The 59,667-nt window shown below is 46.1% G+C and overlaps 1 long non-coding RNA gene across 1 annotated transcript; it reads left to right on the top strand.

Annotated features, from left to right (window-relative positions):
• The first annotated feature begins 12,096 nt into the window (after positions 1-12,096).
• On the top strand, positions 12,097-54,565 carry LOC311130618. Its single transcript, XR_014613363.1, has 3 exons — positions 12,097-12,320; positions 12,896-12,960; positions 54,521-54,565. It is a non-coding gene; the product is annotated as an uncharacterized lncRNA (long non-coding RNA).
• Positions 54,566-59,667: the final 5,102 nt, after the last annotated feature.

Raw genomic sequence — 59,667 nt, 5'->3', positions numbered from 1 at the left:
ATACACCCCAGATTACAGTGGGTTCTGATGGGTCCGTGGTAATACATCATTGGATGTTGCAGTCAAACTGTATTAACAATAGGCTATCTGGCATCAAGATACACCACGCCTAAAAACATTACAGTGCATAGAAATGAAATGTTATTCAATTGAGTAGATTATTATTAAACGTAAAATTAATCCATGTGTCAGATGACATAACCTAGTAGGCACATTTTATACTAATAGGCTATATTGCCCAAATCAGGGAGAAAACTTAAAACGGTTGGAACGAAATCTTGTGATGTTGAAGGCAGAAATTAAATAGTCACATTCACTTTCTCCTCTGAAATGGGCTGGGCTTGACATCCACGTTTAGTGTTTTCTAATCACATGAAAAAATACCTTAAATTACAACTCCCTAGGTCTTTGAATGGTTCCATTCCAATTTGAGTCAATCCCTGTCTCCCTTCCTGTCAACAAGATATAGGCCTACCGGTAGGCCTTACAATGAACAACGGAGATGGTCGTTATACTTATGCTATAGTGAAACGGTTGGGTCTGGGTATATCGTTACGTTACCGGGGAACGTCAACAGGAGCGCGTGTCACCTCGAGAATCCCAATTATAGAGTGTCATATTATGTATGTCGCGCTGTCCGGAGGCAAACTGCTCCACGGCTGTCGCAATTCCACATAGCAGACCACTATTTCACAGAAATCCGTTATTGTGAGTATTTGTAAATATTCTATCTAAACCAAACATAGCCTTCACAATTTCGGTTATCTCGGTTAACCCAGAACTAAAGTTTTGCGTAGCCTAATTGGTAATCTCTCATGTTTACTTATCTGTCCACAAGAGATTACAAGTTCGCAAACAATTTGGAAATTATTTCAATGCAGCCAATATTTTCTCCAGTTTACAAATGTGACACAATCTTGACTGCTTATGAATGTGGATGGTGGGTTGGTTGGTTTACGTTTTAATTATTTTTTCAATGTGATGAAGAAATGTGCAAAAATTGTCTTATTCAATTTTGAGAAATATTGTGCATGATTTAGAATATATATAGGCTATTGGCATTGGCATAACAGCAAATGCATTGAACTGCCATAGCCTATTCAGTGCATGTCAGAACATGTATTTCATCATATGATAAAAAAAAGGGTGGGACTTCTCATACATCTTCAGACTGAATAGGGATCTACCTGAAACCAAAAAAAAAATAGTTATTAGAAAGGTTCTCCTATGGGGACAGCCAATGACAACAAACTCTCACAGTCTCAATGCAAAATTAGAAATTTCTCCAAAAGTAAAATGTCGAAGTTGCTCCAAACCTCAAATTTTGAAGTGTTTTTGATGCCTTTGGTTGACTCCTCCTGCTCAGTATTGTTCAATTTCTCCAAAAGTCAAATTTAGAAAGTTAAGGGTTGGGATAGGGTCATTATTTTTTTCTTTTTTATGAGTGTCCACCACTGGGATCAATCCAGAGTCATGGGATCCAGAGTCATCATGGGATTACGCCCATCCACCACCACCACCACCACACATCCACCACCCCTGTCCACAACGCCATATCAAAACGCAAGCCTACTTGATGGTAATAGTGCTCACTGTTGCCCCTAGTGGCCGGATTTGAAGGCATTTTCCGACATCCTCAGGACATGGATAGATGTCCAATTTCGAAGTCACTCTTGAGCAATCTGCCTGGCCGAAGAACCCTTTTAGGTTCTAGATAGCACCTTTTTTTTCTAAGAGTGTAGCATCATTTGAAGGGTTCTTCCTCCCCCCCCTATTTCTCTCTCCCTTTCCTTCTCTCTCCTTTCCATCTCTCCCTTTATGCTGCCTCCAACAGCTTTCTCCTTCTTCCACCCCCTCTCCCCTCCTCTCTCCCTCCCTCTCTTCCCCCTCTCCCTGCTCTGCTGGAGCCCATATCACAGCCCCTGTACAGTTCCCTGCCAGATGGAGAATAGGAGAGCTAGCTCTTAACTAGCCAGCCTGAGCCTATGAACACCAACTGCTGCCTCCCTGCATGTCTGTATCTCCACAACAAATCCAGGCTGCCCCCCCCCCACCACCACCACCACCACCACCACCACAGACTGAGATGCACCCAAAAAGTGCAGTCCCAAACTCTGCTGTAACTCAAGGCTACAGCTCCCCCTCCCTCCCTACCTCCTTCCCTCCTTCCCTCCTCCCTCCCTCCATCCCTCCCTCCCTCCCTCCTTCCCTCCCCTCCCCCCCTCCCCCCCAGTCTCATCTGGCGGTGGCAGGGTTCTGGCCTGTCGCAGCCGGCTTGACCACCAGTTGAGACATGGCTGAAAAGCCTACTGCTGCTCAGCGCTATTCACAGACCTACTGCTGCTCAGCGCTATTCACAGACCTACTGCTGCTCAGCGCTATTCACAGGCCAGTCTGTCCAAAGGAATCTGGCGTGCTGACTGTCACTCAGAGGTGCATGGTGTTTTTGTCAGGCTGTAATTCTACCACAGGGAGCTGCTTGTCCATCTGACCAGTGGTGAAGCTCCTGCCCCGAGGCCAGATGACATTGTCTCTGTTGCACAACCAGACGTTGATGTTTGGAGGGGCTGCTCATCTGCTGCTTGGATCAAGACACACACAAACACACACACACACACACACACACAAAGTGCAAAGAAACCACCCTCCCACTGTGATCTCTCTTTGTCACACACAAACAAACACACACACACACACTTCTCGGCCAGATGCTGAGACTGATGTGCCTTTCAGGCGTCACGTGGCAGCTGACACTCCAATTTTGCCCGCCAACCCCGGTGTCAAACCCTGGCTGGACAGCAACGATGGAGGCTGAGAGTGACTGTGGCTGGGCCTACGGCCACGGGGGTTGTGAGTATGTGGTTGTGTGTGAGCGAAACAGAGAGAGAGAGAGAGAGAGCTTGGCCTGTGAGCTGGGGAGGATAGAAGCCTGTCTGGCGAGCCAGGGCTCCAAACTGGACAGGTCCCCTGCATGTGTGTCTGCCATGCTGGATCCTCTATCAGACATAAGGCAGGACAGCAGCGGGATCTAGCTGCTCCAGAACAACATATGCTTCCGCTGAAGGTCAGTCAGAGTGCCTCAGTCCGAAGAGCCTGACATAAATACACTACTAGCCACTGCCCAGGCAGACCGCCACTCAATCCACAGCCTGAAATGGATGTGCTATGGCTCTGCCAAGACAATAGCAGACACAGTGAAATGGGGCTCCATTGCATTTTCTTTTGTCTGAGATGAAATATCCCAACAAAGAAAGGCCCAGAAACATTGTACAGGCTGATTTAACCAGAAACATTGTACAGGCTGATTTAACCAGAAACAGTGTACAGGCTGATTTAACCAGAAACAGTGTACAGGCTGATTTAACCAGAAACAGTGTCCAGGCTGATTTAACCAGAAACAGTGTACAGGCTGATTTAACCAGAAACATTGTACAGGCTGATTTAACCAGAAACATTGTACAGGCTGATTTAACCAGAAACATTGTACAGGCTGATTTAACCAAAAACATTGTACAGGCTGATTTAACCAGAAACATTGTACAGGCTGATTTAAATCATTTATATATTTCATGGAAATTAATTCAGCTCCACAGTCAATTTGGATTATGCTTGACACCGCATAACTATGGATACTACTTAAATATAGCAGTAATTTCTTCAATTACAAAATAGTTCAATCACAATCTTTTCTGTTTACACATACATGTAATAATAATAATTATTGGACAGGACAATAATATCTTAAATATAGGTTAAATATTTAAAACATTCCCTGGGATATTCTAAAGAATCCAGAATGCACAAATATATCAAAACAAAATGTATTTGTCACGTGCACAGGATACAACAGGTATAAACAGTGCAGTGAAACGCTCACTTGCAAGCTCTTGCTCAACAATGCAGTATTCAATATCAAAAGGTAAAGAAATAGAAAATCCAGAATAGAATACAGCCCTGTATGTCATGAAAAGGTCCCGACAACTTGACAAGCCAGGAGAGAGCGGGGCACATTTCCACTTTCCTGCTTCTGGCTACCATGAGTTTCCCAGATATCTGTCTAGCTAGCGCTGCGGAGGGACTGACTGAGTGCTGTGTCGCTGTGTCTCAGTAGCACAGAAGAAGAAAAACCTTTCCAACTGTGCCATCAGTGGAGTGAGGCGACGGAGAGAGATGAGGCAGACATGAAAGTTGGCCTATTTCATGGTCAGGCTGCAGGAGCGTGCAGGCCCTGAATGGCAATGCATCTAGCGTAATGTGACAGACAAGTCCCTAGGCAAAACTCCCAGACCTGCGGCAGGCAGGCAGGCGGGCCCAGGTACTTGATGACTGTGACACCTTCGTTCGCCATTCCGAGTAGAAGTGTTGTTGCCGCTACGCTCTGCTGCCTCGCTTCACAACCGTCGCCCAAATAAATTTGCCTCTCATCCAGGCTGACGACGCGTCGCGGCGAACCTGTCCTGCTCAGCACTGTTGGGATCATGAATTTCCTTGTAGCCGCTCGTCGGGGTTTTCTCCTGATCACTAAGCACTTTGCCTTTGGGACCCACCTGCCCGGGCCAGTAGGCGGCTGCGAAAGGATTCCGCGGCAGACACACTCACTCATCCCGACACCGTTTGCCCGATCAAGCGGATACAGGAGAGTGTGTGTGGCAGGTTTGGAGCAAGTGCCCCTACCCACAACCCACTGGGCACACACTGGTTGAATCAACGTTGTTTCCAAGTCATTTAAATGAAATTACGTTGAACCAATGTGGAATAGTCATTGAATTGACTTCTGTGCCCAGTGGGAAGTCACACAGGTTAAAACTGCTCTGGGTTTAACACACACATTACCCTGATGGAAGGTTGTCCTCAGCTCACTCTGGCTTTAGGACTACTCTGTGCAGTGTCTTGTACAATACCTAAAGTCTGATTTTAGAGGAGACCTTCATTGCCATTTTGTGTGTCTGTCAATGTCTGTGTGTTTGTGTCTCCATGTCTGTGTGTACGTGTGTGCATGCATGTGTGCCGGTGCCTGTTAGTGTGTGTTGGTGCGGGGTGGTCTGCCTCCCAGTGTTGCAGGGCTGATGAGAGGCCCAGGGTCCATTAGGGCTGTGTGTCGGGGGAGCAGCTGCAGGGAGACATGGAGAAGCCCTGCGTTGCCAGAAGGCTCCTCGGTAAATACAGCAGGGAGTGAGTTTGTTTGTGTCCACCGCCTATTTGTTAACAGGTTGACTCCATCAACTGATGTTCAACCAGCTAGCCAGGCTGAGAGATGAACCTTGGTCCGGCGACTATTTAAACTGCACGTCCATTCAGTTGGAGGCAGACAGTTCAGTGGAGTGTTTTGTGTTTTTTAAATGTTTCAAAAATATGTGTGCATACGTGTACATTTGGAAGATAAATTACCAAGGGAAAGTGGCAAGATGTGTTTCCACTGGCCATGCCTCTAATAGTTATCTCCTGAAGGTAAATATCCTGTACTGTACTTCTGAGTGTGCTGGATGTTCATCTCATGCATTCCCTCTGAATATCTATATAGTAACAATAGTATCATAATCATCTCAGACATTAATTCAAATAAAAATAATACATGTCAAGTCATCATCAATCATATATATATTTGCAGCACATTCCATCATTGAGGAAAAATAAACAAAATCATTGACAGGGTAAAATTCAAAAAACGAAAAACCAAATTTAGACTCCACATTTTCCAGTGTCCCACTGTTGTGAGACTAAAATCACACTAAGAATTCATAGCAGGAAGGTATTACACACACTCCACTCTGAATTACATCATTTAGCATGGTGCTGAAAACAGACACACACCACTCTGAATTACAGTGCCTTGCAAAATTATTCATCCCCCTTGGCGTTTTTCCTATTTTGTTGCATTACAACCTGTAATTTAAATGGATTTTTATTTGGATTTCATGTAATGGACATAAATAATGGAAAAGTGGTGATTACATATGTATTCACCCCCTTTGCTATGAAGCCCCTAAATAAGATCTGGTGCAACCAATTACCTTCAGAAGTCACATAATTAGTTAAATAAAGTCCACCTGTGTGCAATCTAAGTGTCACATGATCTCAGTATATATACACCTGTTCTGAAAGGCCCCAGAGTCTGCAACACCACTAAGCAAGGGGCACCACCAAGCAAGCGGCACCATGAAGACAAAGGAGCTCTCCAAACAGGTCAGGGACAAAGTTGTTGAGAAGTACAGATCAGGGTTGGGTTATTAAAAAATCTCTGAAACTTTGAACATCCCACAGAGCACCATTAAATCCATTATTAAAAAACGGAAAGAATATGCCACCACAACAAACCTGCCAAGAGAGGGCCGCCCACCAAAACTCACGGACCAGGCAAGGAGGACATTAATCAGAGGCAACAAAGAGACCAAAGATAACCCTGAAGGAGCTGCAAAGCTCCACAGCGGAGATTGGAGTATCTGTCCATAGGACCACTTTAAGCCGTACACTCCACAGAGCTGGGCTTTACGGAAAAGTAGCCAGAATAAAGCCATTGCTTAAAGACATGTTTGGTGTTCGCCAAAAGGCATGTGGGAGACTCCCCAAACTAAAATTGAGCTAAATTGAGCTTTTTGGCCATCAAGGAAAACGCTATGTCTGGCGCAAACCCAACACCTCTCATCACCCCAAGAACACCATCCCCACAGTGAAGCATGGTGGTGGCAGCATCATTTGAGATTTGAGACTGGGACGGAGGTTCACCTTCCAGCAGGACAATGACCCTAAGCATACTGCTAAAGCAACACCCGAGTGGTTTAAGGGGAAACATTTAAATGTCTTGGAATGGCCTAGTCAAAGCCCAGACCTCAATCCAATTGAGAATCTGTGGTATGACTTAAAGATTGCTGTACACCAGCAGAACCCATCCAACTTGAAGGAGCTGGAGCAGTTTTTCCTTGAAGAATGGGCAAAAATCCCAGTGGCTAGATGTGCCAAGCTTATAGAGACATACCCAAAGAGACTTGCAGCTGTAATTGCCGCAAAAGGTGGCTCTACAAAGTATTGACTTTGGGGGGGGGTGAATAGTTATGCACGCTCAAGTTCAGTTTTTTTTCTTACTTCTTGTTTGTTTCACAATAAAACATATTTTGCATCTTCAAAGTGGTAGGCATGTTGTCTAAATCAAATGATACAAACCCCCCCAAAAAACAATTTTAATTCCAGGTTGTAAGGCAACAAAATAGGAAAAATGCCAAGGGGGGTGACTACTTTCGCAAGCCACTGTAAATAATTTAGCATGGTGCTGAAAACACACACACCACTCTGAATTACATCATTTAGCACGGTGCTGAAAACACACACACCACTCTGAATTACATCATTTAGCACGGTGCTGAAAACACACACACCACTCTGAATTACATCATTTAGCATGGTGCTGAAAACACACACACCACTCTGAATTACATCATTTAGCATGGTGCTGAAAAAAACACACACACCACTCTGAATTACATCATTTAGCATGGTGCTGAAAAAAACACACACACCACTCTGAATTACATCATTTAGCATGGTTCTGAAAAGAGACACACACAATTGAAAGCGTTCAAAATAACAACACAGTACGCAGACAATATAATGCCTAGCACAATGAACCAGAGTGTGCTTGGTACATTATACATAAAATATTGAGTTAAACTGTTTCTTGTTGGCTGGGTCTTTCACGTTAACTTGGCCAAATGGACACTGTGGGAAGAATGAAATAATGAAATTAGTTATTTGAACTACACAAAGAGGAGACAGAGGTTTGGGTTGAGGGGTGAGTGTCAGGGGTGAGGGTCAGGGGTGAGAGTCAGGGGTGAGGGTCAGGGTGAGTTTTACTGTCACAGCAGTGTGTGTGTGTGTGTGTGTGTGTGTGTGTGTGTGTGTGTGTGTGTGTGTGTGTGTGTGTGTGTCTCAGACCATGAATCTAGAACTCACATGTCTACAGGCGGTGCCGCAGCACTTTCCTCTCTGGCGGTGGGCAAACTCTGTGAACACCTTGTACCCGCTGCCTGGGTCTGTGTACATCTGCCTCTTAGCCTGAAAACACACGCACGCACACGCACACAAACAGATTGCGTTAGGTCAGAGAGGAGTGAAGACACGACCCTAAGCGTGGAAACAGATGTAAAAAGCATCCTGGATCTTGTGATGTTGTTTTTTTCACTACTGGTAGCTACCAGGTAGCACGACACACAGAGGGCACACAGTGCCAAGAACAGAACCAAACGCTTACACACACAGAGGGCACACAGTGCCAAGAACAGAACCAAACGCTTACACACACAGAGGGCACACAGTGCCAAGAACAGAACCAAACGCTTACACACACACAGCTGAGCTGATGAGAACTCTTGCCTGACATAGTACAGCGTACTACACACAACTAAGCACATTTAAATGAAGAGCTTGACAAGGGGATTACATAGGGGTTTAATCAACTGTGGCATACCCTACCCCTGTAGCTTGTGTGTTATATCAGTCAACACCTTACTGTACACGAGAAACACACTAACCAAACCCCTTCATTCTGATGTGAAGTTCCAAAACATCACCTATCAGTCTGTTTGAAAAAGTAGAGCCCACTAGTTTCAGCTTTGACAGGCAGCCATGCAGCCCACAGCCAGCCAGCCAGCCAGGCAGGCCATGATGGGAGAAAGGCCTGGGGCTCTCTGGTGACACGGCCTGTCATTTCACATGGCATCGCACTGCCATTGCTCTCCCTGCATTGTGCTTTTCCCACCGAGGCCCTGGCCCTGCCACGCTCCTCAAGTCTCTCTCGGCCAACTTGCTTCACTCCGGCCAGACTCGGGAGCCATGGTAAATATTTACTACAGAGAAGCCCGTGGGGCATTGGGGAGTGACACCTACTGCTGCTGATGTGGAGTAGGCTGGGGAGTGGGTTAAGGGAGAGCGAGGTCTGCGTCTGTCAATGGTTTGGTGGTAAACATCGCCGGGCCGGCTTGACACTCACACATTATGAGGCAATGTTTACAAAACTAGGTCTTTAAGAATGTTATAAGCGTTTGGTTAAGTGAAGACACCTTGGATGGTAGAACAGTGCACACACTTGCACGTCCTGTCCAGAGCCATGTATTTAGAGAGTTGGGTCATTTAGGTTTCTGCATTATGATACATTAACATGACACTACAACATTCTATGGCAGCCATATTAGCACCGACAATAACTTTACATGGGAATATTTAAACAATGCTATGTAACCGAATGTCTAGAGTTAGAACACATTTCTAATTTCTAAAAGTTGGCCCCTCTCTAGTCCTGTCTACCTATTGCCCATCTTGTCACTGCCATCAGTGTGAACATTATTACAGCAAATAACAATGTCATATTTTGTATAATTATCTTTTATAAGTAAAAACGAAATATAATCAATGAAAAAACGTTACCTAACATGTTATAATGAGCTACTGCTTACATAAATGATTGTACTATATTTAACTGTTTGTTGCCCCATTAGGAAAAGGAGTGACCCAGTTTTGTGTCTATGACAGCAGTAGAGCCAACACCCTCTGATTGCTATCCTTGCGGGACAGGGGACATGACATGTACTGTAGCTTTTTTACAACTCTGGGACATGAGGGAGGTGGCCAGGCCGGTCAGTCACTGTGGTGACAAAGTACGGCCTCATAAGAGTGTAACACCAGCAAGATGTCTGAAGCTTACCTCACATGCTTCTCTGTGTAATTTCTGTATGGCAAGTTCTTCCTCTGTGAACAGTTTGTCTGTTTTTTGCATGTCGTTGCTTGTCTTGACACCGGTATCCGAGTCTTCTTTAGTTGTATGGATCTGTAACGATCCGCTATTGTTTGCTATCAATCGCTTCTGGTTAAAATCGTGTTGTGAGGCGTCCTGAGTTGACATGATTTTAACTGATCGTTTAGAACGTTGCAGGATCAACCCGCGGAGTAATGTCGCACGCTGGAAACATTGGCAAAACAACATAATATTGCTAAAGAAAATAGGCGACTAATATATCTGATGTTTACTTATTCGACTTTCGAGTTGAGAACTACTAGGCTATGTTGCAGTGGTAACATCATACGACAATGTTGCCATCCAAAATTCAAGCACACGCTTATTACACACAAAAAAAAAAATGAAACAGCTACAGCAAACTTGTAGGCTAGAATGTAACCGATTAATGTCTATCATCGATACATTGTATCATGAGTTTCCTCTGTCCTTGTCGACACTTGGCATGTGACTATGCAGCAGTCCTAGCTTCACGGCGCCCCTACTGGATGGAAGTTGTATTGCTATGAGATTCATAGAAATTCAACATGGGGTAAAAAAAAAAAGCTATTGTAGCAAACTGGAATTCTCCATAAAGATTGTTCCCATATGCTAGGCCCTACAGTATTTCTCACAAAATCAAGGATTTCAACAAATTAACAAGATCACTGATTGAGACCGGCCTATAGAAACCAGCAATGTAGCCAGTCTTACTGTAGAATGCATGCATACACATTTAAAACATAAAGTTGATGAGTGGACAATTATTGGTCCTTTCAAGGTTATGTACTGCTCTAAGCCATGGCTGTTTGCTATGTGTCTACTGTATATCCAGCTAATGTAATGTGACAACTGGTTTTGAGTGACAGTATGTGGTCGGGAAGTGCAGAGGATGTGAGCACTTCACTGAAATGGTTTCATGTCAACATTGGGAGGGTGATTTTATTTTATACCACATTTATTACATTTTGTACAGTCATCCTCACCATAGCCTATGTTTAATGTTTTAATTAGAAATGTACAGTATAGGATATGTATTTTATTGTTTCTTGAATCACAACATTGCCTGTGCATGTCTGTAAATGGATTCACAAGTTTCTTTTTGAAGTGTTGTTTATTTTGATCCTGAATCCAACATTAATGCTATTTGTGGTAATGTGGAATTGTGTAAATTTCCTTTGGACAGAACTGTTACTGTATACCCTTACAAATGCCACTAATGTGAGGGTTTATCCTAATAGAGAGCTATTTGCCTCTCAAATCATTTTCAATGGACAACTGTCATTGCATTGTGTAGGCTTAACTGTACATTGAAATAAAATACACTGAACCTATGTGACTGACTGACTTTAAGTTGTCTGCTGCGTGCCACAGGACTATGTTAGCGCGATGAGCTAAAAGCCTGATCTTCAGATCTCATGCAAGGTCACACACACACACACACACACACACACACACACACACACACACACACACACACACACACACTCATAAAAGAAACGTTGAACCACATAAAGTGGTGTATTTAATCCACCGTAAGCTATTCCCTCTTGACTCCAGCCCTGTGCGTATTGTGTGTAGGTCATGCTTTTGTGAATGGTGAGACAGCACCAGCAGGACCCTGCCATTATCATTTCATAGGAGAAACCTGCAACAGCATGTCCCAGTCTGCTGCCACTTAATTACCTTCAGTCTGCCTGCAGGAAACTGGCTCCCAGCCAGGTCTACTCTCAGGAGGGCTAGGAGAGAGGCTCGTCACACACACAGGCAGGCACAGCCACTGTTTTCAATTTACCCACGGGACACATATAGGCTAACACAGGGGCTCAATGACTCAGCATCATAGGCTGGACTGCTAAGAGTTGTGTGTGAATTATAGCCTATTTAATGCAGCACATGTGGAATGCATGCATAATGCCCAAATATATGCCCACAGTAATATCCTCTGTTTTACAACAATGAAAAAGCTCTGGTCATGTTTGTTGTTGTTGTTGTTGTTAATGACCAAAGATCCATACAGGTGAGTGAAGATGATTAACATAAAAAAGAACGACCTAGGTAGCTCTGCCACTTCTATGCCACAGCCGGCACTATAGTCATCACTGCTCTTACTTGTGAAGGCGCAGTCCCTATTACACATGTGTAATAAATATAAAATATAAAATAAAAACTCCATTACTAAGCATTTACTATGGAACAACATGATAACGCCATCAGCTCTAATCAAGGAGGGGGACATGAAGAAATCACTGCTGTTCCAAGGTGTTTGTCAAACGAGGTGACGTCACAAAATCTTTCACAGCCACTTCCTGGTGCTGTTTTTTTGTGTGGAAATACCGTGGAACTGAAACGGCCAACGTTATAGATCAGGAACAAGGAAGACACATCGCTATTAGATAGAATACATATTTGAAGTATGCGGTATCAGCACTAGGTGTCAGGCTGAAAGGTTGAACTAGTTACGGACCTCCCGCTGCTTCGAAACGCAAGCTTGGTCTAGAACAGCAAAGCCGGTGGCGTAAGCTGTCGCGATGTTGTAAACCATGGACTGCAGAATAAAGTAAGACACGAGTTTGTTTACTTCTAGACTATACATAATGTTTTATGGACCTTTATTAAAAGTGTGAATTGTAATTTATTTAGCTGGCTGTCTGGCATGCTGAGTTAGCATTTGGGTCAGTGTAGTGCTGTCAAATTGCTAAATACATTTTCATGAAGTTGCTAAATTAATTAGCCTGCTAGCCTAGGACCTCCTATAGTTTAGTATCTAAGGGTCCTAAAGTAAACAATATCATCTGGTGTCAATATAGACTTTTAGGTACAATACATTTTCCTCCGAATCTTTGCTAATTTGTCAGCATTAACAGCGGCTATAATCATTTTATTTCTTGACCATCAAATGAATCACGCGATAATTGAATTGTTTGACGTCTGGCCAGCACGAAGACAGAGTTTGACCAATGATTCAACTATATGAGCTGCTTCATCACTATTTTATAGCTATGTGTCAAACTATGTTGCATAATATTCTGTTGATGTAGCTAGTTAGCAGTTGTTGCATACCAAAAGTTATGTTTGTACACAGATGTTTATTTTGCTCCCAGCTAAAGTAATACTCTCGCTTCTTTATTACAGCGAGATTCCCGAGAGGACGTTTGATTTGGTACTACAGGTTGCATGCCCAACATCTGAAAATGAAGGTGGGTAACATAACACGAGCATGTTGATGTGCAATACCACACTTCCTTAGTAGTTTGCCTTGGATGGAGAGAGCGATAAACAGATCTGAATATCCTGTCAGTTGCTGGGCCTGGTTAGTGTATCATACACACTGCCACACTGTACTACCAAGACACCTTAGAAACGTTTGCCTTTATAACAACTGTGCATAACATGTCAGTTTAAGTCAAATACTAGCAAACTCTTAGAGACTGCAGACATCAGACATGAGTGAGATTGAAACACCAGTCCCATGCTCACCAGACATTCCATGAGTCAGCATGTCCACGTTGGTAAAGTAGGCTACAGTGGAGGTGGTGATTATGGTACGTCTGTGGTGTCAATAGGCGTGGCCCTGGACTACTAGGCTGTTTCACCAGTATAACAAAGCATAACGTGGCTTACAATAGTTAACTGACTGAGAACTGATGAATATCTAAGGCTATGTTAAGGGTTGGAATGTTAAATAAATCACACAGAGTTGGTAACATAGATTCCAGTGTGAGGACAGTCTTCTTCTTGTGCTGTTCATACTGTCACTAGCACTCACAGGGGACAAGGGACCAATAGGGAGTAGTTGCTTCATAAATGTTTTTTCATTATGATCCAGATCCACCCTTTTTCATTTTCTTGTTACTCACCAAATTGATCAAACCACCATATATATATATATATATAATTTTTTTTGTTACAACAATCCATGGTCCAGCAGCGACTCCCAACAGGGACAGTTTTGGGAAACGTTGAGTTCAGGCCGTGACCAGCCAGCATCAGCTGTTCTTCTGTATGTGATGGTGAAACAGTTCATCAGTAGAACACAAAGTGCTTAGAATAACCCAGGAAATGATTCCGGCCACCGAAGAACGGTTCCAACCTTTCAGAGTAGCCTATGGGAAACAAAACAACCTATATTTCACATTGATATCCAATGTCCGCCCTTAAGTCGAATATCATGTAAAAAGTGTTGTTGTACATATTACACCAGGTTTCTCATTTTCCCCCTCAGTCCTGACATTAATTAAATAGGTGTTATGTGGATGGTTCAATAGTGCAGCTGCTGAGCTGACCAGAATAAGGACGGGAAGTTATCCTTGGACGTAACACTGATATTAGATTTAAAACCAAACTCATAAACCTTGGGCCTGTACTGTAATAAACCGGCTTCCCTCTCATTGATCCAGGGTCAGACTCATATCCGGAGCTAGGCTCTCAGGAGCTCACTGCTTCATTACACTCCCCTCAGCTCCCATGGAACAACCAAATGCTGATACCTCATTGGATAAGTGTGCTGCTACAGCCGAATACTGCCTCCTTATTGGACAGGATAATTGTAGGGTACAGGAAGTGGGTTATGACGTGGATGGATGGCCATTGAGAGAGGTTGTTAGGCTCACAGGAGACCCTGAGAGATCATTATTTGTTGCAAATTGAATCTTGTGATTTTTGACAGGTTGTTTTAGAGAAATGGGTTTCAGATATCGAAACAGGGAATCAAGCACTTGTTGCAGTTTTTATCCATTTCCCTTTTTCTTAAAAATTGGGCTGGGTTCTAGTCTATGGGGATGTGTGGAGTGTTATGTTTCTTCTACGCTGCTGGTTAAGAATGAAATACTGTAGATTGTCTTGTGTTAAGATATTATATAATTCAGATTGATGGATCGTGTGGGAACTTGTGATGTGTACTTACTATAGGCCTGAATAAATGTATTACGTTCCTATGGTGATGCTGAGCTCCACTGTGTGCTTTTGACTCGGTTCCTCATGATGTGTTTGTCTTGTTGTGTGTGGGAGGTGGGGTGGGGGTGGTGTTGCGTGTGGTATCAGATAGTGTTCTTTCTGAGTCATAATGGACAGGCTTTGGCCTAGTTGTGTGAAACTCACCACATCCCAGCCCTGTAGCTCCACAGTATATGCATTAGGTACGCTCCCAGCCCCGTAGCATTAGGTATGCTCCCAGCCCCGTAGCATTAGGTACGCTCCCAGCCCCGTAGCATTAGGTACGCTCCCAGCCCCGTAGCATTAGGTACGCTCCCAGCCCCGTAGCATTAGGTACGCTCCCCAGCCCCGTAGCATTAGGTACGCTCCCCAGCCCCGTAGCATTAGGTACGCTCCCAGCCCCGTAGCATTAGGTACGCTCCCAGCCCCGTAGCATTAGGTACTCTCCCAGCCCCGTAGTATTAGGTATGCTCCCAGCCCCGTAGCATTAGGTACGCTCCCAGCCCCGTAGCATTAGGTACGCTCCCAGCCCCGTAGCATTAGGTACGGTCCCAGCCCCGTAGCATTAGGTACGCTCCCCAGCCCCGTAGCATTAGGTACCCTCCCAGCCCCGTAGCATTAGGTACGCTCCCAGCCCCGTAGCATTAGGTACGATCCCCAGCCCCGTAGCATTAGGTACGCTTCCAGCCCCGTAGCATTAGGTACGCTCCCAGCCCCGTAGCATTAGGTACGCTCCCCAGCCCCGTAGCATTAGGTACGCTCCCCAGCCCCGTAGCATTAGGTACTCTCCTAGCCCCGTAGTATTAGGTACACTCCCAGCCCCGTAGTATTAGGTACACTCCCAGCCCTGTAGCATTAGGTACACTCCCAGCCCCGTAGTATTAGGTACGCTTCCAGCCCTGTAGTATTAGGTACGCTCCCCAGCCCCGTAGCATTAGGTACGCTCCCCAGCCCCGTAGCATTAGGTACCCTCCCAGCCCCGTAGCATTAGGTACCCTCCCAGCCCTGTAGCATTAGGTACACTCCCAGCCCCGTAGCATTAGGTACCCTCCCAGCCCCGTAGCATTAGGTACGCTCCCCAGCCCCGTAGCATTAGGTACGCTCCCCAGCCCCGTAGCATTAGGTACTCTCCCAGCCCGTAGTATTAGGTACGCTCCCAGCCCCGTAGTATTAGGTACGCTCCCAGCCCCGTAGTATTAGGTACTCTCCCAGCCCCGTAGTATTAGGTACGCTCCCCAGCCCCGTAGCATTAGGTACGCTCCCCAGCCCCGTAGCATTAGGTACGCTCCCCAGCCCCGTAGCATTAGGTACGCTCCCCAGCCCCGTAGCATTAGGTACTCTCCCAGCCCCGTAGCATTAGGTACCCTCCCAGCCCCGTAGTATTAGGTACGCTCCCCAGCCCCGTAGCATTAGGTACGCTCCCCAGCCCCGTAGCATTAGGTACTCTCCCAGCCCCGTAGTATTAGGTACGCTCCCCAGCCCCGTAGCATTAGGTACGCTCCCCAGCCCCGTAGCATTAGGTACTCTCCCAGCCCCGTAGTATTAGGTACGCTCCCCAGCCCCGTAGCATTAGGTACGCTCCCCAGCCCCGTAGCATTAGGTACGCTCCCCAGCCCCGTAGCATTAGGTACGCTCCCCAGCCCCGTAGCATTAGGTACGCTCCCCAGCCCCGTAGCATTAGGTACTCTCCCAGCCCCGTAGCATTAGGTACCCTCCCAGCCCCGTAGTATTAGGTACGCTCCCCAGCCCCGTAGCATTAGGTACGCTCCCCAGCCCCGTAGCATTAGGTACTCTCCCAGCCCTGTAGTATTAGGTACGCTCCCCAGCCCCGTAGCATTAGGTACGCTCCCCAGCCCCGTAGCATTAGGTACTCTCCCAGCCCCGTAGTATTAGGTACGCTCCCCAGCCCCGTAGCATTAGGTACGCTCCCCAGCCCCGTAGTATTAGGTACGCTCCCCAGCCCCGTAGTATTAGGTACGCTCCCCAGCCCCGTAGCATTAGGTACGCTCCCCAGCCCCGTAGTATTAGGTACGCTCCCCAGCCCCGTAGCATTAGGTACGCTCCCCAGCCCCGTAGTATTAGGTACGCTCCCCAGCCCCGTAGTATTAGGTACGCTCCCCAGCCCCGTAGCATTAGGTACCCTCCCAGCCCTGTAGCATTAGGTACCATCCCAGCCCCGTAGTATTAGGTACCATCCCAGCCCCGTAGTATTAGGTACGCTTCCAGCCCCGTAGCATTAGGTACGCTTCCAGCCCCGTAGTATTAGGTACTCTCCCAGCCCCGTAGTATTAGGTACTCTCCCAGCCCCGTAGCATTAGGTACGCTCCCCAGCCCCGTAGTATTAGGTACTCTCCCAGCCCCGTAGCATTAGGTACCCTCCCAGCCCCGTAGTATTAGGTACTCTCCCAGCCCCGTAGTATTAGGTACTCGCCCAGCCCTGTAGCTCTAAAGTACATGCATTAGGTACGCTGCCAAAAGCACCTTGCCCACAGCATATCTACCAACTTCCTTCACATGGCTAAATCATGTTTTGGGATATAGATTCGATTTCCAATGATCTTATCATAAACGGAAATGTTTGAACAGCTAAGCTAATAGACTAAATAGAGAAGTGGTTCTCCTCATATTTCAGTCTAGTTTCACCTTTCCATTGTTCATAATGATAGAAGATTCACTTATAAGTACGTTAACGATATCATGGAAGGTTTGAGTGGGGATTGTTTTATACAGTCATTTAGGCCTTGGTGTGAGCTGTGAAAATGGCGAATATTAAAATGGAATGTTATATATTTTTTAGATTTTAGTCATTTAGCAGACGCTCTTATCCAGAGCGACTTACAGTTAGTGAGTGCATACATTTTTCATACTGGCCCCCCGTAGGAAACAAAACCACAACCCTGGCGTTTTTCAGGATGCAGGCTGGTTCAGTTAGCAGGCTGATCAGGATGCAGGCTGGTCAGGATCCAGGCAGGTTCAGGATGCAGCATGCAGGCAGGTTCAGGATGCAGCATGCAGGCAGGTTCAGGATGCAGCAGGCAGGCAGGTTCAGGATGCAGCATGCAGGCAGGTTCAGGATGCAGCATCCAGGCAGGTTCAGGATGCAGCATGCAGGCAGGTTCAGGATGCAGCATGCAGGCAGGTTCAGGATGCAGCAGGCAGGCAGGTTCAGGATGCAGCATGCAGGCAGGTTCAGGATGCAGCATGCAGGCAGGTTCAGGATGCAGCATGCAGGCAGGTTCAGGATGCAGCATGCAGGCAGGTTCAGGATGCAGCATGCAGGCAGGTTCAGGATGCAGCATCCAGGCAGGTTCAGGATGCAGCATGCAGGCAGGTTCAGGATGCAGCATGCAGGCAGGTTCAGGATGCAGCATGCAGGCAGGTTCAGGATGCAGCATGCAGGCAGGTTCAGGATGCAGCATGCAGGCAGGTTCAGGATGCAGCATGCAGGCAGGTTCAGGATGCAGCATGCAGGCAGGTTCAGGATGCAGCATGCAGGCAGGTTCAGGATGCAGCATCCAGGCAGGTTCAGGATGCAGCATGCAGGCAGGTTCAGGATGCAGCATGCAGGCAGGTTCAGGATACAGCATGCAGGCAGGTTCAGGATGCAGGCAGGTTCAGGATGCAGGATACCACTGTAAAAATTACAATTAAACCACATAACTGGTATTCAATGTAAAAGGCATATTCCAAAATCCTTAATTACATTGTATAATAGTGGTCATAATCAGAACCTGTTCAGAAATGACCCGTTCATTAATTCAAAGTCGACTCATTTATTATAACTGGCTATTGGCGTCCTGGTGGGAAGGCTGTGTATAAACTAGTGGAACGCGCATGCGCTCATAACTTGAAGAGGTACCGACCATTTGACACAGAGGAGCTCCAAGGACTAAACAGCAAACAAACACTTTTGTTGGAAATAAAATGATATTGTGTGTAAAATGTTCATGTGTACTCTAAACATCGCGCCCACTCAGAGGGGATAAAATGGTAGATGAAATGCAACAATGTATCGTACAAAAATGAAACCGAAATGTCTCTACAATGTTACAATAAACATTAAGGGAATGAAGTGGTGGAACACTAGCGATTAGAATATGGAAAATAGAATGAGCAGAGATTAAGTTGATCTTCAATATCTTGATGAAACACGAACAAACATTTTATAATGCGGAAACAAAGCGCTCTCAAATGGCGGGAGTTTGGAGAGCGCACTAGTTGAGAGACGGGGCCCAATGAGTGCGTTTTCGCCACAGGCCTATATAATAGCCTTACCCATAAAGATTGACAGGAGGCTGGCTATAGGTAGGCGTAGGTCTGTATGATGTAGACTCCCGAGTGGCTCAGTGGTCTAAGGCACTGCATCGCAGTGCTAGCTGTGCCACTAGAGATCCTGGTTCGAATCCAGGCTCTGTCGTAGCCGGCCGCGACCGGGAGACCCATGGGGCGGCGCACAATTGGCCCAACGTCGTCCAGGGTAGGGTAAGGGAATGGCCGGCAGGGGATGTAGCTCAGTTGGTAGAGCATGGCATTTGCAACGCTAGGGTTGTGGGTTCGATAAAAATAATGTATGCGCTAACTGTAAGTCGCTCTGGATAAGAGCGTCTGCTAAATTACTAAAATGTAAAAAATGTAATGATGATTTCTAATTTTGCTCAGTATAGTAACAGTGGTTACCCTCACCACATGCTGACAGAGAAGGCTACTTACTCACAGTGCTGCCTACCTCTGACTACTCTGCATGTCTGTTAACACATGGGGAGTTCCCTGCCCTGGCCTCTTTCTATGGCAGGGAGAGGAGAACGGTCGTTCGGAAGTAGTCTTTGAAGTCAGATAGCTATATCATCACAGTGGTACTAGCCTGTTTAAGCAGACTAGATATTTCACACCTTCCTACCACTGTGTCTGTCCTCTGTTGTTGTAGGCCTATGTGTCAACACAGCCCTTAACACCTTCCATTTATAATAGTGGCACTAGACCAGAGTGGGAGAAGGCCAACGTCAGGTGGGTTTGATCTGATGCAGGTTTCACATTGATTGAGCTGACATTTTGGCCAAAAGCTCTCTGATAATATGTACATGTGGTTTTTACGTATGTGTGACGCGTGTGTGTGGGAATTCAAGTGCTGACGAGGCTATAGCCTAACCATCGTTAAACACACAGTGCATGTTGCTGTTGGTCTAGTTTAAACACGACTAGGGCTGTTGTGGTGACCGTATTACCGCCACACCGGCGGTCATGATGGCATTCAAATTCCACGTGACCGTTTAGTCACGGTAACTAGGCTTCTCCAAGCTCTGATGCTGCTGATGGTCATTAGTAGCCTACCAAACTTGCTAACTGCCTGGTACTCAGCACTCTATTGTCCCTCTAATCACTCTGACATCAATGCAAATCTAATCAAACACTTCATGAGAGCCCATGTTGTGCAACATTTCTATAGGCAATGCAATAGCGCGAGGAAAAAAAGAGTGATGCTTCTATTAAAAAGAGGAGGATCCCATCAGCTTTCTATAGGCTTACTATATGTATTTCTGAACTTTCCTAATATTAAGCACATTGCTTCTATTTACAACAGGAGTATAGCCTACCTGGCTGGCATGAAAATGAACCGGGGGAAAAGCGTCCTCCATTTGCTATTTAAGTGTATAGATGACATGTGTATTTTTCCCCCTGCCCGCTTCGAGACAGGTGCATGATAATGGTCCATTCTAAATCAAAACAAATTTCACACATATATTACTTAGTATATGTAAAGACAAGATTAAATCAAGAATAGTCTGTTGGGTGACAATATTATCGACTTTTCTGAATCATAGTGGCCAAATAACTTCTTAAAATTAAGCAGATTAAGCACATTAATCTGCTTTACAAGGGGTGTAGAGCCTAACTGGCATATATAAGCAGTGTGTGAGTTTCAAGTCTGGGGAAGATCATTTCCCCCATAAAAATGCACTTTTATAATAAAAGTATTACATACATAATCGCATTTGCGGTCACTTTTGATAATGGAGTTTTCCCGCTAATGGAACATTCGGCTTATAGCCTACTGCAGCGTGCACATTGCTGCGCTTATAATGTGAAGAAATAGCATAAATGTTTATCAACATTTTAAGCTAAACGTTCTGATCTGTTGCGTCAGCAACATTGCGTAAAAAAAGGTTTTTTGATGCTAGTGGTTGTATTAATTTGGGATCTATTGCATCCCACAACTGTCCCAGACTATATTTGGAATATTTATTTCTCGCACAGAATAGAATAGGTCAACTTTTGTACTATGGGGATAGTAGATTGACATAGGCTAGTGCTTTTGCTGTTCGTTAGGCCTACTCATCTTGTTGGCTGACGAAAAGTAAATTGGACAGTTCTTCCAATATCTTCAATATGCACCTCGGAATTGGATAAGGATGCGTGCAGTTGCGTCCCCGATGTGTCTGTCTTCACTTGTAGCCTTTGAGAAAGACCCGATCACGTGATGGAGAGCCATGTGAGTGAGAGGTGCTTCGGAGCAGGCAGCACTCCGGGCCAAGGGCACAACAGCCATTGGCTGCAAAAGGCATTAATTTTTTTAGGGTACATTACGGCCACTCAAAGGGGATGCTGCCGGGAAATTCGAGGCATTATCAAGTGCTTGTCAAATTGTGAATGAGAGGCTGATGAAATGAACTAAGCAGAACTCATGCCTTTCAAGAGACCTTTTTCAAATTATCATTAGAGTCGCATCATGCAGCCTTACAATGTATTAAAAATCTAAACATATTGCCCAACGTTTGTAGAACAACTAAAGTTACATTAATAACTCAAAATTAAGAATATAGGAGTACCTATTTCTTTGTTAACCGCTCAACACAGAATAGCTGCATGTGTGCACTCCCTCAAATCGTTTGGAGAAAATATCCTCTCTGTTTATTTCAGCTTTGTTCAATTGTATTCTTCATACTATAAAATAATGCCATTATATAATGGAATTCTAAGCAAATCTTGTCTGCTAAATGAACTAGTGTAGCCCACAGCCATTTGGCATAGCCTGATCAGGACCTAACATAAGGACTACTCAGAGTATGCTATTCTGTTCTTCTGAAATGGACTACATTTTCTTCATATCATATTTCTTTAGACCTGTCTAAAATAAATAATGGATTTATTGTGATGGTGTAGGCTATATTACATGGATTTATTAGACTTTTTTAAAATGTAGATGTTCCAAAGGTCTGCATCAGTGGCTTGTAGGCTATGTCTGGAAGCCAGGAGATGCTACATTTGTTTATGTTAATTAACTGTCAATTACTGTGAGACCGACCAGTTATTTGCTTGACAATCACCGGCTGATGACATTTTGTGACCGCCACAGCCCTAAACATGAGAATAGCTCTGTATGATATGGAGACACACAAACACATAGCCTACAGTATGTACACAGAGTAGCCTACAGTATGTACACAGAGTAGCCTACAGTATGGACACAGAGTAGCCTACAGTATGTACACAGAGTAGCCTACAGTATGTACACAGAGTAGCCTACAGTATGGACACAGAGTAGCCTACAGTATGGACGCAGAGTAGCCTACAGTATGGAGCAGAGTAGCCTACAGTATGGAGCAGAGTAGCCTGTGTATGCAGAGTAGCCTGTGTATGCAGAGTAGCCTACAGTATGGACACAGAGTAGCCTACAGTATGGAGCAGAGTAGCCTACAGTATGTACGCAGAGTAGCCTACAGTATGGAGCAGAGTAGCCTACAGTATGTACGCAGAGTAGCCTACAGTATGGACACAGAGTAGCCTACAGTATGGACGCAGAGTAGCCTACAGTATGTTCACAGAGTAGCCTACAGTATGGACGCAGAGTAGCCTACAGTATGGACACAGAGTAGCCTACAGTATGGACACAGAGTAGCCTACAGTATGGACACAGAGTAGCCTACAGTATGGACGCAGAGTAGCCTACAGTATGGAGCAGAGTAGCCTACAGTATGGACGCAGAGTAGCCTACAGTATGGACGCAGAGTAGCCTACAGTATGGACGCAGAGTAGCCTACAGTATGGAGCAGAGTAGCCTACAGTATGGACGCAGAGTAGCCTACAGTATGGACACAGAGTAGCCTACAGTATGGATCAGAGTAGCCTACAGTATGGATCAGAGTAGCCTGTGTATGCAGAGTAGCCTGTGTATGCAGAGTAGCCTACAGTATGGACGCAGAGTAGCCTACAGTATGGACGCAGAGTAGCCTACAGTATGGATCAGAGTAGCCTGTGTATGCAGAGTAGCCTGTGTATGCAGAGTAGCCTACAGTATGGACGCAGAGTAGCCTACAGTATGGTGCAGAGTAGCCTACAGTATGGAGCAGAGTAGCCTACAGTATGGACGCAGAGTAGCCTGTGTATGCAGAGTAGCCTGTGTATGCAGAGTAGCCTGTGTATGCAGAGTAGCCTGTGTACGCAGAGTAGCCTATATACACACGAGTGAGAATAATAATGGATTGTACTGTATGAGTCTAACTCGCACTATCCACCTCCCAGTGGTAGAGCACAGCACAGCCATCAGGGTTTCATAAGAGGCCTGAGAGCAGTCTTCTGCAGGACAGGGTAGTTATGACTGACTGCTCTGGTCCCTGGGTAGGATGACCACTCACCCATAGGAGATATGGTTGTACACTACTTTGACTTACAGCCTTCTAGATCAACTTAATAGTCAGCTCCTAACTCTGGCGTGCTTGGATGCTGTGCTTTCTTCAATGTGGATTTGGGGTTATATCATTTAGGGTTATACAATGTAATGTTATATCATTTAGGGTTATGTCGTGTAATGTTATGTAATTTAGGGGAGCCATGCCACAGTGTTGAGTGGTTTCATTCTTACATTCTTACAATGCATGAATGAATGTAAAATGAATGTAAGCATTGTAAGAATGAATGCGATATCCTCTGAAAAGGTTTTGTCCCATAGAGATTGTATTGAACAATGAGCATGACACTGAAACGTGTCTGAGCATGAGTCATCAAAACCTTTAGGATAGTGACATCCTGTTGATTGCTCATGGACTAGCCTAGAGTCACTAGCTTAGGCCTATATTTACAAGGATTCAGGAACCCGTTCTTTAGAATGATTACAGCTGTGGAGATTCCATAGAGTTATCATCAGCGCTCAACATTCAGGTAAATTAAAAAGTGAGTAACGGGCCTGCAACTGCAACAGAATTAGAATTAGCCTTCAACTCAAATGTGTCATTATGGGCAGAAGAACTGAATGCTCGGATAGAAGCAGCAACTTGGGGTCTAGCCATAACTATAAAAGTTAGCCAAACCTGGCCAAGTTCTTTCTATGATGTTGTTGATGATTCCTTTGCTTTCCCCAGCAGGCCTACAGAGAGCGTCCTTCTCTGCCCTGCTCAGTTCTCTTGGCTCAGAGCACTGTGGATGCCCATGGCCAAGCAGGCAGGCAGTGAGCTGAGCTAGCTACCGTCGACTCCCTGTGAGAGCGTGACTGGCATGCTAGCTAACGCGGGCCCCGGCTACATTGAGCCATATTTATGCGTTTCCAGGGCCCAGCCAAAGCTAGCAGATGTTGCTAGCGGAGCGGTGCCAACCAACGGCAGTAGGTGGGGACAGATGCTACCTGTCCTAGACCTGTCCTAGCCGCTCGCTCCTAGCCGCTCGCTCCAGCCGCTCGCTCCAGCCGCTCGCTCCCGCTAACAAAGCTATAAAGTTAGTAGATCAGCATATCAATTTTGCAACTGCACTCATGCTGCAATTAGCTGAACGATGTGCTGTTGTAACAAAAACACACAACACCAGTCAATGGCTTTATCAGTCTTGTATTCCATTTATGGACTGTTGGTTTCTGTGTGAGGTGGTGAAACTGGGACAGTTGTGTCCCATCAAGCAATGTGTCTTGTTCCAATTAATTATTGACCAAAATTCATGGCCTGTCACAAGTGCCTCAGATGGTCCTTCACTAGTAATACTGAAGTTAACACTGAACTGAGCTACTTGAGATGATTAGATTGGTGGCTGTATTGATAGTGATGCAGTCTTTCTATCCTCCATAGACTTGAGCTGAGGAACCAGACAGCCATAATAACAGGATGGAGTTTGATTCAGATGCCCTCCTAACTTCACTCGTTCCATGCACCAATTATGAATCTGAGCTTTTGTTCTTATTCCACAGAACATTCTCTCAGCACGACTCTGAGGTCTCAGAATGTCACCTCCTACCTGCTAGTTAGCCGGCTGTGTTGCTCCCTGCCTCCCTGCCTCCCTTCCTCCCTCCTCCCTGCCTCCCTCCTCCCTGCCTCCATCCTCCCTGCTGCCTCCCTCCCTCCCTCCTCCCTCCTACCTGCCTCCATCCTCCCTGCTGGCTCCCTCCTCCCGCCTCCCTGCCTCCCTCCCTCCTCCCTGCCTCCCTGCCTCCCTCCTCCCCTCCTCCCTGCCTCCCTCCTACCTGCCTCCCTCCTCCCTGCCTGCCTCCCTCCTCCCTGCTTCCTGCCTCCCTCCTCCCTGCCCCCTCCTCCCTGCCTCCCTCCTTCCTCCTCCCTGCCTCCCTCCTCCATGCTTCCCTGCCTCCCTCCTCCCTGCCTCCCTCCTCCCTGCCTGCCTCCCTCCCTCCTTCCTCCTCCCTCCTCCCTGCCTCCCTGCCCCCCTGCCTCCCTCCTCCCTGCCTCCCTGCCCCCCTGCCTCCCTCCTCCCTGCCTCCCTGCCCCCCTGCCTCCCTCCTCCCTGCCTCCCTGCCCCCCTGCCTCCCTCCTCCCTGCCTCCCTGCCCCCCTGCCTCCCTGCCCCCCTGCCTCCCTCCTCCCTCCTCCCTGCCTCCCTGCCCCCCTGCCTCCCTCCTCCCTGCCCCCCTGCCTCCCTCCTCCCTCCTCCCTGCCTCCCTGCCCCCCTGCCTCCCTCCTCCCTGCCCCCCTGCCTCCCTCCTCCCTGCCTCCCTCCTCCCTGCCTCCCTCCTCCCTCCCTCCTACCGTATCACACCCTCAAACACTGCTGTGAAAATACGACTCTCCACAGATAATCTGCATCTTTCTCGTTTCTTCCCCCTACTCCCTTCCTGCATATTCACACTGCAAAACACCCGCATGGTAGAACTTTTAGAAAAGGTTGAACGCTGACATTCAGCAAAAATGACACTTTTGCTCCTTGACCTCCCGCGTGGTGGTTCTGCGTTTTGATAGGCCGTTGGCCGCGTGTTGAGGTTGCAGCGGGCTCACACCCAGGCAGGAGGCCATTGGAGGAGCAGCAGATGCCACGGTAACAAGGAGGGTGTTGATTGGTTATTAAAGAGGCCACACTTCTCTCTCACTCACACACTCTCACACTCTCTCACAACCCCTGGATCTCACACCCTTTTGTTCTCTCTTTCTCTCTCTCTCTCTCTCTCTAGTTCTCTCTCTCTAGTTCTCTCTCTTCCTCTCTCAGGCTCTCCTTTCTGTTAGTTAAATTGGCTTCCATGTAGAGAGCAAAATATAATGTATCGTGTTTTTTTCTTCTTGTTGAATTGAGGAAGTCTGATCAGAACTTCCCTGCTATGAAATGTAATGACCTCATGAGAAGTCCCCTTCTACACCGTGTATGACTGTACATTATGTTATCACTGAGTGTCAAACTCTGAGAAGTAATCTGCATCTCATTATGTTTGCCTGGCTCTTTGTCAGTGTTGTTCGGCTAATTTGTAGCTCCCTCTGATCTGTCACTTAGACATTGAGACTTGGCAGAGTCCGGCTGTAGAGTCCTGGGTCCTGCTGGTCTCTGGGTCCTGCTCTTTCGGACTGTAGAGAGACAGACAGCAGGGTGGACATTACTGGGCAACGAAGGATAGGCCTCTGGCTGCTTAGCAACCCTGTAGCTGTCTGTCTGGCAACTGAAGAGAAAGTACTCTCTGGTTGTCCTCTGTTTCCTCTATGGGTCTCTGTGCTTTCCTCTCTGGTTGTCCTCTGTTTCCTCTATGGGTCTCTGTGCTTTCCTCTCTGGTTGTCCCCCTCTTGCTGCTTACTCTCTCTTGCTCTCTCTCTCTCTCTCTCTCTGAAGATGAATTGTAGTGAAGGGGACAGACAGCCCCTACAGGGGTAGAGAGAGAGGTCACTGGGATGTTCAGGTGGTATGACCCTTGTCCACCCCCCTCAGGACAGCAGTGAACTAGCCTGCTCTGCCCTGCCCTGCCCTAAGAGAGGGACACAGTGGTAGGGCTAGTGACAGAGAGTGGTAGGGCTAGTGACAGAGAGTGGTAGGGCTAGTGACAGAGAGTGGTAGGCTAGTGACAGAGAGTGGTAGGGCTAGTGACAGAGAGTGGTAGGGCTAGTGACAGCGAGTGGTAGGGCTAGTGACAGAGAGTGGTAGGGCTAGTGACAGAGAGTGGTAGGGCTAGTGACAGAGAGTGGTAGGGCTAGTGACAGAGAGTGGTAGGGCTAGTGACAGCGAGTGGTAGGGCTAGTGACAGAGAGTGGTAGGGCTAGTGACAGAGAGTGGTAGGGCTAGTGACAGAGAGTGGTAGGGCTAGTGACAGAGAGTGGTAGGGCTAGTGACAGAGAGTGGTAGGGCTAGTGACAGCGAGTGGTAGGGCTAGTGACAGAGAGTGGTAGGGCTAGTGACAGAGAGTGGTAGGGCTAGTGACAGAGAGTGGTAGGGCTAGTGACAGAGAGTGGTAGGGCTAGTGACAGAGAGTGGTAGGGCTAGTGACAGAGAGTGGTAGGGCTAGTGACAGCGAGTGGTAGGGCTAGTGACAGCGAGTGGTAGGGCTAGTGACAGAGAGTGGTAGGGCTAGTGACAGAGAGTGGTAGGGCTAGTGACAGAGAGTGGTAGGGCTAGTGACAGAGAGTGGTAGGGCTAGTGACAGAGAGTGGTAGGGCTAGTGACAGAGAGTGGTAGGGCTAGTGACAGAGAGTGGTAGGGCTAGTGACAGAGAGTGGTAGGGCTAGTGACAGAGAGTGGTAGGGCTAGTGACAGAGAGTGGTAGGGCTAGTGACAGAGAGTGGTAGGGCTAGTGACAGAGAGTGGTAGGGCTAGTGACAGAGAGTGGTAGGGCTAGTGACAGAGAGTGGTAGGGCTAGTGACAGAGAGTGGTAGGGCTAGTGACAGAGAGTGGTAGGGCTAGTGACAGAGAGTGGTAGGGCTAGTGACAGAGAGTGGTAGGGCTAGTGACAGAGAGTGGTAGGGCTAGTGACAGAGAGTGGTAGGGCTAGTGACAGAGAGTGGTAGGGCTAGTGACAGAGAGTGGTAGGGCTAGTGACAGCGAGTGGTAGGGCTAGTGACAGAGAGTGGTAGGGCTAGTGACAGAGAGTGGTAGGGCTAGTGACAGAGAGTGGTAGGGCTAGTGACAGAGAGTGGTAGAGAGAAGAGGGGTACAGGGATTTGCTGATGGCAGTGGTATGTCATCCGAGAGGTGGCATACTGTGGGGGCCGTTGGCTGTGTTTTTACCTCACACTGATGAATTACTGGAAATCTTGTGTGTGTGTGTGTGTGTGTGTGTGTGTGTGTGTGTGTGTGTGTGTGTGTGTGTGTGTGTGTGTGTGTGTGTGTGTGTGTGTGTGTGTGGTGTGTGAGCTGTCTGAGATGCAGAAGGCTCATTTGAATGCAGTAATGGTGCCAGTCTGGGAGAACATGGAAATACTTCTAGGCAGGGTGCTCTGCAGCTATAAATAGAGTTCTTCTTCATCCTTTTTCTAAAAGAGGGATGCGTAGGGACCTGATCAATCATTAATATGTGATGATTTTGATGGATGGAGATTCACATGAGTCTGATTGCCTCGTCCCTCTCTTTCATTCTCATTTTGTTCCTGTCAATCAACCCAGTGATGATGTGCAGATCATTTCTCACATTAAAACCAACTAACTCATGAGTTTGGGGGTTAGGGGAAATTGAAGTTTTCTTGTAGTGAAAATGGAGATTGGAATTAAAGGCGTTCCTTTATTAGAGCTAGGCTAATGCATTTCCATTATGTTGCTTTACTTCATTACATTGCTGGTACAAGACCATCTGAACATGTGATGATTGAAAAGCTCTTTGTTGACATGTTGGGTTGTGTTGGCTGAAAATCGATAACCAGGAAGTACGTGTAATTGGTCAGCAGCAGATGTCTGTTTTAAACAAGGGTTTCCTCCACCAGTAATCCTTCTTGTCTAAAGAACAATGACTGGTTGGCTCATATGAATGCAGTACAAAATGTAGTACTGATGTAGTTCTGAATGTAGTACTGATGTGGCCTACTTTACCAATGAACAGGATTAACTCTCAACGCTTTATTGTAGTTCTGCTAATCTGCCCAGGCTTTTAAGTAGCAGTTGTGTAAATGTAGTGTTGGAGAATATTGTTCTTTCTCCATATCACAAACATTTTTCAGTTGACTGACAGGTTTTTGACAGGATTTAGTGTTGAGTCAAGTGTTAGGGCTAGACCTATGACTACTACTTTTCATATTGAAACTTCAACATCTTCACCCACAGCAACTTGAAATAGCCTAAAGGCTCCCTCCTACTAGCGAATGTCTGTGCTAGCCTGGTCTCATAGACCAGACATAACAAAGTAAATGTCAATCCGGGACACTCAAATTAGTATGATGCGTTGTGTTTGGTATGATTACGTAAGACAGAAGGTTACTTAAGGCAAAACAAAAGTAGGGTGGTTGGGTGGGCGTATAACGCGAACGTCTAGAAACCTAAAGGATGCGTGTTCGAATCTCATCACGGACAACTTTAGCATTTTAGCTAATTAACAGCTTTGCAACTACTTATTACTTTTTAGCTACTTTGCAACTACTTAGCATGTTAGCTAACATTTCCCCTCTTTTTTCAACTAATTGCTCTTTTGACCAATCACATCAGATCTTTTCAAATCAGATATTTTTCAGAGCGGATCTGATTGGTCAAAAGAACAATACGTTTTTACATTTACGTCATTTAGCAGACGCTCTTATCCAGAGCGACTTACAGGAGCAATTAGGGTTAAGTGCCTTGCTTAAGGGCACATCGACAGATTTTTCACCTAGTCGGCTCGGGGATTAGAACCAGCGACCTTTCGGTTACTGGCACAACGCTCTTACCCACTAAGCTACCTGCCGCCAGAATTCGGTTGCCTGTGTAAACGCAGCCAATAGTCTTTATCCTCTTGTTAATTTGCATTATTAGTGTCTTTGAAACTCGGGTCATGTATTGTGGTTCTGTATGGTTCAGTTGGTAGCTCTTTGGCGCTTGCAATGCCAGGATAGTGGGTTCGATTCCTGGGGTCACCAATACGTATAATATAGGCACGCATGACTGTAAGTCGCATCGGATAAAAGCGTCTGTTAAGTGGCATATATTATTATATTCAGGGGTTGGAACCGAAATGATTTTCCAATCGTTTCATTCTGAACAGAAACATTCTTTTTTTTGTTCCGTTCTGTTTTATATCATTCCTTTCTGTTCCTTTCTGTTCCTTTTTAAACCTCTGAAATGTTTTCACTAATCAGTGCGGATAGACCAGGGCCCGGTTTCCCCATAGCGATGGAACTTCGGCTTACGAGTGTTTTTAACGATGCATCTTTTCTACAACTGCCGAAGATGTAACATGCGTTTCTCAAAACACCACGCAGAGACAACGGGTCGCTAAGTGCGTCGTTGAGGCATGTGTCGATACTGATAGGATTGAAAGAAAGGGGGTGCTGCTCTCAGATCAGCTTTCTCCATTCAAATATTTCCTTACCATTATAATTATTTCACAATACTGACGACGGATCAGCTTCTAGAGAGAAATTACCACCTATGACTGCAAATATTGAGGCGGCTTATTCTAATCATCATGTTAGTCATGTTACACATCATGAAAGATATTGAGAGAAATTACAGACAATAGCCTACAAGTAGCAAAATAGAACTCCATTTATTGACATTAAATGTATTTCAATATGATTTAATTTTTTTACATTTTAGTCGTTAAGCAGACACTCTTATCCAGAGCGACTTACAGTTAGGGAGTGCATACATTTTTCATACTGGCCCCCCGTGGGAATCGAACCCAGAACCCTGGCGTTGCAAACGCCATGCTCTACCAACTGAGCTACACGGGACAAATAGGCCTATAGCCTACTGTTTATCTTAATGCAGTCATCTCGGTTTTCATTTGATGCATTTTTGCAACTTTGTATTTGTAGTCAACTTTGTTCTGAAGTTATCGGCGGTCACAGAGAGAAAGAATCACATGGTTTATCCATGTTTAGCGGAGGTCGTCCATGTATAAAGTGACGCGGGAGGGCAAAAAAGTATCTGACGAGTGGTCTGAGGCAGTTTTCAAGTGCAACGTTAATAACGAGGGTTTTGGCAAACAGTATCGGAGATTTAACAATGCTCCTGCGAAGGTTCTAACAGTGAACTTAGGCTTAAGATGCTTTTGGGAAACCGGGCCCAGCTTGTTATGGAGTGGGCAAGCTGTTTACATGCATTGGGTAGGGCACGAGATGCAACCGGGTGGGGAGAGAGCCTTGTTGTTATGCATTTTCTGAATTAGGCCCACAGAATTATACTTACGGAGGAGCGGCTTCTATGAAGGAACTTTGAATGTCCTTGAACTTCAGATAGTTGGCTTAATGTTGGACCAGAGCTAGCTAGCTAGCTAGCTAACAAGCTTGTGTGTGTGCAGAGCGGCACCAGAATTAAAATAAAAACATGTCTTACCTTTTGTTGTAGTTAATAAATCCAATGTGAAACGTGATAACTATAGTATCCTTAACTAGCATTGAAAAAGTCAAACCATTCTTCTGTAATAAAAAATCTCTCTCCCTAATTTCTGAAACACGCTTGTAACGTCAGTAGGATACAATAGATTATGCTTCAGAGGGGGAGGGGCTACAGTAGACTATGCTTCAGAGGGGGAGGGGCTACAGTAGACTATGCTTCAGAGGGGGAGGGGCTACAGTAGACTATGCTTCAGAGGGGGAGGGGCTACAGTAGACTGTGCTTCAGAGGGGGAGGGGCTACAGTAGACTGTGCTTCAGAGGGGGAGGGGCTACAGTAGACTGTGCTTCGGAGGGGGAGGGGCTACAGTAGACTATGCTTCAGAGGGGGAGGGGCTACAGTAGACTGTGCTTCAGAGGGGGAGGGGCTACAGTAGACTATGCTTCAGAGGGGGAGGGGCTACAGTAGACTATGCTTCAGAGGGGGAGGGGCTACAGTAGACTGTGCTTCGGAGGGGGAGGGGCTACAGTAGACTGTGCTTCGGAGGGGGAGTGGCTACAGTAGACTATGCTTGGAGGGTCAGGTAGCCTACACGTACACACACTGGCAAAGATGTTCAGCATGCAGGCAGGCAGACAGCAGGCAGACAGACAGACAGCAGGCAGGTAGACAGACAGCAGGCAGGCAGACAGACAGACAGACAGAAAGACAGCAGGCAGGCAGGCAGGCAGACAGACGACAGACAGCAGGCAGACAGACAGACAGACAGGCAGGCAGGCAGGCAGGCAGGCAGTCAGGCAGACAGACAGCAGGCAGGCAGACAGCAGGCAGGCAGGCATACAGCAGGCAGACAGCAGGCAGGCAGGCAGGCAGGCAGACAGCAGGCAGACAGACAGGCAGGCAGACAGACAGCAGGCAGGTAGACAGACAGCAGGCAGGTAGACAGACAGACAGACAGACAGCAGGAGAACAGACACTGGAATATGTTTCTGAGTGACAGTGAGGGCTTTGTGTAGGCGTTTGTTGTGTTTTTTTGTGGGAACGTGAAAGAACGTTATTAACCGGTTCCCATTCTTTACAAAATAATGGTTCTGTTACGGAACAGTATAGATCACTTTCGTTCTTGGTTCTAATTCTGTTCCTCTAAAAATGTAGTTATTTTCTGGTTTTCTTTTCTGTTTGTTCCCTGAACCGGTTCCACCCCCTGAGTATATATTATATTAGAAATAATCAAGTGCCCCATTATAAATATTTGAATCAAAACCATGCCATGGGAAAATAAACCTGTAGCCTATACTGTCTGGCATCTCTTTAACCACTCCATACAGTATCTCCTCTGGGGACTGTACTGTTCCTCAGCCAGCCAGCAACACTCCCGTTTACACTGGCGTCCTGGGTACATATGCTTACTGGGAATATGCTGTCGTTTTAGATGTGGGGGCTATCGCCCCTTATTTGGGATGCAGCCCATTTCCCCCACAGAATGTAGGTCACAGCCAGTGGTTGTCATTGTGAGGGATGAGCCCTGCAATTTGTCATCACGCATCATGTGACTAATTTGTGATCACACATGCTGCATCATTCTCTCACCTGATTGGTCCAGGGGTGTTCTGTTTCTCTGAGTATCATAGGGAATTAGCATATGCAGTGTTGTTGTCATTGTTTAAGTAGTCCGTGCTCAGATCAACCCCCCCATTTTCCTCTTCCTTCATTGTCATAATCCCCCAAGACATTGATCTAGTAAAATAAAATAAAATGGACTAATTAGTATTATAAGTATTTTTCCAAATATAAGCAGTGGTCAAAAGTAGTGCACTAGATAGGGAATGGGACCACTGCTTATATTTAGGAAAATACTTATAATACTAATAGGGCCCCGTGTAGCTCAGTTGGTAGAGTTGGCGCTTGCAACGCCAGGGTTGTGGGTTCGATTCCCACGGGGGGCCAGGGGGGCCAGTATGAAAATGTATGCACTCACTTAACTGTAAGTCGCTCTGGATAAGAGCGTCTGCTAATTGACTAAAATGTAAATGTAATCTAGTTCCTATCTAATTTTTAAAGTGAGGGTAGAAAGCAGTTACAGTGAGGGAAAAAGTATTTGATCCCCTGCTGATTTTGTACGTTTGCCCACTGACAAAGACATGATCAGTCTATAATTTTAATGGTAGGTTTATTTGAACAGTGAGAGACAGAATAACAACAAAAAAATCCAGAAAAACGCATGTCAAAAATGTTATAAATTGATTTGCATTTAATGAGGGAAATAAGTATTTGACCCCTCTGCAAAACATGACTTAGTACTTGGTGGCAAAACCCTTGTTGGCAATCAGAGGTCAGACGTTTCTTGTAGTTGGCCACCAGGTTTGCACACATCTCAGGAGGGATTTTGTCCCACTCACTTTGCAGATCTTCTCCAAGTCATTAAGGTTTCGAGGCTGACGTTTGGCAACACGAACCTTCAGCTCCCTCCACAGATTTTCTATGGGATTAAGGTCTGGAGACTGGCTAGGCCACTCCAGGACCTTAATGTGCTTCTTCTTGAGCCACTCCTTTGTTGCCTTGGCCGTGTGTTTTGGGTCATTGTCATGCTGGAATACCCATCCACGACCCATTTTCAATGCCCTGGCTGAGGGAAGGAGGTTCTCACCCAAGATTTGACGGTACATGACCCGTCCATCATCCCTTTGATGCGGTGAAGTTGTCCTGTCCCCTTAGCAGAAAAACACCCCCAAAGCATAATGTTTCCACCTCCATGTTTGACGGTGGGGATGGTGTTCTTGGGGTCATAGGCAGCATTCCTCCTCCTCCAAACACAGCGAGTTGAGTTGATGCCAAAGAGCTCGATTTTGGTCTCATCTGACCACAACACTTTCACCCAGTTCTCCTCTGAATCATTCAGATGTTCATTGGCAAACTTCAGACGGGCCTGTATATGTGCTTTCTTGAGCATGGGGACCTTGCGGGCGCTGCAGGATTTCAGTCCTTCACGGCGTAGTGTGTTACCAATTGTTTTCTTGGTGACTATGGTCCCAGCTGCCTTGAGATCATTGACAAGATCCTCCCGTGTAGTTCTGGGCTGATTCCTCACCGTTCTCATGATCATTGCAACTTCACGAGGTGAGGTCTTGCATGGAGCCCCAGGCCGAGGCAGATTGACAGTTCTTTTGTGTTTCTTCCATTTGTGAATAATCGCACCAACTGTTGTCACCTTCTCACCAAGCTGCTTGGCAATGGTCTTATAGCCCATTCCAGCCTTGTGTACGTCTACAATCTTGTCCCTGACATCCTTGGAGAGCTCTTTGGTCTTGGCCATGGTGGAGAGTTTGGAATCTGATTGATTGATTGCTTCTGTGGACAGGTGTCTTTTATACAGGTAACAAACTGAGATTAGGAGCACTCCCTTTAAGAGTGTGCTCCTAATCTCAGCTCGTTACCTGTATAAAAGACACCTGGGAGCCAGAAATCTTTCTGATTGAGAGGGGGTCAAATACTTATTTCCCTCATTAAAATACAAATCAATTTATAACATTTTTGACATGCGTTTTTCTGGATTTATTTGTTGTTATTCTGTCTCTCACTGTTCAAATAAACATACCATTAAAATTATAGACTGATAATTTCTTTGTCAGTAGGCAAACGTACAAAATCAGCAGGGGATCAAATACTTTTTTTCCCTCACTGTATGTAGTGCTTTTGTAGTTTCTCAGTTACTGCCTAGTAGAGTGGACTGCTGTGCTGACAGCAACATGATGAGGCTAACTGATTAGAGCTAAGGCGTTGTGAAATAGGCTAGTGAATAAACTGCTTGGCTGCATTCAACCTTGGCCAAGTCATTTCTCCCTAATGTCCTTGTGCAGTGGTAGGCCAAGTCATTTCTCCCTAATGTCCTTGTGCAGTGGTAGGCCAAGTCATTTCTCCCTAATGTCCTTGTGCAGTGGTAGGCCAAGTCATTTCTCCCTAATGTCCTTGTGCAGTGGTAGGCCAAGTCATTTCTCCCTAATGTCCTTGTGCAGTGGTAGGCCAAGTCATTTCTCCCTAATGTCCTTGTGCAGTGGTAGGCCAAGTCATTTCTCCCTAATGTCCTTGTGCAGTGGTAGGCCAAGTCATTTCTCCCTAATGTCCTTGTGCAGTGGTAGGCCAAGTCGTTTCTCCCTAATGTCCTTGTGCAGTGGTAGGCCAAGTCGTTTCTCCCTAATGTCCTTGTGCAGTGGTAGGCCAAGTCATTTCTCCCTAATGTCCTTGTGCAGTGGTAGGCCAAGTCGTTTCTCCCTAATGTCCTTGTGCAGTGGTAGGCCAAGTCGTTTCTCCCTAATGTCCTTGTGCAGTGGTAGGCCAAGTCATTTCTCCCTAATGTCCTTGTGCAGTGGTAGGCCAAGTTGTATCTCCCTAATGTCCTTGTGCAGTGGTAGGCCAAGTTGTATCTCCCTAATGTCCTTGTGCAGTGGTAGGCCAAGTTGTTTCTTCCTAATGTCCTTGTGCAGTGGTAGGCCAAGTCGTCTCTTACTCATAGTGTGTTTACGTGAATCATTGTTGTTGGTTTGTTGTTGATGCTGACTGAGGCAGGATAACTAAAGAATGCATGTGTGCTGCAGAGTGTAGCCTGACTAGCCTCAGTGAAAACGGATACAAGCACGACCTTAAAACACCCCCTTGAGCTAAAAATACATCCAGCTTGACTGTTTCCCATATATCTTCTGTTTTTGAGGTGGTCCAGGAAGTAGCCCACACCAACAACTAGAGCTGAGAAACATTTTCACTTGAACTGAAAAAAAATAGTATGGCATTGTGCAACTGAGCCACACAGTGAAGTCCATCTATCTACTAGTGAAGGTATTGGAAAGAGAAACACTACAGGTTTGTCCATCTCCATGGCAACAGTAACATGTTGCCTAGTGCCTACATTGAACCCATGCAGCAGCGGTGGTGGTGGTGGTGTCATTCCACTAGAGATTGATAGCTGTCTGACAGGCTCCTTGTGTTAACCTCAGATCCCTGCTACAGTACGACGGCACCAGCGTGTAGACGCCAAAGGCAACGCTTTACTCTGTCATCATCAGCAGCTAGCAGCTTCTGGGCGCGATGTGTACAGCACTCTAGGCTGGGATTACACTACATGTCATGGAGGGAGATCCATCCTTCATACGCCATGGATGAGAGAATAGAAGTCTGTCAAAACTGCCCTAACCTTAACCATTAATGCAGTGACCTGTGTCTGACCCTAGTTCAGTGGTTAGGCACAGCTTGTACCTACTCCCCTCAAAGCAGGTTCTCTGTGGTAGGCTAATCGTCAAATCTTTGTATGGGTAATTTAGTTTTTTACAGGTACTGTTTTTAAACTGAGGCAGATGGTTACAGCATATGGGGAGAAATGTGTGATTACCTGAAGTAGCGCCGTTCCAGTGCATTTTTTTTAAACCAACACCTGAGGTGGAATGCTCACTGAGCACAGACCCTTCATCTAGCCAGTCTAGAATTGGAATGTTCTACAAGCGTCTAGTTAGGCCTATAATCTGGAACCTAGGGCTGCACAGTCAATCGAATTCACATTGAAATCGCAATATTGACATGTGCAATATCCATATCACAAGAGATCCATACCACGTGCAATATTTTGAAATGCATCTCAGCCGTGTGTAACGTCAGTTTTTATAGTTTACTTTTTATAGCTCTGCCCCCTTTAACTCAATCAGCGCAGTTCTTCCTCCTTGCTGTTCGATTCACTTTAAGTTTGAATGCTGTTCTGTTAGGTCAAATGGTTGTTCCAGACAAGAACATACAGCTTTCCACTTAGCGTCTTAATATAAGTCATTCTATGTCTATGATTCCAACAGTTCACCCAAGTATTTTGATCTATATTGCACTTCAAATCGCAATTAGATTTTTACCCATATCGTGCAGCCCTAACCCATAGTCTGTATTCTAGAACTAGAATGTTGTCCTTGTACGTTTGATACTTAGAACTTAGAATTCATATCACAATGTAGGAGTCGAAGACAGTCATTGATTGGGGAGAGAGAGGAATTCAGTTCATATGACTTGAGATATCCAATGACAGCAAGCGTTCTTTTTATAGCCCCTATACACCAATATGTAGTGTGGAGGAAGGCAGAGCTAGCTAGCTCGCTGAGGCGTAGCCAGTGTTTGACATAATGTTGGACCAGTATGGAGGCTGACTGGGAACACCAGTGTTATGTGGTGATACGAACGCAGAGTGGAGCCTGTCACAGAGCTCGCCTCGCCAACGTCCATATGCTGCTCCGCTCAGTCGTGAAGCTGTGAAATTGGGTTGCTTCCCAACTAGCCTGGAGACACACTTCTCGCTCGCTCGTTCTCTCTGTCTCTTGCTCTGTCTGTCTCTCTGTCTCGATTCAGATGTAAAATGGGAGAATCCCCAGACCCTACTGGTATATACAGTGGGGAGAACAAGTATTTGATACACTGCCGATTTTGCAGGTTTTCCTACTTACAAAGCATTTAGAGGTCTGTAATTTTTATCATAGGTACACTTCAACTGTGAGAGACGGAATCTAAAACAAAAATCCAGAAAATCACATTGTATGATTTTTAAGTAATTAATTTGCCTTTTATTGCATGACATAAGTATTTGATCACCTACCAACCAGTAAGAATTCCGGGTCTCAAAGACCTGTTAGTTTTTCTTTAAGAAGCCCTCCTGTTCTCCACTCATTACCTGTATTAACTGCACCTGTTTGAACTCGTTACCTGTATAAAAGACACCTGTCCACACACTCAATCAAACAGACTCCAACCTCTCCACAATGGCCAAGACCAGAGAGCTGTGTAAGGACATCAGGGATAAAATTGTAGACCTGCACAAGGCTGGGATGGGCTACAGGACAATAGGCAAGCAGCTTGGTGAGAAGGCAACAACTGTTGGCGCAATTATTAGAAAATGGAAGAAGTTCATGATGACGGTCAATCCCCCTCGGTCTGGGGCTCCATGCAAGATCTCACCTCGTGGGGCATCAATGATCATGAGGAAGGTGAGGGATCAGCCCAGAACTACACGGCAGGACCTGGTCAATGACCTGAAGAGAGCTGGGACCACAGTCTCAAAGAAAACCATTAGTAACACACTACGCCGTCATGGATTAAAATCCTGCAGCGCACGCAAGGTCCCCCTGCTCAAGCCAGCGCATGTCCAGGCCCATCTGAAGTTTGCCAATGACCATCTGGATGATCCAGAGGAGGAATGGGAGAAGGTCATGTGGTCTGATGAGACAAAAATAGAGCTTTTTGGTCTAAACTCCACTCGCCGTGTTTGGAGGAAGAAGAAGGATGAGTACAACCCCAAGAACACCATCCCAACCGTGAAGCATGGAGGTGGAAACATCATTCTTTGGGGATGCTTTTCTGCAAAGGGGACAGGACGACTGCACCATATTGAGGGGAGGATGGATGGGGCCATGTATCGCGAGATCTTGGCCAACAACCTCCTTCCCTCAGTAAGAGCATTGAAGATGGGTCGTGGCTGGGTCTTCCAGCATGACAACGACCTGAAACACACAGCCAGGGCAACTAAGGAGTGGCTCCGTAAGAAGCATCTCAAGGTCCTGGAGTGGCCTAGCCAGTCTCCAGACCTGAACCCAATAGAAAATCTTTGGAGGGAGCTGAAAGTCCGTATTGCCCAGCGACAGCCCCGAAACCTGAAGGATCTGGAGAAGGTCTGTATGGAGGAGTGGGCCAAAATCCCTGCTGCAGTGTGTGCAAACCTGGTCAAGACCTACAGGAAACATATGATCTCTGTAATTGCAAACAAAGGTTTCTGTACCAAATATTAAGTTCTGCTTTTCTGATGTATCAAATACTTACAGTGCTATGAAAAAGTATTTGCCCCCTTTCTAATTTTCTCTACTTTTGCATATTTGTGATACTGAATGTTATCAGATCTTCAACCAAAACCTAATATTAGATAAAGGGAACATACGTGAACAAATAACACAACAATTACATATTTATTTCATTTATTTCATAAACAAAGTTATGCAACACCCAATTCCCTTGTGTGAAAAAGTAATTGCCCCCTTACACTCAATAACTGGTTGTGCCACCTTTAGCTGCAATGACTCCAACAAAATGCTTCCTGTAGTTATTGATCAGTCTCTCACGTCGCTGTGGAGGAATTTTGGCCCACTCTTACATGCAGAACTGCTTTAACACAGTGACGTGTGGGTTTTCAAGCATGAACTGCTCGTTTCATGTCCTGTCACAACATCTCAATTGGGATTAGGTCTGGACTTTGACTAGGCCATTCCAAAACTTCCAATTTGTTGCTTTTTAGCAATTTTCATGTAGACTTGATTGTGTGTTTTGGATCATTGTCTTGCTGCATGACCCAGCTGCGCTTCAGCTTCAGCTCACAGACGGATGGTCTGACATTCTCCTGTAGAATTCTCTGATACAGAGCAGAATTCATGGTTCCTTCTATTAAGGGAAGTCGTCCAGGTCCTGAGGCAGCAAAGCATCCCCAAACCATCACACCACCACCACCATGCTTGACCTTTGGTATGATGTTCTTACTGTGGAATGCAGTGTTTGGTTTTCGCCAGGCATAATGGGACCCATCTCGTCCAAAAAGTTGACTCAAGTTTGCCAAAAAGCACCTGGATGATCATCAAGACTCTTGGAAGAACGTTCTATGGACAGATGATTCAAAAGTATAACTTTTTGGACGACATGGTTCCTGTAATGCCTGGCGAAAACCTAACTCTGCATTCCACAGTAAGAACATCATACCAAAGGGCATGGTGGTGGTGTTGTGATGGTTTGGGGATGCTTTGCTGTCTCAGGACCTGGACGACTTGCCTTAATAGAAGGAACCATGAATTCTGCTCTGTATCAAAGAATTATACAGGAGAATGTCAGACCATCCGTCTGTGAGCTGAAGCTGAAGCGCAGCTGGGTCATGCAGCAAGACAATGATCCAAAAAAACACAATCAAGTCTACATGAAAATTGCTAAAAAGCAACACATTTGAAGTTTTGGAATGGCCTAGTCAAAGTCCAGACCTAATCCCAATTGAGATGTTGTGGCAGGACTTGAAACGAGCAGTTCATGCTTGACAACCCACATGTCACTGAGTTAAAGCAGTTCTGCATGGAAGAGTAGGCCAAAATTCCTCCACAGCGACGTGAGAGACTGATCAACAAGTACAGGAAGCATTTGGTTGGAGTCATTGCAGCTAAAGGTGGCACAACCAGTTATTGAGTGTAAGGGGGCAATTACTTTTTCACACAGGGGAATTGGATGTTGCATAACTTTGTTTATGAAATAAATATGTAATTGTTGTGTTATTTGTTCACTTATGTTCCCTTTATCTAATATTAGGTTTTGGTTGAAGATCTGATAACATTCAGTATCACAAATATGCAGAAGTAGAGAAAATTAGAAAGGGGGCAAATACTTTTTCATAGCACTGTATGTCATGCAATAAAATGCAAATTAATTACTTAAAAATCATACAATGTGATTTTCTGGATTTTTGTTTTAGATTCCGTCTCTCACAGTTGAAGTGTACCTATGATAAAAATGACAGACCTCTACATGCTTTGTAAGTAGGAAACACTGCCGATTTTGCAGGTTATCAAATACTTGTTCTCCCCACTGTATACAGTGGGGGAAAAAAAGTATTTAGTCAGCCACCAATTGTGCAAGTTCTCCCACTTAAAAAGATGAGAGAGGCCTGTAATTTTCATCATAGGGATACGTCAACTATGACAGACAAATTGAGCATTTTTTTTCCAGAAAATCACATTGTAGGATTTTTTATGAATTTATTTGCAAATTATGGTGGAAAATAAGTATTTGGTCACCTACAAACAAGCAAGATTTCTGGCTCTCACAGACCTGTAACTTCTTCTTTAAGAGGCTCCTCTGTCCTCCACTCGTTACCTGTATTAATGGCACCTGTTTGAACTTGTTATCAGTATAAAATACACCTGTCCACAACCTCAAACAGTCACACTCCAAACTCCACTATGGCCAAGACCAAAGAGCTGTCAAAGGACACCAGAAACAAAATTGTAGACCTGCACCAGGCTGGGAAGACTGAATCTGCAATAGGTAACTAGCTTGGTTTGAAGAAATCAACTGTGGGAGCAATTATTAGGAAATGGAAGACATACAAGACCACTGATAATCTCCCTCGATCTGGGGCTCCACGCAAGATCTCACCCCGTGGGGTCAAAATGATCACAAGAACGGTGAGCAAAAATCCCAGAACCACACGGTGGGACCTAGTGAATGACCTGCAGAGAGCTGGGACCAAAGTAACAAAGCCTACCATCAGTAACACACTACGCCGCCAGGGACTCAAATCCTGCAGTGCCAGACGTGTCCCCCTGCTTAAGCCAGTACATGTCCAGGCTCGTCTGAAGTTTGCTAGAGTGCATTTGGATGATACAGAAGAGGATTGGGAGAATGTCATATGGTCAGATGAAACCAAAATATTACTTTTTGGTAAAAACTCAACTCGTCGTGTTTGGAGGACAAAGAATGCTGAGTTGCATCCAAAGAACACCATACCTACTGTGAAGCATGGGGCTGGAATCATCATGCTTTGGGGCTGTTTTTCTGCAAAGGGACCAGGACGACTGATCCGTGTAAAGGAAAGAATGAATGGGGCCATGTATCATGAGATTTTGAGTGAAAACCTCCTTCCATCAGCAAGGATATTGAAGATGAAACGTGGCTGGGTCTTTCAGCATGACAATGATCCCAAACACACCGCCCGGGCAACGAAGGAGTGGCTTCGTAAGAAGCATTTCAAGGTCCTGGAGTGGCCTAGCCAGTCTCCAGATCTCAACCCCATAGAAAATCTTTGGAGGGAGTTGAAAGTCCGTGTTGCCCAGCGACAGCCCCAAAACATCACTGCTCTAGAGGAGATCTGCATGGAGGAATGGGCCAAAATACCAGCAACAGTGTGTGAAAACCTTGTGAAGACTTACAGAAAACGTTTGACCTGTGTCATTGCCAACAAAGGGTATATAACAAAGTATTGAGAAACTTTTGTTATTGACCAAATACTTATTTTCCACCATAATTTGCAAATAAATTCATTAAAAATCCTACAATGTGATTTTCTGGATTATTTTTTCTCAATTTGTCTCATAGTTGACGTGTACCTATGATGAAAATTACAGGCCTCTCATCTTTTTAAGTGGGAGAACTTGCACAATTGGTGGCTGACTAAATACTTTTTTCCCCACTGTATGTAGCCTGTATAGTCAATCTCTGCACCAACTAGAAAGTACCTTCAGTAGGAATGTAAACTGGTGCTTTTCCCCCAAAAGTGTGCTGCTGAGAGGCATTTTCAGGACACCACAGTACATGGGCCTAGACCGTAATATCTACTTTTACCGAACCAGCCACTAACACGGTGTGACCGATCACCACTAGTCAATTTAAGGACCATATCATCGGTGAGAAGTTTTTCCTTTCTTGGCCCCATTGCTTACTAAGTCAGCATGAAATGTAATGCCATTGGCTGTGTGAGACCGGCGAGAGGAATGAGGGATGAGGACACGTTGTAAACGTCTGAGTGTTCTCATTCAGCGCCAGTTGAAAGATGCCAGTTAATCTGCTTACTCCTTTTAATTGTGAGTTGTGGGGGTGTGGCTCCTCCTAAACAGAATAAGGCTAGTGATCCAGAAGTAAAGCCATGACCACAGTTATTCCTCCTTCCTTTAGGCTCCCAACTCCCCTCCTCCTGCCCCCGTCTCACCCCCTCTCGCCTCTTCACTCCTTCAGTAGGAAGAAAACTCGTTCCAACAATAGACATTCGGGGCCATATGTTGGCTTGACATCGTCATCAGGTTCACAGCAGGTTACCTTAGTTAACTTTCACTCCAGTGGCTGATGGGATTTTCTCCTGCGGTTCCTTGACTAGCTGGCTCAAAGTCTAGACGGTCTCTGAAGCTGGCCCCTGCAGCCCGATCAGCCCTCGCCCTACAATGGCGGCCATTGTGGATGTTAAGTAGCGGCAGCTTCCTCCCGGCCGGTCGCTGCCTCCTCAGTCAGTTACTTAGTGTCCGTTAAGACAATGCCTTTATCCCCAGGCTATACAGGCCTGAGGCCCTAATCTGGACCACTACATACGGTGAAATAAATCTCTTAAAGATAAAAGAGAGAGTGGGAGAGGGAAAGAAGTGATTGCCAAGGCGAGGTTATAGTGCAGCAGTTTAACCCCTGGCCGAGGAAGGGAGAGCGGGGGAGAAAAGAGGAACAAGGAGAGGCAGTTGCTGCAAGGCCCTTCATCTTGCGGTGGGTGTAGAGGAGAGGGATGCAGAGAGGGGGTTCAACCTTTTCTTCTGACCAGAGAACTGCTGCTCTCCATATGGAATCTGGTCTCTCTTAATGAGCAGGGCTCCCATTCAATCTACCATTCAATCTAACCGCTATCCAGTTGTTTCTGGGATTAGGCAAAAAAACAACAATTAAACATTCTTCCTGCGCTGTGAGCAAATGTGTGCCAACTCATTTAGAGATGAGTTATTGGTTAACACATTTAACAATAGATTTAGGCCTATAAGTAGCTGATTTCTAAATGTTGAATAATACTGTTTCTGAATCAGTAGTAAACAGCTAGGCCTATAACTCATTGGTTGAATGTGAGAATCTGCGTTCTTGCTTCAGGGTGTATGAGTGTATGATGTGGTTTGTCACCACTTTATTTTAACCTGGTGCTGTGTATGCCTCACACAGAGGAGTGACCGACGTCATGTAGGGTCTTAATAATATGGTGAAGGTTTGTACTGGTGATGATATAAATGAGTCCCCAGCTCCTAATGGGTTGCACTTTACGGAAGTAAACTGGTTGTTTATATCGGGTTAGTTCTATAGATGTGTTCAGCCATAATGTTAAGCAGCTGTAAGTTCCATCCACTCTTATTGGCTCACTGTTTTCTATTTGACACTCTCATTGGCTAACTGTATTCTAGTTGACACTCTTATTGGCTAACTGTATTCTAGTTGACACTCTCATTGGCTAACTGTATTCTAGTTGACACTCATTGGCTAACTGTATTCTAGTTGACACTCTCATTGGCTAACTGTATTCTAGTTGACACTCTCATTGGCTAACTGTATTCTAGTTGACACTCTCATTGGCTAACTGTATTCTAGTTGACACTCTCATTGGCTAACTGTATTCTAGTTGACACTCTCATTGGCTAACTGTATTCTAGTTGACACTCTCATTGGCTAACTGTATTCTAGTTGACACTCTCATTGGCTAACTGTATTCTAGTTGACACTCTCATTGGCTAACTGTATTCTAGTTGACACTCTCATTGGCTAACTGTATTCTAGTTGACACTCTCATTGGCTAACTGTATTCTAGTTGACACTCTTACAGTCTGTTTTTTTCTTCAGTTCAGAATGTAACAATTTACTGCCTCCCTCTTCACAAGTTCCGTGCCAGGATCACCAGCCTATTGACAGTTTCTGGCTTCAAAGTTGCCCTGTGGCATGTGACCACATTGCCCACAGTGCTAAATGCTCTCTCAGAGGGTGAACTTGTGGCAGGGATGCATAAGGATTTCTTTGTCAGACAACTCAATTGTGGGAAGTTGGATTCGTGAACTCGCCACCACTCCAAAGGATCAGCCTCACTGTCTGCTGCCATCATCAGAGTGTAGCTGTCCTGCTCTTGCTCGATGACCTGTCTCTGGGTTCTTAAGGCAGGTGCACTACTGGTTTTCTTAAAGAAGCTCCCAAGGCTCTTCTTGGACTTTTTTGCTGATTTGTGGAGCAGTGGCAGCTTCTTTCTCACTCTGGTTCTCTTCAAAAGAGAAGTCTCCCACGGCTGTGTTCCCTACCAGGAGGGCTTCTGTCTCGGAGGCAGCTCTCACCTTCACCTTCACCAGCTTCTCAGTGGTCATGTAGGTGGTCTTGAACCTTGGGTCCAGAAAGGTAGTCATGGTGAGCAGCTCATCTGTTTCAGGGTCGGTGTATTTGTCATTCAGGTAATTGAGGACCCTCATCTTAATCTCTCCGGTCAGTTTGGCTTCGCCCTCATTTGATTTCAGAACCTCCGTCTTGAACAAATGGAGGACCGGCTTCAGATAGGACACACGTATGTCTCTCCTGACAGGGCATCTGTAAAATCCTGGAGGGGCTTAAGTGCTGCCGTGATAGATTAAAAGACCTCAATGTCTTGTCAGGAGGGTGCAAGGTGCCGTGTTTTTGTTGTCTGCTGCCAGGACTTGTGTGATGGTCTTTTGCTGCTCCAGGACTCTTTCCATCATCTGCAGTCGAGATCCCCACCTTGTCGAGATCCCCACCTTGTCGAGATCCCCACCTTGTCGAGATCCCCACCTTGTCGAGATCCCCACCTTGTCGAGATCCCCACCTTGTCGAGATCCCCACCTTGTCGGAGATTCCGTGATGAGCTTGTGGAGGGGCAGGCTCAGTTTATCCTGTGCACTTGTCAGGGCTTTCTGCTTCTTCCAACTATAGGAAAATGTGCTTGTGACACTCTGGCTCCACGGACCTTCATATTTTGAGCCAGGGTTGTTCATTTTCATTTGTTTTGGGTGTGTTCGTTCTGTTGTGTCTATTTCTAGGTTTTGGTTGTGTTTCCTTGTTTGTATTCATTGACTCCCAATCGGAGGTAACGAGTGTCAGCTGTTCGGCTCGTTATCTCTGATTGGGAGCCATATTTAAGATGTAGGTTTTCTTGTGTTAGTTGTGGGTTATTGTTCCATGTTCCATGTTGTTGTCTTTATTTGGACTTCACGAATCGTCTTTGTTTGTTGTTTTTTGTATTTACGTGCTTTACATATTAAAGTCATGTTCACTCGCTACGCTGCGCATTGGTCTCATCCTTACGACGTTCGTGACAGAATAACCCACCAAAAGAGGACCAAGCAGCGTGTCCAGGAGCCGAGGGTCTGGACATGGGAAGAGCTTTTGGACGGAAAGGGGTCCTGGACGTGGGAAGAAATCCTGGACGGTATGGATCGTCGTCCATGGAGCGAGACGGTGGAGAGGCGACGGCGAGAGGAGCAACGGCGTCGGCAGAGCCAACGTCGAAAGGACGAGAGGCAACCCCAAGAAATTTTTTTGGGGGGGCACATGGCTTGGGCGAGGGAGCAGCAGGAGGCTGCCACAAGGGAGAGTCAGAAGGCGGCCAGGTTAAGGGGGCTGACGGAGGCAGAGAAGGGTAGGATTCAGTGGGCTACCAGGTCAAGGGGGCTACTGGGTAAAGCAGGGAAGGAAAGTGTTGAGGCACGGCGTGAGGTACTGGGGTGTGTAACCAGTTCGGTCCGGCCCGTTCCTAGTCCCGAGGTGCAGCCAGTAGTGTGTGTTCCCCGTACGGTACGGCCTGTTCCGGTCCCTGCGCCACGTAGGATGCCTACGGTGTGCGTCGTCAGCCCAGCCCGGCCTGTCCCTGCGCCACGTAGGATGCCTACGGTGTGCGTCGTCAGCCCAGCCCGGCCTGTCCCTGCGCCACGTAGGATGCCTACGGTGTGCGTCGTCAGCCCAGCCCGGCCTGTCCCTGCGCCACGTAGGATGCCTACGGTGTGCGTCGCCAGCTCAGCCCGGTCTGTTTCTACTCCACGCACCAAGGATACGGTGCGCTTCGCCAGCCCCGCCCGGCCTGTTCCTACTCCACGCACCAGGGATACGGTGCGCTTCGCCAGCCCAGCCCGGCCTGTTCCTGCTCTCCGCACTAGGCGTGAGGTGAGTCCCCAGGGTCCAGCATGCCCTGTTCCGGCTCCCCGCAGTAGGCGTTATAGGAGTCCCCAGGGTCCAGCATGCCCTGTTCCGACTCCCCGCACTAGGCGTTATAGGAGTCCCCAGGGTCCAGCATGCCCTGTTCCGACTCCCCGCACTAGCCCTGAGATGCGTGTCCTCAGCCCGGTACCTCCAGTTCCGGCACCACGCATCAGGCCTACGGTGCGCCCCCAGGGCCATGCATGCCCTGTTGCTTCTCCCCGCACTAGCCCTGAAATGCGTGTCCTCAGCCCGGTACCTCCTGTTCCGGCACCACGCACCAGTTCTACGATGCGCTTCAGACAGCCAGAGTCTGCCGTCTGCCCAACGGGGCCTGAACTGTCCGTCTGCCCAACGCCGTCTGAACTGCTCGTCTGCCCAACGGCGCCTGAACTGTCCGTCTGCCAAGCGCCGCAGGAGCTGCCCGTCTGCCATGAGCCTGCAAAGCCGCCCGTCTGCCATGAGCCTACAGAGCCGTCCGCCAGACCGGAGCCGCCAGAGCTCTCCGCCAGACAGGAGCAGCCAGAGCCTTCCGCCAGACAGGATCAGCCAGAGCCTTCCGCCAGACAGGATCAGCCAGAGCCTTCCGCCAGACAGGATCAGCCAGAGCCTTCCGCCAGACAGGATCAGCCAGAGCCTTCCGCCAGACAGGATCAGCCAGATCCTTCTGCCAGACAGGATCCGCCAGAGCCAGCCAGTCAGGTACTGTCCCTTAGTCCGGTGCTGCCCCTTAGTCCGGTGCCGCCCCTTAATCCAGTGGGGTTTAGTTGGGGGGTGGTCATGAGGAAGGGAAGACGTAAGCGGAGAGTGACTAAGGTGGAGTGGGGACCACGACCTGGGCCGGAGCCGCCACCAGGGACAGACGCCCACCCAGACCCTCCCCTAGACTGTTGCTGGTGCGCCCGGAGGTCGCACCTTTAGGGGGGGGTAATGTGACACTCTGGCTCCACGGACCTTCATATTTTGAGCCAGGGTTGTTCATTTTCATTTGTTTTGGGTGTGTTCGTTCTGTTGTGTCTATTTCTAGGTTTTGGTTGTGTTTCCTTGTTTGTATTCATTGACTCCCAATCGGAGGTAACGAGTGTCAGCTGTTCGGCTCGTTATCTCTGATTGGGAGCCATATTTAAGATGTAGGTTTTCTTGTGTTAGTTGTGGGTTATTGTTCCATGTTCCATGTTGTTGTCTTTATTTGGACTTCACGAATCGTCTTTGTTTGTTGTTTTTTGTATTTACGTGCTTTACATATTAAAGTCATGTTCACTCGCTACGCTGCGCATTGGTCTCATCCTTACGACGTTCGTGACAGTGCTGACCACTTTCTTGCACACTCCTGTGGCCCGGGAAACCCAAGGTTTGTTTTGGACACTCCGCTCTGCAAAATAAAAAGGTGAAAAATAATTACATATGAATCACAATTATTCAATAGAAATAACATAGCATCTACTGTAATTACGACAATTTACAGCATGGACACTGGACATGATTACACATTTAATCCATCTATAGATTTACAAACAACTGTTGTGATTAAGAGAGCTATGTTTCTTTAGAAAACGGGATCATTTATTGAGTAGGCTATTTATTATTGAAAGAGAGAGGATATATTCATATATTTAAACCATAGGCTAATGTATCAATTATAAATTAAAGCAATGTAATCCATGTGATGTTTGGATATTGCACACATTTACAAATTACAAATATTCTCGATTTGCATAGCTGTATCAGGCAATGTAATCAGCTCTAACTTTAAACAGAGGAGATAAGGAATACAATAGTTATTCTGCTTTTTATGTTGTTGTTTTGAAGTGAGGTTATTTTTCTACCTAGCTCTATGTGTTTTGGACGTTGAAACTTACCAATAGCAACGTGTAGCCTGTGTCTGAAACACTCTAGTCTTGTCCATTTGTTCAGCTCCAATGCTTTGTCGGTAGTCATACATACTTGACGCCACTCTTTAAAGCCCCAGGATGAAAGTGCCTCCCTCAGCCGAGCTGCAATTATTTCTCCGGTGTGGTCGTCTGGGTAATAAGAGGTCTGAAGGCATTTTGCTTTGCAGCTTCCAGTTGTCGTCAATGTAATGAATCGTGAGGCTAATGTATGGCTCTGTGGTCCGGGCTTGACCATAAGTCGGTAGTGGTAGAGAAGAATGCAGCGTTACGGATTTCGTTGGCAGCTCTGTCCCGACATTCTGTGTAGAGTTCTGGCAGACATGTTTTGCTGAAGTATTTACGGCTCGGGATCTCGTATCTTGTGTCTAGAGTTCGAATCAACTTTCTGAAACCGTCTTTCTCCACAGTTTGAATTGGTTCCATGTCTTTCGCTATGTGATACGTAATTGCGCTCGTTATCTCATTCCACTTCTTGCTCTTCTTGTCAGTTCCAAACGACAGAGGAGGCCCCCTTTTTTCGAACCAATTCTTCGTCGTCCTGCAAATCAACCTCCAATAGTGTTATTTTCTTGTCTTCAGTCATCCTCAATGCTTGATTTTCGGACACTTTTGCTAACGAAAGGAGTTTACTTCACTAAATGTTCGCTTACTCTGCAGTTGTGCATGCTTGTTTGTTGACTTTGATTGGCAGGCAGATCGCGTGTAACGTCCATGCTTCTAGTTTTTTTCTTTGCTAAAAAAGGCTATGTTTGTAGTAAAATAAACAATTTGAACTAGCCCACTAGGCTGTATCACTCGACAGAAATTTTAAACAAAACAAAACCACCTTATATCATACATTAATTTATCATGATATGCACGTTATGGCAAAATCCATATCATGGCACACCGTCATACCGGTATTCACATTCATACCGGAATACCGCCCACCCCTAATGTAGGTCTTTCATGATGACATTTGCGTCTCTACCTCAGCAGCAGGGAGGGTGTGTGTGTGTGTGTGTGTGTGTGTGTGTGTGTGTGTGTGTGTGTGTGTGTGTGTGTGTGTGTGTGTGTGTGTGTGTGGGAAGGGGGCAGTGGGCGGTCTTCTTTATCCTCCTAACTTTCACCTTAAGACCCCTAACCTTCACCTTAACCCTCCTAATCTTCACCTTAAGACCCCTAACCTTCACCTTAACCCTCCTAACCTTCACCTTAAGACCCCTAACCTTCACCTTAACCCCCCTAACCTTCACCTTAACCCTCCTAACCTTCACCTTAAGACCCCTAACCTTCACCTTAACCCTCCTAATCTTCACCTTAAGACCCCTAACCTTCACCTTAACCCTCCTAACCTTCACCTTAACCCCCCTCACCTTCATCTTACCCCCCCTAACCTTCACCTTAACCCCCCTTACCCTTCGCCCTAATCCCCCAAACCTTCACTTTAACCCTCCTAATTTTCACCTTAATCCCTTCAGCCCCGTGGGGGTCTAACACACTCCTTGCCTGGTCCGGCCTACCACTTTACTACATTACAGCAGCAGGAGAGATGGAGGAGGATGACAGGCAGAGCTGTAGAGAGAATAGGGAGATGGAGTGAGGGAGAGGTGGCGAGAGGTGGAGTGAGTGTGGGAGTTAGGGAGAGGTAGGGACAGGGAGGGAGGGAGGAGAGGTGAAGTGAGGGAGAGGTGGAGAGGGAGGGAGGAGAGGTGGAGAGGGAGGGAGTGAGAGAGGGGTGGAGTGAGGGGGGAGAGGGAGTGAGGGAGAGGTGGCGAGAGTGGGGGAGTTAGGGAGAGGTAGGGACAGGGAGGGAGGAGAGGTGAAGTGAGGGAGAGGTGGAGAGGGAGGGAGTGAGAGAGGGGTGGAGTGAGGGGAGCGAGGGAGAGGGAGTGAGGGAGAGGTGGCGAGAGTGGGGGAGTTAGGGAGAGGTGAAGTGAGGAGAGAGGGAGAGGTGGAGTGAGGAGAGAGAGTTAGGGAGAGGTGGAGTGAGGGGGGAGCTAGGGACAGAGGAGTGAGGGAGAGAAGAGAGTGAGGGAGAGCGAGAGGAGTGATGGGGGAGTTGGGGAGAGGTGGGGGGAGAGAGGGGTGGAGGAGGAGAGAGGAGGGAGAGAGGAGAGGGGAGAGGAGTGAGTAGAGGGCAGGGGAATAGAAAGGGAAATGAAGATGAGGGAAGGGAGTTGGGGAGCATTACGGTCAGAGATGGAGAGAGAGAGGCCCTCTCCTTTTCTCTCTTCATTCCTTCTCTCCATTTCTCTCTCCGTGTCTGGCAGTGGTTCCCATCCTCTCACCCATAAAAACAGCATACAATTCCCCTGACGGCTCAGCAAGGTGGGGTGGAGGGGTGTATGTATATTGGATGGAGGGGTGTATGTACAGTCGTGGTCAAAAGTTTTGAGAATTACACAAATATATATTTTCATAAAGTCTGCTGCCTCAGTTTTTATGATGGCAATTTGCATATACTCCAGAATGTTATGAAGAGTGATCAAATGAATTGCAATTAATTGCAAAGTCCCTCTTTGCCATGAAAATGAACTTAATCCCAAAAAAACATTTCCACTGCATTTCAGCCCTGCCACAAAAGGACCAGCTGACATCTTGTCAGTGATTATCTTGTTAACACAGGTGAGCGTGTTGATGAGGACAAGGCTGGAGATCACTCTGTCATGCTGATTGAGTTAGAATAACAGACTGGAAGCTTTAAAAGGAGGGTGGTGCTTGAAATCATTGTTCTTCCTCTGTTAACCATGGTTACCTGCAAGGAAACACATGCCGTCATCATTGCTTTGCACAAAAAGGGCTTCACAGGCATGGATATTGCTGCTAGTAAGATTGCACTTAAATCAACCATTTATCGGAACATCAAGAACTTCAAGGAGAGAGGTTCAATTGTTGTGAAGAAGGTTTCAGGGGAGCGCCCAAGAAAGTCCAGCAAGCGCCAGGACCGTCTCCTAAAGTTGATTCAGCTGCGGGATCGGGGCACCACCAGTGCAGAGCTTGCTCAGGAATGGCAGCAGGCAGGTGTGTGTATCTGCACGCACAGTGAGGCAAAGACTTTTGGAAGATGGCCTGGTGTCAAGAAGGGAAGCGAGGAAGCCACTTCTCTCCAGGAAAAACATCAGGGACAGACCGATATTCTGCAAAAGGTACAGGGATTGGACTGCTGAGGACTGGGGTAAAGTCATTTTCTCTGATGAATCCCCTTTCCGATTGTTTGGGGCATCCAGAAAACACCTTGTCCGGAGAAGACAAGGTGAGCGCTACCATCAGTCCTGTGTCATGCCAACAGTAAAGCATCCTGAGACCATTCATGTGTGGGGTTGCTTCTCAGCCAAGGGAGTGGGCTCACTCACAATTTTGCCTAAGAACACAGCAATGAATAAAGAATGGTACCAACACATCCTCCGAGAGCAACTTCTCCCAACCATCCAAGAACAGTTTGGTGACGAACAATGCCTTTTCCAGCATGATGGAGCACCTTGCCATAATGCAAAAGTGATAATTAAGTGGCTCGGGGAACAAAACATCGAAATTTTGGGTCCATGGCCAGGAAACACCCCAGACCTTAATCCCATTGAGAACTTGTGGTCAATCCTCAAGAGGCAGGTGGACAAACAAAAACCCTCAAATTCTAACAAACTCCAAGCATTGATTATGCAAGAATGGGCTGCCATCAGTCAGGATGTGGCCCAGAAGTTAATTGACAGCATGCCAGGGCGGATTGCAGAGGTCTTGAAAAAGAAGGGTCAACACTGCAAATATTGACTCTTTGCATAAACTTAATGTAATTGTCAATAAAAGCCTTTGACACTTATGGAAATGCTTGTAATTATACTTCAGTATATCATAGTAACATCAGACAAAAATATCTAAAAACACTGAAGCAGCAAACTTTGTGAAGACCAATACTTGGTGTACATGGTGGGATGAAGGGGTTTATGTATTTGTGGTGGAGGGCTGAAGGGGGGAGGGATGGTGGGTCTCCTAGGGGAGAAGAGTGTCTTTGTCAGGGTCTTTTTAGAGGAGGTCCGTGAAAACATCCAACAGGATTATGGAAGGCAACTTTGATTCTGTCTGTCTGCTTACTCCTGTTGCCTGTTTGTCTTCACAGGTGAGAAATATGGTGGTCTGTTTATGATGTGTGTATGTGTGTATGTGTCCTTGTGAGAGGGAGATTATAATTTAGTTTTCCAGAATGAAACTTGGAAGTCTCTGTGCCAGCATGCCGGCTGTTGAAGTTCTAAATCTAAAATGACGTTTTCTTAGCCCATTGGGCCAGTTTCCTGGACCCAAATTAAGGCTATTTCTGGACAAAAAAACAGTTTTTAGTCTGTTGTGGTCTGGACTCTGGAACTTTATCACCTGTGGAAACAATATTTACCAGAAGCCTCTTTGATAGTGACACTACGGCCGTGAACTCTTCCTCATGTAGACTTTGCGATAGACCTAGTGAGCGTTCAGCAGGACACAACGTTTATATGCTATGTAGCACAAACATGCATTTACATTTACATCATTTAGCAGACGCACTTATCCAGAGCGACTTACAAATTGACATGCCTCTCTGAAATGTAGAACAAGGAATCACATCGGCTCTATTTGTGGCATTTCTATCTGCAACGTTTGACAACGTTTGGCTACTGAACGTGGCACTGGTGGTAAAAAAAATATGATTTGTTTTCTTTCTAGTCCTTTCGAAGAGCTTGACATGGCTAACCCGGCACTGTCGGGTGGGTTTGACACTTTTGGGACCATTCCTTTGCCATGATCTCAGTCATGATGTAGGCTAGGTCTAGGTCTCTCTGTGGTAACACCGTAGGTCTAATTACCACATCTACTACATAGTACTGACATATTGTTGCGTAGGATTACTTTGGTAATTGCTAGTAATGGAGATGATGGAGCGATATTTGTGTTATTATTACACAAGCGGAATAACAGAATTCACTCCACTCCACTTGCTGTGTATTCTGGATGTTCACGTGTCTTTAAAATGCATGGCAGTGTTACTTAAATGTTTAGAAATGAACACGAACAAAACCAGGAGCTCTTTGCACCAGCACAATTCATCACTGCTCATCTCTCTCTCTCTCTCCATCTATGACAAACACACAGGGTAGGATGTGTGTATAAATGACTGTACGTGCAGGTCTGATATCCACATGCCCTAACAGGGATGATGTGGTGTATAATATCACATCATATCTACATGGAGGAGACGCATTAGCATATTAGAGGCACACATCCTCCGTCTCTGCACAGTGTTAGCTAGCTGCTACTGTGTGTGTGTGTTATTGTGTTGTTGGTCTATGTGTGTGTGTGTGCGGTTGTGTATGTATTACTATCTGAGTGTGTGTGTGTGTGTGTGTGTGTGTGTGTGTGTGTGTTATTGTGTTGTTGGTCTATGTGTGTGTGTGTGCGGTTGTGTATCTGAGTGTGTGTGTGTGTGTGTGTGCGCGCCGACTGGCGGCAGCCACCCTTGCCCCACCCCTCTCATTAATATGTATGTGTTCTGAGGCAGCGCTGCGAAGGCTGTGTTTCTCACTGCTGATTAATGCTGTCTGTCAATTACCTCCAGATCCTGCCGTGCGGTGGAGCTTCCCCCAGGACTACACAGACCAGGTTGGAAATGCATACGGGCACACTAACATACACACACACACTAACATACACACACACACTAAAACACACACACACTAACATACACACACACACTAACACACACACACACACTAACACACACACACACACTAACACACACACACACACACTAACATACACACACACACTAACATATACACACACACACTAACATACACACACACACACTAACATACACACACACACCAACATACACACACACACACACTAACATACACACACACACTAACACACACACACACTAACACACACACACACTAACATACACACACACACTAACATACACACACACACACTAACATACACACACACACCAACATACACACACACACACCAACATACACACACACACACCAACATACACACACACACACCAACATACACACACACACACCAACATACACACACACCAGGGTTTCCGTTAGCCGGTAATAGCCGGCTTTTGGACAAAAAAACAAATTGAAAAGCCGATAAATAAAATTGCCGCCTGCCAATTGTCCGGGAAAAGAAGAAAGAAATCCCATTGAGAAATAATATTTATTAGCCTCTTTATTGATGGAAATACATTTGACTGGTCATGCTTATCAGTCTGTAGGTGAATTTGCATAATTTAGTGGAATTAAATTGGTGCGTGTGTACAGTATATTCGTTATGTATCTTATTTATCACACACACAGCAAACAGATACAGAGCCTTTGAGAGGAAAATCTGTCAGAAAGCGTGAGAGCTGCTCCTACTGCATCTCAAACCGTAAACGCAGACAACGGAAGACAGGCTTCATCAGCACGTCACACACCACTCTGCAATGAGCTGGAGGCAGTGTGCATTTTCAAAACATATACTTAAAGCTGCAAGATGTAACTTTTTGGGCGACCCGACCAAATTCACATAGAAATGTGTGTTATAGATCTGTCATTCTCATTGAAAGCCAGTCTAAGAAGAGGTAGATCTGTTCTATGTGTGGTATTTCTATACTTCCCGTTCTTAAGTTTTACTTTTACTTTCGGTTTTGTACACCAGCTTCAAACAGCTGAAAATACAATATTTTTGGTTATGGAAAATATATTTCACAGCGGTTTAGATGGTACAATGATTGTCTACACTATACTTGCTTGTTTTGTCACATAAACTGAAATTAGGTGAACTATTAGAATTTTAGCAACCAGGAAATGGCGGAGCGATTTCTGCATAGTGCATTTTTAATTGTTTGATTTTAATACATATTACGAGGCATGACTTACCTTGCTTCAAAGTAACCTAGCCAAAATCAGACTGTATTCGTGGAGGCAATTATTTTATATCGTATTAGCAACCCATGCTAGTTGTTGCATATTAGGTCTCCCCTCTTTCTACATTTCTAACTGATATTTTCATCTCTGTCATCTTGCATGTGCAAGAAAACTGTTTTGATAGTTTACTCCACTACTTGAGTCGTCTCTCTCCCTCTCTCTCTCACCAAGCCCCGCCCCCGTCACTCAAGGAGCGCAGTTGTTGCTAGACCACGAGATAATTTGCAATGCAGCAGATGCAACAATATGTTGATGACAACGATGTTGCTTTCCACTTTGCTTGTTAATATAAATCCACAAGCATTCTATAATTCCACTATTAGTTTGTGTATCTTACTGTCTGCAAACAGCTAGTTGGTCTTTTCTTAGCAAGTTGTGGCTAAAATAAGCGCGTTAGCCGCTAATGCTAATGGATAGCTAGCTAATAAATTATACCTGTGATTGTGTAGGCCTAAATCAGCATGTTGTTTGTGCAAAGGTATCTTCTAAATCAGAGAGGAATAGGCGAAGCATGAATGTTAGCTAGCTACATGAAGTAAGAGAGAACATTTAATGTAGCCAAACATTATAGCACGTGTCTCCAACCTTTTCTAGCATGAGAGCTACTTTTTAAAAAAATTTAACATGTCGCGAGCTACTCATTTCTTTTCTAGCTTTCAAATAGGCACATTCTTCTCTTCTCCTTTCCCCTGCAAGTCTTCCCACACAGACAGACAGGGGTAATATTGCTGGAAATTAATTGGCAGATATTGTGTTAGGTTTGGCTTTTTAAGCCAATAATGGGTAACCAAGGGTGGGATAATGTCAATGTTGCATTGACTAGATAGTAGCTGGGAGCTTGCAGTGTCTGTGATAAACCGGTTAGAGAACCCTGGATTATAGGGTCCCACTCCCCTGGGAAACACTGACCAACACTTTGATTCCTAACCTGTCATAATAACGCCTCTATAGAGATTCAAATTCTATGAACGCCTCCACGGCTTTTCCATTCGTTGTCATGTCAAACAACACTGTATTCAAAGTGCCCACAAATACATTCTAACTATGGAATTATAATAATCCTTCCAACAGTTCAGTTCACCCAAGTGTTTTGAAATCGCAAGTCATATCGCAATTGCACTCCCTCCCTCAACATCCCTTCTCCCCTCTCCCCCAACCTCTCTCTCTCTCTCTCTCTCTCTCACTCCCCTCTCCCTCAACCTCTCACTCCCTCTCTTTCCTCTCCCTTCTCTCTCTTTCTCTCACTTTCACTGAGCGGCTGTTGCTGGTAATGAAATCAGTGAGCAGGTCTTCAATAACTAACGAATCAGTAATTATCATGCAACCGTGACAGGAATGCACTCTGTTTCCTCTCTCTCTCTCTCTGTGTATTTCCTTTTCCTCTCCGCTTGACTCCTTTTATGTCTTCCTCTCTTTCTCTCTCTCTGTCTTGTTTTTAACCTCCCACAAAAACACCACTACAGTCAAAAGAGACCTTAAAAGCCTACCTCCCAATACCTATAACACCACTGATTTATAAATCCTCTCATTTGACAACTTCCACCATGTGAGGGTGAAGCTGGTGATAATTTATGCAGGGTGGGAAAGGAAAATAAATCAGATGCGGATCTGTTGCATTCCAAACCTGTTGTGCTGAGGATTTGAAATCCTTTTACTGCAGAGACGCTTTCACAGTGAAAATGTTCCTCGTCCTCATCTTCTCCTCCTCTGCCTGGAAACTAAGAGGGCTCACAGCTTTCCATTGTGACACACCTAGTATCTGCTCTTGTCGTTGGTTGACGTGGTCACCATGGCACACCAGTGACTTCTGTTAGTTTCCCTGTTAGCCACTACATGCCTTATTCATTACCATAGGATGAAACAACACTGAAACCACATGGTGACCTGTTCCCCCTCTCTGACTGGGATCTTCACAGAATTACAGTTTAGCTCCGCCCTCCCAGCTGATAATAAGGATCATACCATAGACGATCATAATATTTGCATTTGTCTAAGATAACTGATTATGCACGGCTCTGTAAATATATTACAATTAAATGTTAATACTGGTCGTCATTCCAGGAGTGATCTCTGACTCGGGCGCGTCTGCGTGCCATACCTCTAGGAGATGTGGGTTTAACACCACCATATTGTGGTCATAAAAACAAGGGATGAGGCGGAGGTATAGAGGGATGAGATTGTGTTTCTCTTTTTCATTTAGCTATTTATTTCCTTCTCTCTCTCTTTCCCTATCTTCACCCATTCCCTTTCTCTCTACCCCAATCACTCTCTCTCCCCTATGAGTGATAAAGTGATCTAGTTGTAGGCATTTTTCATTTTTTTTTCATTTAGCAGACGCTCTTATCCAGAGCGACTTACAGTTAGTGAGTGCATACATAATTTTTTCATACTGGCCCCCCGTGGGAAACGAACCCACAACCCTGGCCGTTGCAAACACCATGCTCTACCAACTGAGCTACATCCCTGCCGGCCATTCCCTCCCCTACCCTGGACAACGACGACGATGCTGGGCCAATTGTGCGCCGCCCCATGGGTCTCCCGGTCGCGGCCGGCTACGACAGAGCCTGGATTCGAACCAGGATCTCTAGTGGCACAGCTAGCACTGCGATGCAGTGACTTAGACCACTCGGGAACAATTAGGGGACAGCAGACAGACCGACAGAGCCCCTAGTGTGATGTAATTGTATTAGGGTCTATGTCTGTCTGCTGTCTCCAAATACAACTACATCACACTAGGGCCTCTGTCTGTCTGCTGTCTCCAAATACAACTACATCACACTAGGGCCTCTGTCTGTCTGTCTGCTGTCTCCAAATACAACTACATCACACTAGGGCCTCTGTCTGTCTGCTGTCTCCAAATACAACTACATCACACTAGGGCCTCTGTCTGTCTGCTGTCCCCTAATAGCCTACAACTAGATCACTATATCACTCATAGGGGAGAGAGAGTGATTGGGGTAGAGAGAAAGGGAATGGATGAAGATAGGGAAAGAGAGAGAGAAGGAAATACACTGCTCAAAAAAATAAAGGGAACACTTAAACAACACAATGTAACTCCAAGTCAATCACACTTCTGTGAAATCAAACTGTCCACTTAGGAAGCAACACTGATTGACAATACATTTCACATGCTGTTGTGCAAATGGAATAGACAACAGGTGGAAATTATAGGCAATTAGCAAGACACCCCCAATAAAGGACTGGTTTTGCAGTTGGTGACCACAGACCACTTGTCAGTTCCTATGCTTCCTGGCTGATGTTTTGGTTACTTTTGAATGCTGGCGGTGCTTTCACTCTAGTGGTAGCATGAGACGGAGTCTACAACCCACACAAGTGGCTCAGGTAGTGCAGCTCATCCAGGATGGCACATCAATGCGAGCTGTGGCAAGAAGGTTTGCTGTGTCTGTCAGCGTAGTGTCCAGAGCATGGAGACGCTACCAGGAGACAGGCCAGTACATCAGGAGACGTGGAGGAGGCCGTAGGAGGGCAACAACCCAGCAGCAGGATTGCTACCTCCGCCTTTGTGCAAGGAGGAGCAGGAGGAGCACTGCCAGAGCTCTGCAAAATGACCTCCAGCAGGCCACAAATGTGCATGTGTCTGCTCAAATGGTCAGAAACAGACTCCATGAGGGTGGTATGAGGGCCCGACGTCCACAGGTGGGGGTTTGAGTCTGGAGACGCCGTGGAGAACGTTCTGCTGCCTGCAACATCCTCCAGCATGACCGGTTTGGCGGTGGGTCAGTCATGGTGTGGGGTGGCATTTCTTTGGGGGGCC

Source organism: Coregonus lavaretus (assembly GCF_964263955.1).
Source record: "Coregonus lavaretus genome assembly, chromosome: 6".
NCBI lineage: Eukaryota > Metazoa > Chordata > Actinopteri > Salmoniformes > Salmonidae > Coregonus > Coregonus lavaretus.
The sequence above is the reverse complement of the archived record's forward strand: the minus strand, read 5'-3'. Positions and strand labels throughout refer to the sequence as shown.